The following is a 72,089-nucleotide window of genomic DNA, read 5'->3' as shown; positions in this document are numbered from 1 at the left end:
TGTACCAAAGGAAGTTGAATGGCACCAAAAGGGATATAAGTACAAATCCACTAGTTTGAGTAGATGTTCCAGCCAAATCACAACCCAACTGTAGCCAGATGTTGGACTCAAATCAAGGAGAGACTAAGGACATCAAGAACAACACAAAGAGTAATATTGGGATTTCTCTGTATCCTAATTTAAACACTTACTTTTTTTTTTAAATTGTGAGACGATTGAAAAAATTTAAACAGACTGGATGTTAAGAGATTGGGTTTGTTTTTTTTTAATGTAGTAGTGATTTTTTTAGAGCATCTTTATCTTTTAGAGGTTTATATTCAATATTCACTGCAGAAATGACAGGATGTCAGACATTGTACTCAAAGTAATCTATTCTACCTGCTACTATAATGGTGAATGCGTGCTACAGTGCATTTGTCAAGACCTATAGAGCTTTTCAGCACGAAGAATGAAACTTAATATGTGTGTATTTTTTAACCCATCATTTAGGAGGTTGGCAGAATCCCAGGTTGGAATGCAGAATGTGAGCAAAGCATTTGACTACTTTATTAATGTATGTTTATAAAGGTACCCGTCACTGGAGGGATAGGGGAAAACATGTTGACCTAATTAATTTTGGAAATGACTAGAGTCTGTAAAGCTAAAGGCGAAGTAACTGCACATAGCACTGTGCTCTGATTGATGTGATTGTTTCTCACAGTGATACAAGTTAATTCTGCAACCTCTATACATGCATACTGGAATTTAATGCTTAAGTAAATGATGATGGGTAGTAAGAGCCAGAATGCCCTCTATTTGAGTAGGAGGTTACAGACATATTATGATTAGATTGGGAGACATAGGATGAACTTATGTTTTTTAATATAGTTACAGAAGGTAACATAGACATATTTAAATATGCATATATAGTATATATACATGGTTTAATATTCACACATTTTTCCTTGCTCTGTCAGCTGAGGGGATCTAGAATCGATATTCTGGTAGCCATGAGTACACATAGCACCCAGATTTTGGTTTCTAATATCATTCTCCAGTAAAAGAAACCAGGTTTCTTTAGCCAAATGGCTGATTCTAGGACTGGAGCCAAAAATATATACAATGAGCCTGGAGCATCTTGTAGTTCCAGAATGTGGGGGTGTGCTCTAGACAGAAAGAAAAGGGAGGAAGGAGGGAGGGAGAGGAAAGGAAGAAAACACACCTGCACCCACAACAAAGGGACACCGGAGCCAACTAAAAGATCCCCAAAGGCCAAAGCTAGAATAATTTGAGCCAAAAAATAAAGTGCTGTTGAATAACAACTCAGAGTATCAAATAAATATCTAGGAGTCTATGCCGATATAAATAAAAGATTGAATAAATAAGAAAAGCAGGGAGGGTGGGTGGATAAAATGCCAGTACAGAAGACTTCCAAATCATTCATGGAGATGCTAGGCCCTCAAGGAGACAGAGCATAGTTCCGCTTCCTAAAATGTGACCTGCGCATCCTGACTTCCTTCCACTACACAGAATACAGTGGGAGAGAGTGGCAGTGGGGAACGTAGCTTTACAATAGAAACACCTGACAGACGTGACCTCAGCAAGGCTATCAAGGCCAACTTTCACTGTAGGAAGTCATGTTGATGTCCCCTTGATATGATGTGATTAGAATAGTACTTTACTCCTGTGGTCTTCCTCTCAAAAACTGTAACCCTAAGCTAATTACAAGGAAAACATCAGGCAAATCTCAATGGGGAGACCTTCTGACCAGTAGTTCTCAAAACTGGCAAGGGCACCCAAAACAAGGAAAGCTTTTGAAACTAAGACAGCCAAGAAGAGCCCAAGGAGATATGGAGACTAAACTCGTGGCACCTGGGCAGGCTCCCAGAACAATGAAAAGACGTTGGTAAAAACCCAGGCAATCCGAATCAACTATGGACTTCAGTTAGTAGTGTAATAAAAAGTGTTTCTCAAAAGTGTTTCTACCCTTCTCCTACAAAGAAAGGGGAGGGACCTGAAGGCTTGAGAAAGGGTCCACAGTGGAGTTTGGGGACTTTGGGGGTTGAAGGGTGTGTGTGTTTTGCCTAAGAACTGGTAATGTAGCATTCATCTGACTTTTCCTTTAGGTCACTTGTTAGATGTGTAACTTTAAGTAAATTACCTAATCTTCCCTTCTGTGCATGATGCGCATCTATCAGTCCTTTGAGCGATGAATATGTCCTGAGCACCTACTGTGTACCAGGCACTATGCTAAGGCCCAGGGTGTACCCCCCACCCAAACTTATGAGCTACAACAGTTAACTAATTACTGATAATAATCGGAATAATAATAAATAATAAATGGAAGCAAAATAATCAAAATTAGGACACACAAAGATACAAGGGAAGATAGGTGCTGGGAAGATGGCCCAGGGAGAAGTGATGCTCCAGAGAGATCCGGAGGACAGGAGGGAAGGAAAGCCCTCCCGGGAAGAGGGAAGGCACGGGAAGGGGCAGGAAGGGCATGCTGAGTCAGATGGCTTGGCCACTGCCTCCTCTTTCCGAACATCACCGTGCCCATTCCTCCAAGGTGCTGAATCCGGGAAGGAATTGAAAAGGGACGGGTGTCTCAGAGGTCATCAGCCACCCCAATGTCCTCTCCCTTCCATTCCTGGGAAAGGAACTGAAGTTGCAAAACAGGCTCTGCAGAACCAGCAGAACCAGCCTCAGGGGAGCAGGTCCCCGCAGAAGCCCTCTGAGCTCCCTGCCCTCCAGGAGCTCCAGTGCACCTGTGGCTCCCACTGCCCCTTCTGGTTCCCTCCGCTGGCGCCTTTCACCCGCCAGACTGCTTACTGGGACCTCCTCTGCGCCTCCGGAGTTTGTTTTATGAGTGACCAAGGTGCTTCTTTCTTTCAGTAGCTCCATCCCCTTTGCTGGCTCTGCCTGCTAGGGGAAGTGGGCTTGGTCAGGTAACCACTCCCCAGGCTCATCTTGCCCATCAGGCATGCACCTGACACTGCCTTACAGACCTATGGCCTGGCTATCTGGGGCAGAAGTAGGAGGGTGAAATATACAGCAAGACCACTGACCCAGGGCTCCTTTACAGGGGCACACACTTCTCGGGGGCTTTACCACCCAGAGTAACTCCCCCTGGGAAACTTCCGGAACACTCCCCCTCATGTCCCACAGTTGGGGTAGATGCTCCTCCTGTCAGAGTGCTGACAGGTCTCTGTCGCACTTGCTGCTTCACTCACTGGTGTCCCTCCCTGGATGGTAAGCCCTCCTGTGTGAATTTGCTGGGGCAGCCGTAACAAAGCCCTAAGGAGAGCATGGAAAGGGAGTGAACGTCACCAGTGTGAAAGCATGCAGAGACCAGCACCATCGGTGTAAGGTGTTTATGTTGTTGAGCTCTGGGAAATGAAGTTGAAGGTCAAGCCCAATTCTGGAAGTCCCAACTGCCCAGCTGAGGCATTTGGAAATTACCCTGCAAGTGACACAGCTGCCCTAGAGGTCATACGCAGAGGAAGAGCTTGAGCGAACCAGAATTTGAATGTTAGTGAAAAATCTGGCATTGGAGAACTTCTGCCTAAGATATGCAGTTTTTATTAAGAATTTGAGAAAATTGTGAAGGAGGGGGCAGGGATACCTCTTTCTGGTCCCAAAGTTTGATTTTTCTCGTGATATGACATTTGGTAATAGGATCATTGATCATTGACCGCCTCCTTTTACGACATGACCCGGTCATTTTCTAGAAGAGGAGAGTGACTATGCTTTAAAAAGCTTAGCTTTTAAAGAGTTGGGGTCATTCCACTGGCCTTCTGGGAGACCCAGCATGTGGCTCTCTTCTTTCATTGTTTGGATTTCACATGGTTACATTGCCCTGCTCACACTACCACTGATCTGGGTTTGTCAAAGATTCTCTTGTGGTCATTGATGAAAACCCCTAGACCTAATTAAGCAGAAAGCTTTCTAAACCCAAGTAACTAGAGAGGAAGGGGTCACTGGCCTCAGTCATGCCTGGAACCAGGAACTCCAGTCCTTCAAATCTCTCTTATGTTGTCTTCATTTTTTCTGGCTGGCTGGTTCCGCAAGACTCACGTCCTGAATGACTACATCCTTAATTACTTCCAAAGAGGAAAGAGCACCCTCCTTACCAGAACCAACTAGAAAGTTATAGGGAAATACTGATCAGTTCATTTATCCACACTTGCCCCAAGAAATGCTTATGATTGACCTCGGAAGGAGAAAATCCCTCCTCAAAAAAGGGGTTGCTAATCTAGGCTAATAAAATATTAAATGTGTTTTGGGGACTCAATGGAATCATTTTTCTCTTCAAGCATTTTGAGGCTGGCTGTTCCTGGTGACTGCATAGCCTGAATTATCCGGATGGTTCCAGTGTCATTTAATATAACTTTTCCTGAGTAAAGATGATTTTTAAGTGTATCCCTAAGGATGATTTTTTAGTACACTTTTGTATGACTTCATATGAATGACTGAACAAGTCTGAAAGTAATTTGTCAAATCTTCTGTCCTCAGTTTAGAAGACCCGATGTATTATTGCTCTACTGTAGGGCATACTGGAGAAATTAGCAGACATCTGTGGATCTTCCTTCTCTGTCATTTGAGTTTTCATCTGTCTGTTGACCCACTTGAATGGGATCCTTGCGACCTTGGATTTTGCTGGTTTCTCATCCAGATCTGGGATGTTGTGGACCTATCAACAATTGGTGAAGAAATAATGTTATACATGTTAGACTCTATTGGAGGTGTAGTGCCCCCCTTGTTGGCTGCCTGGGATAAACATCATTCCAAGTTCCTTTGAGTGAGACTCCCTTGAGATTGTCAGGGTAGGAATTTGGGGTTTGCAATGTCTATGTCATGACTCCCCCCTCTTTTGGCTTCAGACTATACATGAGGCTCTTGATCTCATGGCACTCTCTGAAGGTCAGGGGCAAGGCAGACAGCTGGAAGGATGGCTATAAGGGCAGGAAGGTGGCTGTGGGAAAGGAAGGGCACACAGGACGGGATCCACACCTGGGATTGGAGGTGTGGAAACGAGAGAGGTGAATCTGAGAACGATAGAGGTGAAGCTGTGAAAGAAGAATCCACAGAACCTTCCGAGTACGTGGGTATATAGGGAGAAGAGGAGCAGGCAGTTGAAGACGGCTCAGCAAGGTGACTCTAGTCTGTGACAGCGGCACAGGAAGTACTCAACCATCAACAGAAATGGGGAATTCAGAGCAAGTGTGCAGAGCTGGATGGGTTCAGACCCACTGAGCCTGGAAGAGCTAGAAACCTGCCTTTCAGGTCTATGGAAACCCAGGACCACTTCCCGTGAATGTTCAGGAAAGGAAGTGCAGAGCATTAGAAACCACAGTCCCGGGTCAAAGATTACCGCAGTCAGGGGTCAGAGGACACCAGAAGAGTCACATGACTCAGCAACGCCCAGCCCTCTCCGGTTATCCTCTTATACTTGGGTGTGGTCCTTGCCGTGTTGAGACCAGTCAGCTGGAACATATCCTTTCCTTTCTCTTTTCTTTCTTTTTTTTTTTTTTTAACTTCTTATTATAGAGAACTTTAAAAAGAAGCCAAGGTAGAAAGAACATTAACGGACACCCACATTCCCAGTTCCCAATTCCCATGCAGCCTTGACAATGATCACATCGGTGGTCCACCTTGGTTCCTCCCACGTGCTCCCGCTTCTCCCTGCATCGTGATTGTGAAGCAAATTCCAGACATCACACCTTTCCTTATAAATATTTCAGTATGAATTTCAAAAGATAAGGACTCTTTAAAAAAAATAAATAAACACAAAACCATTACTCTGCCTTAAAACTTGGTATATTATTCATGTCAAGTCAGGTTCACATTTCCATTAAAAAAAAAAAAACTAGTTTATTTGAATTAGAATTCAAATTAGACCACAGATTGGGATTGGTTGATAAGCTTTTACGTCTTTTTCACTCTGTGGATTCTCTCTCTCTCTCTCTCCCACCCTGGGGCCTCGCTCTTCTTCGAAGTGCCCACTACCCATTATCCTCACTCCTGTGCCCCACTTTTCCTGTGGCATGTGGAGGTATCCGGAGTCACCTTTGTTCTGGACCTTCAGTGAAGGACACGCCCATCCTGCGCACAGGCCTGAGTAAGCAGCAGGTTGCACCACCCCGAGAACACACCTAGTCTCAGGTTGGTGGATGAAGCCGACTCGGTCACCTGTGTCCCAGTAATGCCCATTTGGCTGCTTAGCTCTGCCTTGCTGCAGAGCCAGGAGCAATAAGTCCTTGTTTGCCTTGGAAAGTTCTAGAAAGAGGCCGGGCTCATCACAAAGGTCTGTCTTCAGAAGGAAATGCTGGGCAGGCCTTCTGAGCCCTAAGAGGAAACCTGAGAGCTGAGAAGCACCATCAGCTCAGCTCCACATCTCCAACTACCAAGACACCCCCAAATCGCAGCATCAGTCTCAGCTTTGCTTCGGCACCTGGGGCCTCTGGCACAGGGTTAACTCGGTACCAGCTGATACCCAGTGCCACTCAAAATGTCCTATAAAATGTAGGTGAGTATAAAGGATACGGTGTCTTCAACAGTGAAGATTAAGATGTGTAGGGAATGGGACAAAGGATGGTTTGGTTCTGATGGCGGCTGAGCAGGCTCCAGCAGCGGGAGCAGCCCTGGGCAGGTCCAGGTGGGGCTGCAAAGTGGGGCGGCCCGACGTGCAGGCCCCGGGTCTTAGCAAATGGCCAGGAAGGGGAAGGCAGGAGAATCCAGGAGAGGAAACTATCATCTTATGCAGCACTGGGATGGGCCTTGTGCTGCCGCAGAGATACATGCAGAGACTAACCTCGGGGGAAGAGGGGTTAAAAATTGTTGAGGAGGAAACGGGCATCTTTTGTTCCTCCTTTCCCTTGAAGTTAAAACTAGTGTGTATAGAATGAAAGAAGACTTGAAAGCAGTGGATGTGAGGAGCAAGAAAACGCCAGCGCCTGGCACTGAATTCTCCGCCAGCGTAGCTCATTTCTCAGCAAAAGCCCCATAAAAGGGTCTCCGCCTCAAACAAGGCTCAGGCATACAGCTGGGCCGGCCCCGAGGGCACCACTGGTTCCAAGGAACCCTGGAGCATTGCTGGAGGTGAGCCCAACGCTGGGAATGGCTTCTATTCACTGCCCAGGAGATTCCCACCGGCCACTCGGGCCACCAGCTCTGAAAGGAGGAGGGACTCTCTACCACCATCCAAAGTCATGTCTGCAGGAATTCTGCTAGGAGCTACTCAGAGCCAAATGGAGCTAGGCTAGCTATTCCCAGCCCAGGAGCCATTCTCCCTGTGTTTTCTGAACAGGATGCAGGACCCCTGAAACCCTCACGGAGAAGCTGCAGAGGCCACTGAGTCAGCCCTGGGGAACAACCAACATCTGCAAATGCTCTGCAGGCCCAGAGTCCCCAGGACAGCCCACGGGGGCACGCAAGGCAGTGATGCTGACTGCGTAAGGGGGCACCGTGCTGCTGAAGTCTGCCTTAGGCTGTCACATAACCTTCCAGTACTAACAGAAGCAAAGCAAGTTGATTTTCCTGGGCATAGAAATTCTGCTGCTAAGTGATCTGGATTATCACCAGTCTTGTTTCCCTGTAATAGATTTTTTTTTTCTGATTGTTGCTTTTTCAAAATTATTTTCTTCCTCTGACTTAGACAAGTAACATAGGAAAAGTGATTAAAGGGGGGAAAAACCATGGGCTATGTGCTTCCAAATCACAAAGCTGAGAAAAGAAGACGTGTGCGAGAGGCTTTTTCTGTTTTTCATTGTGGGGGAATAATATGGCAAAGTGCTATATAGAAGCAAATTATGACACCAAAAATTCTCTGCCCAGCTTCTGACTGTTGATATATTTTAATCTTTATGTGTGACATTAACAGTTTTAGTGTATATTAATTACCTGCCATCTGGCCCATTCATTTTATTTTTATTTATTTATTTTTTAAAAGATTTTATTTATTTGACAGAGATCACAAGTAGGCAGAGAGGCAGGCAGAGAGAGAGGAAGGGAAGCAGGCTCCCTGCTAAGCAGAGAGCCTGATGTGGGGCTCGATCCCAGGACCCTGGGATCATGACATGAGCCAAAGCAGAGGCTTTAACCTGCTGGGCCACCCAGGTGCCCCTGACCCATTTATTTTAAATATAGCTTTTGAATGAGTGGATTTTTATGTGCTTTGTGTATGTGTGTGTGTGTACATATATCTTCATTTTTCCATAATCTAAAGTAGGGAGAAACTCAACATTTATTTTTAGAAGCTCATTCTCTGAGGTTGAAAGAGATAAAAACGTATTTCTTCTCTTAAAGTTATTTGTTTGATAACCTGAAATCATTAAAGCATCCAAGATGTAGAAGTCCCAGATTCGAACCTTAATGTCAGTAAGAGTCCAACAGATAAAATTGAGTGACCCAGTTTTCTCAGAAAGGAAAATAGGTATGTATATGGACAGATTAAAGGAGCAAACACACGCGTGGCACTTACTAAGTACCCAGCACTATACTGGCACTCACAGGTATTGACTCATTGAATCTTCATGACAGTTCTGGGAAGTAGGCATTACCGTGGCCCTCATTTTATGGATGAAAAATTAGAGGCACCGAGAGGTTAAATAAGTTGCTAAGGGTCAAACACTAGGAAGTGAAGGAGCTAGCATCTACAACCAAGCTGTCTGGTCCCAGAGCCACATTCTTGCTCTATTTGCAGTGTTACCAAAAAAAAAAGAAGAAGACGACGACGATGACGATGACGATGAGGAAGGAGAAGAAGCAGAGAGGAAGGGGAGGAAGAGGAAGGGGCGGAGGAGGACGGAGAAGAGGAGGAAGAGATCCTCTTCTCGTTAGGAGACATAGGACCCTCAAGACACCCGTCTTGAGTTGAGTCCTTGTGTGGGGATGAGGTTCAAGAGTTAAGGCGCTCCTCGTGACAAGAATACAAGAATAATGTTCTTGTTCAGAGAGGTTAAGTCTGCCTCAGATTGTGTGGCTGCTGTGTGGCTAGACAGGTTTCAAAGTCACTGTGTCACATCAAGAACACTTTAAACTGCTCTGAGGTATGTGTAAATAAGGATCTTGGGAAAAAATTAGAATTTAATAATTCAAAGGATTTTAAAAATCACCAACTATGTGAAAGATCATCTTTCAAGCAAACCATAATACAAATAAATATAAGGTGGTAGCATTAGTCTTATGGAAATAACACAGTTCTTACCCTCAGTGTTTTAGAATCCAATAGATTGTTGAGATTATGCACATGAACGTTTACAAGTTGGATTAATATTGTTGAAATGTCCCATGGCTCCATAACTGACTTATTGCTGTTTCTTACTCTCTGTAGCTCCTGTCTAGAGTATAAGTTTCACGAGAATAGCCACCTTGATTACCTTGCTTCCTGCGATAGTACAGTGCCTGGTACCTAGGAGGTGTCCAATAAATGAACACTGAACGAATGAGTGAGTGAATGAGTGTATTACCAGCCGTGTTGAGGCCATGGGCTTGGGGAAGTGATTTGAGGATGAGACTGCCATTCAAAGGATGGGTCTGAAGGAGAAGCAGCACGCAGCTGGGGAAGGACAACCCCAGAAAGTGGAGGACCATAAAAGCCAAGACTAGGAGTCCAGTGTGGAAAGTGGTGAGAATCACTGGGAAGCACCACAGACAGATTTAGAAGAATGAGAATTGGGAAGACGCTGTTGCATTCGGTCTTGGGGCTGAAAAGAAGGACGACTGCAGGAGAGACACTGCAGTGGGACCCCATTTTCACGGAGCTTAAGGAGTAATTGGGATGCTAGACAGGAAGTTTGGCAGTGAATGGAAGGAAAGAGAGATGACAGCATTGGATATTTTCTTGCAAATGCAAGGACATTGTTAATAAAGAAGAGTCCTGTTGTCACTTTGTTACTGTCTCAAGTGGAGGCTTGCTCTCCCTTGTCCTTTGTCCTAAGAGAACAAAAGGGGCCTTGAATTTCACAAGTGCCCCCAGTGATGCTTCTGAGAGCTTGGGCTTTGGAATTGGAATGCCCTGGTTCAAATCCCAGTTCTTCCGATTTCTAGCTGTGAGACCAAAGGGAGATGACTTAATTCCCTAAGATTTCTCATCAGTAAAGTGGGAGTTCGGTCACTGAATATTGGTCACTGAGTATTATAAGTTCCTACCACATGCCAGACACCATTCTGGCGGGGAGGTTAGCATACCGTGGCAAATAGGTCTCTGTACAATTCCAAAAACAGGAAGCCAACTAATATTTTAAAATTTTATCTTGGTTTCCATTTCGAAGAAGATGGAGTTCGATGTGCTTTCTCCTCTTGCTCCCACAAAGTACAGCTAAAAACCTTGGCTATCATATATAAGACATGAGAAGACCCTAAAAGGTGGAGAAAAGGCAAAGACTGGGGAGTGTGGGATCCAAAGCACAACCTGGTGATGAGTTGTCTGGGTTTTCTCTTAGTTTCACATATACCAGACTTATAACTGAAGAACCCAGCAGCCTACAAAGGCCAGCGGGAGCAAAGATTTAAAAATCCCCAATAAAAACCTGTTCTCTCAAAGTCCAGAAAAAGGGCATTCTAACAGGACTAAAAACTTTTAGACAGTAATCACTTACTCCAGTGAAAAATCACAGGAGAGAGGGCCTGGGTGTCTCAGTCAGTAAAGAGTCTGACTCTTGATTTCAGATCAAGCCATGATCTCAGGGTTGTGAGATCAAGCCCTGCATTGGGCTCCACACTGGGCATAGAGCCTGCTTAAGATTTTCTCTCTCCCTTTTCTTCTGCCTCCCCAAAAAACACAGGAGAAATGGTGATTGCACTCCCACCCACAGCAGTAAAGAAGGGAGAAGGAGCCCAGAATTCCTGCTTCACCAGGCTTTATCAAAGGACTCCAACTGCACATCACCCCTGCCGCCCCCAAACATGTGCACATACATGCGTGCACGTGTGCGCGCACACACACACACACACACACACACACACACAAACATATGCTGGGGAGCTATCAGAGCAGACCATGGAGAGCAGGCACTTTATCCCCACGTGACAGTAACAAGGCCCCTGCCACCACAGTGTCAGTGGAGACCACATGGGGAATCTGAATTCTAACCACAGACAGCAGTAATAAAGTGCTCCTCCCCCTCCCTGCTAGAGTGGTGTCAAAGGAGGCCTAGTAGAGAGTCAGGACTTTCACCACTGTCCAGGGGTAATGAAGCCCCCTTCCTGTGGTATCAACAGTTAACAAGGCACTTCTGGCCCTCCCAGCAAGGATGGTGTGTATTAGTAGGATCAGCACTCCCATCCCTACCCAGCAGTAAGTAGGAGTCCTTTCCTTCCCCAGTGTGAACAGAGGTCAAGTGGTGAATGTGGCCTCCAACCCCTCTCAGTGGCCCCCCTCCCTGAACCTGGCAGTAACAAGGCAGTGCTCCTCCCTTCCTCTGTCAGATTGGCATCAGAACAGCCAGTTAAAACAGGAAGTTTAAGTAAGATCAGAGTCTCATAACATAATGTCCAAAATGTCCAGTTTTCAACTGAAAACCACTTGCATGCCAAATATTAGAAAAATATCAGGAGATAAAAGATCATCAATAGAGTCCATCACTAAAATGACAGAGATGTTAGGATTATCTGAAAAAGGTTCTAAAGGAGCCATCTGAAGATGCTTCAAAAAGCAATTACAAACATGCTTGAAACATGAAAAAATGGAAAGTTCGATTAAGGAAATAGAGCCCCAGTACAGAAATAGAAGGTAAGAAGAACCAAATGGAAACTTCAGGACTTAAAAATACAATAACAAAAGTTAACTCAGTGGATGGGGTGATACAGGGACCAGAGAAAAAGGAAATCTGTGAGCTGGAATATACAGCAGTAGAAATTGCCCAATCTGAATAATAAAGAGAAAATAGAAAAAAGAAAGAAAGAAAACCAATAAAAGCTCAGGGACCTGTGGGCCCATACCAAAAAATCTAACATTTCTATCATCCAAATCCCAGTACAAGAGGAGAAACAGAGCAAAGCTGAAAAAATACTTGTGGAAATAATGGCTGAAAAACTTTCCAAATTTGAGAAAAGACATAAACCTACAGATTCAAGATGTGAGTGAATCACAAACAGGATAAACCAAAGAAATCCATACCGACTCAATAGAGTTATACAAAAACAACCTGAACGATAGCAAATTTCCTGTCAGAAACTATGAAGGCCAGAAGAAAATGGGGCATTTTGCAAGTGATGAAATGAAAAAGCTGACAACCCAGAATTCTATGTCCAGTGAAAATACTCTTCAAAAAATCAAAGGAAAATCAAGATATTATCAGCTGAAGAAAAACTAAATGAATTTGTCGCCAGCAGACTTATCTTTTTTTTTTTTTTTTTGGTGGGGGTCTATTTTTTTTTTTAATTTTTTATTTTTTATAAACATATGTTTTTATCCCCAGGGGTACAGGTCTGTGAATCACCAGGTTTACACACTTCACAGCACTCACCAAAGCACATACCCTCCCCAATGTCCATAATCCCACCCCCTTCTCTTATCTTAAGAGAATGGCTAAAGGAAGTTCTCTTCAACAGAGTTCTCAACAGAAAAGAAATGCATAAGGAAAGAATCCTAGAAGAAAGATAGAATAATAGAGTAAAAGTTAAAAGTAAACCTATTTCCTTCTCCTCTTAAGCTCCTGAATTATGTTTGATGGTTGAAGTGAAAATTATAACACTGACTGTAGTGCCTCTAAATGTATGTAGATGGAGGGGCACCTGAGTGGCTCAGTCAGTTAAACAGCTGACTCTTGATCTCAGCTCACTCAGGTCTTGATCTCAGGATCATGAGTTCAAGCTCCACATTGGGTTCCACACTGGGCATGGAGCCTACTTTAAAAAATGTATGTATGTAGAGAAAATATTTAAAATAATTTATAAGTAGGGGAAGACAAAAGGATGTAAAGGGATTTAAGTTTTCTATACTTGAACTGATAAAAATATTAACACCATTAAACTATAATCAATTATGCATATAAAGTAATAGCTAGAGCAACCATTAAAAAAGCTACAAAGAGATACACCCCAAACATTATAGTCCTAGGAGAATGTACAGAATAATATTAAAATAAAAATTAAAGTTAAAAAACCCTCTATAAATAAATAAAAATAGAATTCCAAAAATTGTTCAAGTAATCCACAAAAAATAAACAAGAAAAATAAACAAGAGAATAAGAAATAGAACAAATAGAGAACAAAAAATAATATGACAGATTTAAGTCCTAATATCAATAATTATATTAAATATAAATGATCTAATCAAAACAACAAGATACCCCCTTATATTTGTCAGAATGGACTAGGATCAAGCATCGGTAAGGATGTGGAGAAAAGGGAACCTTCAAGCACTGGTGGTGGGAATGTAAATTCGGGCAGCCCCTGTGGTAAACAATATGGGGGTTCCTCAAAAAATTAAAAATATGATACCATATGGTCTAATAATTCTCCTACTAGGTATTTACCTGAGGAAAACAAAACATTAATTCAGAAAGATATATGCACCCCGATGTTTACCGCAGCATTATATACAATAGCCAAGATATGGAAGCAACCCAAATATTTACCAATAGATGAATGGATAAGAAGATGTGGTATATACATTCGATGGAATATTACTCAACCATAAAAAAGAATGAGATCTTCCCAGTATGCAACAACATGAATGGACCCAGGAGGTATTATGCTAAGTAAAATAAGTCAGAGGAAGACAAATACTATATAATTTTACTTCCATGTGGAATCTAAAAAAAAAAACAAAAACAAAAACAAAATAAAAACAGAAACAGAATCATAAATACAGGGAACAAACTAGTGGTTTCCAGAGGAGGAGTTGGAGCCAGGTTGGGGAAATAGGTGAAGGGGATTAAGAGTTACAAACTTCAAGTACAGCACAGGGAATAGTGTCAATAATATCATAATAACATTGTATGGTGCCAGATCGTAACTACACTTATCATGGTGAGCATAGCATAATATAAAGAATTGTCAAGTCATGATTTTGTAACCTGAAACTTAAAGAACACTGTATGTCAACTATCCTTCAGTAAATAAACAAAAATAATTTAAAAATGTAAATGATCTAAATCCATCAGTTGAAAGACAGAGATTAGCAGAAGGGATTAGAAAACAGGACCCCCCCCCCAAAAAAAAAGAAAAGAAAAGAAAACAGGACCCAACTGAATGCTGTCTATAAGAAACTCACTTATTCTTTTTTTTCCATATTGAATTGATATTTATTTCAGGACATGCCATGTCAAAATAAAACAAAAGAGTCAACACTCACTTTTAACAATAATATTGTATTCTACAAAAGCACTTTACAACTCCGTCCCATCTCTGAGTATAATGTGCTGGTATGTGGGCTCATGATTATCTGCAAGCATTTCTCTATTCAGACCCATAATCCAGGCTCTCTCTGAATATTACAAGGAGCTAATAAGTGGGAATTAGAGAAGGAAGAGGAAAGAGAGGGGAATAAGGTTCTCCCAGTTAAGGGTTTTGTTGCAATGAGGGGATAAAGAGGTATGATTTATTTTTTGTTGTCTTTTCATCTCTATACCTTGCTAAGTAATGTTTACAATGTATATTCAGCAGGCTTTTCCTGAGCTGTAACTCAGAAATTTTTTTCCTGCAAACAATGTATTTACAAATGTGTTTATTAACTTACACAGCCATCTCACAATAACTAGTAAAGATTAAAATTGTGCACTCTTAGTATATTTGTTTACAGTGTTTTAAGGGAAATATATATTGCCATGGTGATGAAGCTCTAAACAGACGGGACAAAACATCTAGAAATTGAAAGTTGTTTAAAAAAACAAGCAAAGAAATAAATATCACCAAAGAAAAAAGATTAATTGGAGCTTAAATATAAAACTAAATCATTGGTTAATTAACCAAACTATATGGACCTACTAAAAAGCAAAACCAGACTGAAAGACCCAACATTTTTTAAAAAATGCTAAAAAACAAGGCATAGATCTGCCTAATATTGAGTTTTATTTCCATTCTCTCCTTTCCCTCTTCTATGTGTGTTCTTCCAGATCTGCCTCTAGGGGCTTTTAAGAAAACTGTTTCTATTTTCAATTTGACCTCAAATGTCCTGAACAAAGTATTTGCTATTCTGCTAGATTCTTTTGTTGGTGAACATTAGATATCATTATTTCTACTGGTTATTATAAGAAATTCACTTACATATAACTATATAGGTAGGTTCAAAGCAAAAAGAGAGAAAAAGACAAATCATGCAAACATTAATCGAAAGAAAGCAGAAATGGCTATAATAATATCAATAAAGTACACTTTTGAGTGAAGAAATTTACCTGCATTAGGCATATTACATAAAGACAAAAGGATTAATCTACCAAGGAAATGTAGCAATCTTAAATATGATGGAGGCACCAAACAGTGAGCTATAAAATGTATGAAGCAAAAAATGCTAGAATTAAAAGGAGCGGATAAATCCACAGTTAGAGATGAAGACTCCAGTAGCCCCTCTCTCTGCAATTGACAGAACAGCTAGACATAGACTCAGCAAGGATATAGAACATCATCCAGTAACAGGATTTAACTGATATTTATAGAACACGTTGCCCCAACATAGCAGAATACATAGTCTTTTCAATTTCTTGTGGAATATATGCCAAGATAAGGCTATAATCAGATTTCATAATTTAAAAAACTATATTAATCAGACCTATTTGCCCTGTAAATATTTAGATAAAACCATTGGGTTTATATTGGAATTAGTTTATGAAAAGCGATGATTTGAAATTTTATTTCACTTTCATTACAAATTGATGTTGGCTGAGTCTTATCCTTCACAACTGAGCACTCCATTCTTCCCTTCTCAAATAGGGGCAGCAACCTGAGACAGGGGAGGCACTCACTGTAAGCAAGTCAAAATTATGAAAATCTGGATTTACAAAGATGTTTTTTCACATTCACAGATGTTTTCATTAAAGATTGTCCAAAATATTGCTTTACTGGAAGCTCCCCTATTTAAGCGTGAATTCTCTTTCCTAAGTAATACCATGTACATTCTACTTCTTTTATTTGTGTGTTCGTTTGTTAATTTATTAGAGAGTGCAAGAGAGCATGAAGGGGGAGGGAGGCAGAGAGCTATCTCAAGCAGGCTCCAGGCTCAGTGTGAAGCCCGAGGCGGGGCTCAGTCTTACGAACCCTGAGATCATGGCCTGAGTCAAAATCAAGAGTTGGACACCCACATGGCTGAGCCACCCAGGTGCCCCTGTACATTCTACTTCTATAGGCAATTCCCACATTAACTAAAGCACCTGTATAGTGGCTAGGACAAAAGTTGGTCATTCACCTTCTCTGGGCCAACAAAGTCCTAGTCACACACTTGATCACCATGATCACACAGCAGCAAGATGATGGTTGGGCCTTTTTTTACTCAGCAAAGGATGTGGCATCTCATTCCTTCAAGCTTTCAGTCACTCTGTTGACCAGATTGTTGTGGTTATGAATGACAGAAATTCAACTCAGACTTGCATAAGCAAAAGGGAGGAATTTACTAGAAGGCTCATAAAGCCAAACTGTTGGCAGCACAAGGCATACCATGGCATCATAGACATCTTTGCTTACTCAGCTTGTAAGAGAGCATCCAGTTTGCTGAATGACTAACTAATACATCTTTTTCTTTTTCTTTTTTAACAAAACTCCCTGGGCATCCTCACTGTAGACAGTGAGGAGTTGAAACCACCAATGGATTCAGTGATGTGCATGAAGTAGTGACTGGTGTAGCACAGGAAATTGCTCATGTTCACCAGGGAGAATGAAGAGTCCTATCCCTAGGATAGGGTCACACCTACCATTTAACTACATTCTCTACTCTCTAGTGTGGTTTCCTTGGTTCGGGGAAGATAAAACTCCAAACAGGAAGTATCACATCAATCTAAATAGTTAAATTATGACTACATAGCAAATGAGTTATGTCCCAGAAATATCATTAGAAAAAAAAAAAAATCCCATCTGGGGAGTTTGCATCAAGATTGAAAAATTTAAAAATCAACACACACGGAAGGACCCTTCTCCTCCCTTGAACAAAGATAGGAAAAAGATGAAGAGCCAAATGACTTTTTTTTCCCATTTAATTATGGGAGAAAATTTACCAGTGACAAGAAAATGCCCTTTGTCCCAGAAAACAATGTATCCACGCACGAGGCATTCTGGAAGAACCAAGTCCAGGCCTCTCTTTGGACTGCTCTGTGGTCAGGACAGGAGAGTAGCCTTTCCATGAAGCGGTCGTCCCTTAGATTTGTGCCTGCCCCAATTTCCTCTTCTCTCCTGCTTCTCCAACCCCCTAAGTGTATCTTCTAGGAACATTCCATGAGCCAAGAGCAGTGCAGCTGCACTGACGATTAGCAGCAATAGTAACTCTTTCTCTGGCAGGAGCAAAATAAGTATCTTGTCTTTGACCTCCAGTTCTCACCAGGACCCAGCTGGGTGGATCCCTCAGAGCCCATAGGCACACACTGCCATAATTCTGCCTGTGACATTCAGGCAGCACAAGATAAATCTCATCTACTGCTCATTCATTCTCTCTCTCTCTCTCTTACACACACACACACACACACACACACACACACACACACACACACCAAGGCACACTCATGAAAAAGTCGGAATAGGAGCTTGCCCCCCCGAACTAGTTTAAGAGGTGAGCTGTATGGGGCGTGTTCAGTCCATATGAACCCATAAACATGACAGGAATGGCAGGTCCCACAAGCTTCTCCTCACATAACCAATAAATGGAAACTGGTCCCACTCTCGCCAAAGACCGTGCCTTGAGTGGGGAAAATGGTCCTTATGGACACCAGCTCCATCCACACGACATGAATCATGACATTTTATTTAAATGATTATTAGTTTGGATGCAGCTAAATTATTAATCTGCCTCACATTCCTGGGTCAAGCCCAGGACCTACCATGCCATTTCTCTTATGACAGTTCACATCTGAGCTAACACTTCAGGAAACAGAAGAAAAATCCTATTTTCTTTTGTACCTGTCCAAAACAAACAAACAAAAAAGGCCGAGATGATTTAGAACTGTGTAATACGTTGAAAGTCACTGCCCAATTCTCAAAGAGTCTCTTTTTTTTAACTGAAGGGAGTTAGAACATTTCTTTAAAAAGTGACCTCCTTCAATTGATTTAAAATACCCTTCAGATTCAAATTGGAAATTGACTGTCTGCCCAACATGGCTGGCGGTATTGGTTCAGTTAGGCAACCATCTGTGGATCTTGCATTTCATGTGGGTTTATGTGAAAATCAAAACACAAAAATACTAAGAGAAATTGTGAGAGAAATGTTTTTTTTATAATCTTCCAGTGGGCAAGGAATATAAAAAATTAAAGGATAAACAAATGGTTTTTAAATACATAAAAAGATGTTCAAATTCATCCATAATAAGAGAAAGGCAAATGAAAATATAGGTAGAAGTGATAGAATTCTATAAATCCTGTATTCCATTCTACCCTGGAAATCTTATAAATATTGGCAAAGGTTATTATGCTGGCTTTTCATAGAACATTCCATGGGATGTGGCCTACACCACTTTCTTTGGTTATTCAAGGAAAGGTGGACTTCAGAAGGCTGAGGGCCTTCGGTGTAATTTAGATTATAATTGCAAAATAAGAGAACATTTCTAGTAAATTGATGTTCTATAGAATAAAAATTAAGAATATTTTTCTAGTATCTTTTTATATTGTATTACTAAGCTAATATGCAGACTAAGAAACAGCATATAGAATATAACAATTTTGTATATTTTGTATGCCAAGGAAAAAATGGAAGAACATAGATCAAAATGTTAATGGTGGTCATCTCTTACCTAGTAAAATTATAGTTGATTTTTAAAATACTCCTTCCCCAAAAGAGTACATGATACCTTTCTCCAACCCAAGACAAATAGGTTTCTCACAACCACATGGAATAATTTACAAAGAATGGAGGAAGTGTCTTTATGTTGATTGAGAACTTTCTTAACTTGTTTTCGACTTAGGAGATTAATATAGGATAGAACCACTGCAACAAGAAATTAATATAAGATGTAGTGTAGTAGCTTCTCAAATCATTAATGTTGACTTCCTAAAAAATCTTTGTAGCACCAGTAAAAGGGATCCTGTGGTTTTAAACAGCTCTTGAACTTGCTCTCTGAGAAATTTAATCTGTAGGCCTGTGTTTAAACACACAGGATATTGTTATATAACTAAGCAGCTGGGAAGATTAATAGTGATTAAAAATAAAAAGGGAAAACACACAGTACACCAAGGCAGGACTGTTTAATGAGAAAAGGGTAACTGGAAGGAAAATAGTATTTGTACAGGGTAATGAAAAGTCAGCCCACAGACGTATCAAATAAGAATAAAGACATTGTGTCTCATATTCGACTCAAAAGGTACTGCTTATCCAAAGAAATGATTACATTGGAATTAATGGAAATACTATCCATGAGCATATACACTAAATACATGTATTATGGACCATTTGTGAAGTATTTATTTTCAAATTTCATGCCTATTCTTAAAAGCCAAACACCTGAATGTGCCTGTGATTCCTCCTTCCTTCCTCACCCCCTTCTTTGCAGGGGTGCCCAACAACCTCGTTTCTTGAACGCCGTGGGCACTGCCCAGCCACCACACCGTCAACACACATTTCCTGTTCGGCCTGCACATGTGAGCCCCAACGTGTTCACATTTCCTCAGAACCCAGCCCCCCACCTCACACGACAGCACATCCATTCAGATACAGAGATGCAAGGAGGAGCATCAGGATTTCTGGGAGGTTCCGGGGATGAGTAGAAGGATTAACACATTGTCATGCACTCAAACAACTTCAGCTGAGCGAGGGACCCACATATCAGCCATAGTTACAAGCCAGTTGGCTTTGGTGGAGAAAGGGGGGCCATGCTTGGGAAGCCAGCCTCAGACTGGTGACCACTTGTTCTGGACCCACCGCCCACAAATTCTCTAGCAAACGTGAGTGCTTCAAGTGAGCGAGAGTAACATGGACGCGTGAGTCAGGCCGGCTGTGCGACGTCCCGCCAGGGCTGAGGCCAGATGGAGAGCATACGTTCTGTCCAGAGCCACTCAATGTCTCCATCCTTTTCAGATGCCAAGCTTGCAAAATAAAATCAAACTGCAGGCCTCTTGGGGTTCAGACTGCCCATGTGGGACTTCTGTATCATACTACCCATCATTTAAATGTTTAGTACATCTAAGTCCTTGTTCTAGGAACTTTACATGTGTTAATTCATGGACTCCTCACGACCATTGAGACTGATGTTATGTTTTGTCCATTTGATAAACAGACCGACTGAGGCACTGGAGGGTTCGTGTCCCTTGCTGCGGTTGCACGGCTAGTCAGGTGGTGGAGTGGGGTTCTGACACCAGCCAGCCTCAGGGCCTACGCCCTTAAAAGAAGTGCTCGCAGGCACTCTGCCGCTCTGTATCTAGGCTTTTAACATTTCTTTATTCAGCTTATCATAGTTAATGATTTGGTGAGCCAAATATTATTCCATTTTGTTGCTGAACAAACTCTTTCACCTGGTGTACAGAGTTTTGATGGAAAAAATTCATGTCCATCTACCCACGGTTTCATAAACATAGTAACACTCCCTGCTTATCGCCATCTTTCTGATCTGAAGGGTCCTGATACTGTGTTCCCCAAAGGAGAAAGCAGGCCCAGGGAAGGGTCTGGTGCTTAAAGGATTCCCTCACTCTCCAGCTCCTCCCCCTCATTCCAACCCACTGCCAATATCCTTCCCAATTCTGGGGATTAGTGGTTTCTTGCTCAGTCTTCCTTACAGGTACACACAGGACAATGCTTTCTTTTCAATAGCTGTGGCATGTTTACAACTCTGTGGATCTTTCTGGACGTGGTAATCTGTTATTAGGCCAGTGTCTTCAGAGAAATTCTATTTATGTGAGTTAAAACAAATCCAAGGGCACTTAGGGATTTGGTAAAACAGGCAAAATATAAACTCCCAACTCCTTGATCTTCACTCAAGTGTTTCAGTGGACAAGGGGATGTGGCCACATTTTATTCACAGACTTTTCTAAGAACTCTGGACATTACATTGTGTTTTTACTTATGTTAAAGCCAAAATATTAGGAGTCTTACCATAGGCGATCCTTTTTGCCTCCTGGCCTTTGTTCCTACTGCTCCCTCAGCCAGGACCTCCCTACAGCTACAGCCCCTCCCCAAACTCTGGCTCCTACCCAACCTTCCTAACATTCCTCACATGCCATGTCCCCTGACCTCCAAGGTGGTGACATGTCTCCTCTGTATATACCCCGTGCCTCGCACTCAGTATCTATTTCAGTTGCCTATTTATTTCTCTCTCACCTAATGTATAGTTGGAACTATACTTTTTAACCTAATTCACACCTAAAATGCATACAGTCATACTTACTTCGGAAAAAAGTTGTGCCCTTGAGCTTTTAAATTTGGCGGTTTATTTTACAATCTCAAGAATGGTAAGAATACATGGGTTGTGGGCTTTGGCATTGAAAGAATGTGGGTTTGGCATCCAACTCCAGTTCTAACGGTGATGTGACCTTGAACTTAACATCCATGAGGCAGTTTTATCCTTTGGAAAATTAACTTACTTCTCTGTGAGGGTTAATGCATAAGGGTGCAGAGCTGTTCAAATTCACGCTCAGCTGAGTTGTATTTCTCAAGAGGAATTTAATTTTGTGAAAAAGAGATATTTAATCAAAAAGAGAGGAAGAATACTGCCAGTTGGGTAGGAATTACTCAAATGTATTTTATGATTTGCAACTTTACCTACACTGAGTTGAATCTATAATTTATATTTAACATGTAATCTGTTGCTTTCCACCTATTCAATACCAAAATACATTAAATGGTCTGAAAATCTATCAGACTCCTTTAAAATGCTCAAATAAAATGAAATTTGAAAAATGAAAAAGAATGTTGGCACCATCTAAGGGAGTGTCTTTTCTGCCATGAAGTTAATTGTATAGTAAATGTCACTGAGTAAGACCCCACTTTAATCTTTAGAGATTGGAAACATCAGTTCATCCAAATTTCTAAGCATCAAACTTAAAACAGCTCAGAGAGTATTTTGAAATTATTTACTTAGGGGTGCCTGGGTGGCTCAGGGGGTTAAAGCCTCTGCCTTCGGCTCCGGTCATGATCCCAGGGTCCTGGGATTGAGCCCCCAATTGGGCTCTCTGCTCAGCAGGGAGCCTGCTTCCTCCTCTCTCTCTCTGCCTACCTCTCAGCCTGCTTGTGATCTCTATCTGTCAAATTAAAAAAAAAAAAAAAGTTATTTACTTAATAGTAAATTGGCTTCTGAGCAAGTAAAGAATCCAGTAATCCACTTCATGTTTAAACCCTGCTTTTTAAGACCCTTGGACAGGAACCCAGATGCTCAGTAGCTGATTGCTGCCAGATTTAACCTGCGAAGACAAACAGACAATGCTTACCAATGAAGAATGTCACTAATGAACTCAACTCAGATCCCAAGAGGAAATGGGGTCCCATTTCCTTGTACTTGCCTCGTTTAGATAAGCTAAAAGTTTCTCTAAAGCCACAGAATTAAACAAGAGGATATTCCTTCAGCATCCGTTATCAACTAAGAGTGTATGAACGTATACAAGCACAGTGCACATTCGCACAGGTCCACGTTCACTAATCTCTCATTTCTCTACTTGCTCTAAGTCAGAAGCCATTCTGGGTGCGTGGGACCCCAAGATGCATGCACAGTTTTGCCCTCAAGCAGCTCCCAGTTTGAGTTTCATTTGCAAAAATGCAATATTTTAAGCTATCACTAATTCACCATTCAAGTGGGCACTAACTCGAACCGAAGGCTTAGGAGAGAGGAGATGGGGCAACAGAACACCAGAGGCGTGAGTGGGCAGCAGACAGGACCACTAACAGGGCAGGGAAAGGAAACAGCCATAATCCTGGTGTTGGCAGTCAGAGACTCAGCATCGAGGTGCCCTCACCCCCCAGCAACGTCTCATTGGTCTGTGAGCCACGTACCCCCAGGGCAGTTCTGCCAACTACCAGTAGTGCACACAGTTGAGTTTTTTTGCAGTGAGTATGTACTTGATGATTGGCAATTTTTTATTTACCAAAAAAAATCCTTATTTCTTTTTAAATATCAAATGAGAACACTGATGAAAGTATATAACACAGAGCTTATCACTGGTTAGCTCAGCTAGTATAACTAGTTTTTTAAAATGTCATATCCCCCCTTAAAAAGATGTTATTTAATTGAGATGGGGAGAGAGAGAGTGAGCATGAGTGCGGGAGGGGCAGAGGGAGAGGGAAAAGCAGACTGAGCAGGAAGCCCCACCTGGGACTCAATCCCAGGACCCTGATATCACTACCTGAGCCGAAGGTAGACACTTAACCGACTGAGCCACCCAGGCACCACATAGTATCCCCTTTGTGAATGCTCAATACAATTTCGGTAATACACTTTACATTAGTGCAGATTTTGTTAATACCGTTTTGGTCACGATCATGATAATGCCGAAGGACAGTAAAGCAGCAGGGTTAACAAAACAAAAGCTTTCAAGTCAGCCAGACCTAAAGTCAAATTCTAGCTTTGGACAGCCATCTACCTTACGTTAAGAAATTATTTTCTCATCATGGGTAAATTTGCAGAGTTGTAAAGATGAAATGTTTGGGATATGAAGCCATTAACATAGTGACTGACATTCCTCAATATTCACTTCACTCTCCGTGACCCGGAAGGAAAGGTATTTCCTCGCTGGACTGGCCCGCTGAGTGTGGCTGTTCCACAGGCAGACAATGGTCACCTGAGCTCCCCGCCGGCCTCCACGAGGGAGGAAGGGAGGAGGCGGGCCTGCTTCCTGCCCCCTGGTGGCTGAAGGGCAGCCTGCAGGCTCAGTACAGCTAAAACCACAGGCCCTCCAGGGCTCCGACTTGACAGAGAGCGCGCAGCACAATGGGTCTGGGCTGCTGGGGACAGAGGTGGTGCCCCTGGAAGGATCTGAGCAGCATCGAGGTGCCCTCGCCCCCCAGCAACGTCTCATCGGTCTGTGAGCCACGTACCCCCAACCTAAAAATCCGCTTTCTCGTCAAGTAAACAGTCAGCTCCTGTTGTTTGCAAACCAGTATACTTCTGTAAAACTAATAAAACTAAAGAACAGTGCCATAAAATTATTTTAATATCGGTTTCTCCATGACTGAATATACAATGATAATGGAAGTAACGTATTCTTCTGCTGTAAAGATGGGTGAAATATGTCAAAATCCACCCTCTGAATTTTCTTTAAGTAGTCCTCCAGGGCAACCTGGAAAAGGAGAGTAATAGTCATGAGGTCACAGAATGATTAACGTTTTTAAAGAAATTAAAGAAAAGGTCTAAGTATTAAGGCTATTTTAGTTTCCCTGAGATGGTCTTCCATGTACTAAGAATTTAAATGAGAATTTTAAAAGGGAGAGAGAAAACACATCTAAGAAGTTTCTATTAGACCAGTAAAACAGGACCAAAGAGCTAGTACTAGAAATAACAACTCAATTCTGGTCATAACTTATAGAATGTAAATTTATTATAATTTACACTACCCACTGCCACCACCACCACCCCCTCCCTGCCTGCACAAATGCATTGTGCCATGAGGACAAGCTTAAGTTGTTTGTAAAAAAAATTATTTTGTGGAAAAGTTTAATGGGTCTCTATGTTCTTGTTAGAAAACAATCTGCAACCTGGGAGAACCACCACAGGTTCCCTATCCATGTAACCCCATACTTCCCCCATCACACAAAACTTCATTAAGCTTTCGTGAGGGTTGGGGAGCAGGATGGAAAACAGCAGCAACGGGCCATCCTCTTTATTTTATGGTTTTCAGTTATTTTTATTAATCTGTACATTTTAAGTTTATTGCAATAACTTGATTGAAGAGAGAGCCACTTAGTTTTGCGCGGCACAATCCTGAGACCACTCCTGCCTTCTCCGTCCGTGTGCACAGCTCCCCCTAGTGTCCCAGCAGGACAAGCTAGGCGATCCCACAGAAGCCCCGCTGGGGATTCGCGAGAATATACAGATGAGCCAGAAGACAACAAAAGGGATTGTATTTTCTCCCCGACTCTTTTCCGACACATAGACAGACAGGTGTACATACAAATTTAGCATCTATGTTTTAAACCCTAAACTTATAGGTATGTACAACAGGAGACATGTGCACTGTCTGTCTGTACATCTGCTCTGTGTCGTAGTAGCAAAGAATCTGCAATCCAGGTCTTTGACAAAAAAAAAAAAAAAAAAAGCACTATTCACACAATGAAATACACCGCGGTGAAATGTGTGACCTAGACAGAAACAGGAATGACCCATTTTTATAAAGCTCAAAACCAAAAAACTAAACAACATGTTGGTTAGGAATATATAAAACGGGGAAGAATCCTTTCAGAATAAAAGCAACAGAATAATAAATTCAAAATTCAGAGAGCTGTTTAGAGGCAGGCAGAGGCAAGGGGATGAAATGGGGGAAAGAACACAACTGTGGTTTGATGGTGACCGTCTCACTCCTGGACTGAGTGTTGAGCTCATGGGTGTTTGTGGCGTTATGCTTTATAATGTACACACATACGTAGATAAACCACATTCATTTGTAGATATCAAATATTAAAAATTTTTAAAGAGAATGAAATAAAAAACTTTGAAGATATTTTAGTGTACTTTCATGTTTTCTTTTTTCTTTTTTTTTTTTTTTGGAAAAAAGAGCTCAGGTTATTCATAACATTCTGTAACGTTGAGTGACCAATAGTTAATATTTTGTGATCAACCTTCCATCTCTAAGAATTCTACGTTCATTTTAATAGTTTATAATATCTAATTATAAGGAACAGTTAATGAACTTGAGGTACCAGCACATGATAGAATATTATATAGCCATTAAATAGTGTATTTGTAAATATTTTTAACAATGTGGCTAGATGCTTGATAAGTAGGACAATGACATATAAAGAGTGATTTCAACTATACACAAAAATTCATTAAAGAAAAAGCAAAGAGGGCGCCTGGGTGGCTCAGTGGGTTAAGCCTCTGCCTTTGGCTCAGGTCATGATCTCAGGGTCCTGGGATCGAGTCCCACATCGGGCTCTCTGCTTGGCAGGGAGCCTGCTTCCTCCTCTCTCTCTCTGCCTGCCTCTTTGCCTACTTGTGATCTCTGTCTGTCAAATAAATAAATAAAATATTTGGGGAAAAAAAAGCAAAGACTAGAATAAGCAGTGGTTATGTTTGGGTCTCGGCATTACAGGGGAGTGTTCTCTCCTTCAGAGAATGTAGTTTTTATAATTAGAAGAAAATCCATTAAAATACAGATGAGGGACACCTGGGTGGCTCAGTTGGTTAATCATCTGCCTTCGGCTCAGGTCATGATCGCAGGGTCCTGGGACAGAGTCCCACATCAGGCTCCTTGATCAGTGGGGAACCTGCTTCTCCCTCTGCCTGCTGTTCCCCCTGTTCATGCTCTCTCCCTCTCTCTCTGACACTTAAATAAATAAATCTTGGAAAAAAATACAGATGAAATCTGACCTCAAAATCAGAGCTCCACTGGACATTCACAAACTAGGGTTTGACCCAAAGGAAAGTCTGGCTAATGGTGTGTGTACACACACACACACACACAATGGTGTGTGTACACACACACACCTTATAGACCTATGCAGTCTGGTGACTCCCCTCGCATGCCCCAGAATCACAGGCATGGCTGTCACCAAAAGCAGGATGTAATGAACAAAACCCACCAGAAGGGAGGGAAGCAAAACAAAGATCCCATGCTAAAGAACCGCATGGGGAACCTTACAAAATAGAAAAAGAGATCATGCACATCTGTTCCACTAATTAAACAGCCTTCTCTGTGAATCTACTTACCGTCTGAAGAAAAGCAGGAAATGCTTTCACAGGAACACTTTTGTGGAAGGACCTAGCCTACAAAGGAGGACAAAAGGAAACTGGCTTCAAATGTAGGTATTTCTGGAAATAAACACTCTGCCTCTGAAAGTGATCACAAAGCAACACTAGAAGTTTAACAACATGGCTACGGCCTCTTTCAAAGGCAAGAAAATAGCTCTCTCGCCAATTAAAATTAATTTCTTAAGCCTAAAGGACTCGGGAAAAAGTACTTTAATAAGAATCCCATTCTTCCTTGAGGACTGGCTTTGGCCTTTTCCAGCTGCCTTATAACATCTTACCACTTTGGCCCCCTAGCTCTCTAGTGAGGGGTGGGGGGAGAAGTACTCGCATCCAGGCGACCCCGCACGGCCCTAGCTTAGATCGTGGCATCTTCCGGTTACAGGAATTTAAGAGCCTCCTAAGTAATCTCCTGCCTGCACTCTCAACCTCTCATCAGTTCATACAGTTTGCCAAATGAACTTCCTTAGTCACTGTTTTATTTTTACGTTCTTTATCTTAACTCCCTGATACACCAAGTCTTATGTCTTCATTTCGGAGTTCCGAGGCCTCCACACTTGGCTCCGACCTCACCTATCCCACATGGCTCACCAGGACCCCTGACTACGAAGCCGTGACCCACTAACGCTGAGCCCATCATCCTGCGCTCACCAAGCCCGCTCCTGTCTACAGGTCTTCGTTTATATTGTCAGACATCACCTCTACTCCCTGACGTCTTGACCCCCGCATTCTGGTTTTACCCTCACCTGTCTATTAAAATGGCTCTTTTCAAGATCATTCACAATTTACTTAAAGCACCATACCCATCTTTTCAACCTCTCTACGGCACGCAAAATTTTAATACTCCCCTTTCTTAGAATTTTCTCCTCCCTCGGTTTCCAAGAGATTGATTCTTTTTTTTTTTTTTTTTCAGTTTTCCCAATATCATTTTTTTTAATTATTTATTTTTTATAAACATATATTTTTATCCCCAGGGGTACAGGTCTGTGAATCGCCAGGTTTACACACTTCACAGCACTCACCAAAGCACATACCCTCCCCAATGTCCGTAACCCCTCCCCCTTCTCCCAAACCCCCTCCCCCCAGCAACCCTCAGTTTGTTTTGTGAGATTGAGTCACTTATGGTTTGTCTCCCTCCCAATCCCATCTTGTTTCATTGATTCTTCTCCTACCCACTTAAGCCCCCATGTTGCATCACCACTTCCTCATATCAGGGAGATCATATGATAGTTGTCTTTCTCTGCCTGACTTATTTCACTAAGCATGATACGCTCTAGTTCCATCCATGTTGTCGCAAATGGCAAGATTTCATTTCTTTTGATGGCTGCAGAGTATTCCATTGTGTATATATACCACATCTTCTTGATCCATTCATCTGTTGATGGACATCTAGGTTCTTTCCATAGTTTAGCTATTGTGGACATTGCTGCTATAAACATTTGGGTGCACATGCCCCTTTGGATCACTACGTTTGTATCTTTAGGGTAAATACCCAGTAGTGCAATTGCTGGGTCATAGGGCAGTTCTATTTTCAGCATTTTGAGGAACCTCCATGCTGTTTTCCAGAGTGGTTGCACCAGCTTGCATTCCCACCAACAGTGTAGGAGGGTTCCCCTTTCTCCGCATCCTCACCAGGATCTGTCATTTCCTGACTTGTTGATTTTAGCCATTCTGACTGGTGTGAGGTGATATCTCATTGTGGTTTTGATTTGTATTTCCCTGATGCCAAGTGATATGGAGCACTTTTTCATGTGTCTGTTGGCCATCTGGATGTCTTCTTTGCAGAAATGTCTGTTCATGTCCTCTGCCCATTTCTTGATTGGATTATTTGTTCTTTGTGTGTTGAGTTTGCTAAGTTCTTTATAGATTTTGGACACTAGTCCTTTATCTGATATTCCAAGAGATTGATTCTTAGTGCACCTACTTCTTTGATCACTAGTTCCTTCTCCTTCCAAATAAATGGCCCTTACTCCTTCGACCTGAGAGGCAGAGGTGGGCCTCGGGGTCTGCACCTGGTCCTCATGTCTAGATGTACATTCTCCTGGGACAATACCATCCACACTTAGAGCGTTAACCATAGGCTTTCTATGTGGATGACTTCCAAATCTCTATTTCTAGCTCTGGCCTCCCTTCAAAGTCACAATCCAGCAGTCTTCAATAGCCCCTCTCCCTGAATATTCTTGAATCCCCTTAAATTCAGTGATGACCAACAGCTGGTCCAGAGGCTACTTATCAGCACCAGTGTCACGGTAGCCTCTGAATGGCACCATCACTACCTAAACTTGAATTCCGCAGTCTTCCCTCTCTCCGATCCTGCCACAACCCAGTCTGTCATCAAGTATAATTGATTCCACCTCTGCTGTGTGTGTATAAATCGGTATACACATCTACCATCTCTAAGTCAGATCCTCTTTCTCTCTGTCCTCAATAAGCCTCCTAACTGATCTCCCACTTCTCAGATTCGTCTCAAACACTGCTGGCCAGGTTCTCTCATGTCCAGCACTATTGTCCCTGCTCTACTTGATGGTGACAATGAGGAAACACGTCACTTATGATATGCCAGGCACAGTTATAAAGTCTTTATACATGCTAACTCTATTTATCCAAATCACAGCCCTTTGAGTTAGGTACTGATATGACCTTCTACCCAGAGGAGGCAACTGAGGCACAGGGGTTAAGATCACGTGATTAGTAAATTGCAGGGCTAGGACTGAAAGTTCCCGTTCCAGAGTCTGCCGTCCTGTCTCCCATCCTCCAGTGCCTATCAAAAGCCTCCCAAACTCCATACTCTTTCTTCAGCCGACCTTCCAAACCTGTTTTCCAGGGTCCTAGTTCACGTAACCTGCAAACTAGTAGTTTTCAAACGTGGCTGTTTAAAATCATTTGGAAATTTTAATTCCTGGCCCCATCCCAGATTTACTGTATCTCCAGGGTGTGCGGCCTGGGAATCTGTTATTTTTCGGGTACCTTAAGTGTCCATCAACTGGGACTATTCAGGTTCCAACACAGGGCTTTCCTGCTTTTATGATTCTGTTGTGTTCTCAGATCTTACCTAAAACTCTGCTAATTTTAAGTAATTTCTCATCTAAAGTTCCATGTATTTTATTTATATCTCTGTCATGGCAGATAATTGTGCTTCAGGAAATTTTTTTTAAAAAGATTAAGATGGGGCGCCTGGGTGGCTCAGTGGGTTAAGCCGCTGCCTTCGGCTCAGGTCATGATCTCAGGGTCCTGGGATCAAGTCCCGCATCGGGCTCTCTGCTCAGCAGGGAGCCTGCTTCCTCCTCTCTCTCTCTGCCTGCCTCTCTGCCTACTTGTGGTCTCTCTCTGTCAAATAAATAAATAAAATATTTTTAAAAATAATAAAAAATAATAAAAAAAAATTAAAAAAAAAATAAAAAGATTAAGATGGACTATCTGCCTTCAGAAAGCTTACAATCTGATCACCTATTTACTATTTCACAAATATTTACTGAGTGCCTATAATGTACCAGGCACTTTAGATGAAGCAATAAGCTTAGAACTAAACAAAGTCACTTACATTCTATGAGGTGGGAAGGCATTAAAGAAACGTTTAGTATGTCAGGCAGTGAAAAGTGCTAAGCCAGGTAAAGGGACTGAGGGTGATGGAATGGGAGGATGTTATTTTAGATATGGTGGCCAGGAAAGATCTTTCTGATAAGGTCATATTTAATACTGACTATGGGGTTGGGGGGGTGAAGGAGTTGAAGGGTGGAGAACATCTTCCAGGCAGATAAACAACAAGAACAAAGGCCCTGAGATTTACAGGTAAATGACGAGTATTTAGGATCTACTGAAGCTCAAAAAAAAAAAAAAGCAGAGGTGGGAGGTGGTTCACAGGAAGAACCAGGAAGAAATAGCATCATGAGAATCAAGGAAATAGAAATTTCAACCAAGTTTTCAGGAGCCACTAAAATAAAGGAATAGTTTCAGGAGAATCAGGAAGGAATAGCATTGCTGGAATGAAGGACACGGTTTCAAGAAGGCAGGGGGCTGCTGGCTGGCTCAGTCTGTGGAACGTGAGAGTCTCGATCTCGGGGTTGTGAATTCAATCCCCACATTGGGTGCAGAGATAACTTAAAGATAAAATCTTAAAAAAAAAAAAAAAAAAAAGGAGGGGCAGGGGAGTCAACAGAAGACAAATCACCATGTGAGAAAACATGAAGAACGAACCTTTAGGAAACACCGAAAGTGGTATGCAGGAGAAATCAGGAACCAGTTTAGGAGCCAAGTCAGAGAACCAAGGGGAAAAGATAGCAGAAAGTTTCAAGGAGAAAAAAATGTGTGTGGTGCCAAAAGTAGAAAGAGTTAACATGAATGAGAATTTTCAGTGCCCATTAAATGTGGCAAGAGGATTATTCAGCAGGGCTTACTACTGGAGTGGGCAGGAGGGGTGAATGATGGCACGGTGAACAGTGCCACGGTGATGCTGGCCTTGAGGGAACCATGAATGTGAACCACTTACTCACAAAAGTTTCACTGGGAGGGGGAAATGCCATGGAAGGGTCCACAGGCTGCCCAGAAAGGGGGCAAATTATCAGGCCAGCTGCGGATGCTGAGGACATGAGCTCCCAGGAAAGGAGCCATCAGCCCTGGCAAGGCAGAGACACACACCCTGTCCCCTGGAGCGAGAGCTGGCGGGTGCACAGAGCAGACAGGAGCTCAGCGAGGAAGGAGGGGTTCAGCCACTGAGAGGGAGAAAGGGGGACCGTAAAAAGCAAGAGCAAGTTCACAACAGGCCCTGAGATAAATCTACTGGGATTTCAGTGAGAAACAGAATAAAGGCTGGGGACAACAACCAGTCCGTAAGAACGGCCATGTCTAGACATGGTCATCTCTTACATGGTTTGGCCGAGAGGCTACTTACATGCTTCAGGTGCAAGTGTGCCTGACTGGCAATGTCATAGATCACATCTCTCACATTTTTATCTTGGTTCTTCCGTAGAAAATCCTCTTGGGAAACACCATGCTGGGTGGGAAAGTACGTATCACATTGGGAATCTAAAGGCACACTTTAACTTAGTTCAAGAAAAACAGGTGGTAGAGAGTGTGTTCAGTATAATGCCTATTCTGTTTTGAAAATACATGTATATGCACATGTGTGTGCATACAGACACACATACACACACACACTCCTAGGAAGAATATGCAACAAGATGTTAGTTCACCACTGTTGCAGGTAGAACAAAATTACACAAGCAAGAAAACAAACACATGAATCCATCGTGGACCGAACTGCCTGATTGATAAAATCCTGACTTGCTAACCAGATCCAAAAAGCAATCAGCATTCGTTTCAAAGAGGTTACTTGAATAGATGAAGCAAAGAACCAAGAGGCCATGGCCCTCCCCAAGTTCCCGAGGTAAATCATGAGAGGAAACAAGTAACGGTCTTACCAGCATACAAATATCCATGGGAAGGAACACCCTTCTTCTGCTTCCATGATAGGGCGTTGCTCTTAAGCAAGTCACAATGCCCTGGGCTTTTCCAATGTGACTCGCGGCATGGTCTGCATGAATGTCCTTTACACCTACAAGTTCAGAAATTGAGCGACAGGGCTGCTTTTTACTCCTTAAATGCACAACAATGCAATAGAAGCAGCTTGGAGAAACCACTTACACATGGAAAAGCAGGTGTTGATCCTATGTTTTATATCTGAAAAACAGTACTTATTTGAGCAAAATTGGGCATGAAAACAAGCGGACTGTTTACCACTGAACAGGTTTCCGAATCTCAACTTTTAAATAAAAGAGTCTTCGTTGGACTACAGCACACCGAGAACACATTTGGAATTTTAATCAGCTGTCTTGGAAAAACATTACAAGTCTTCCATTTCTTCTTTTCAATGCCATTTCCATATGACCTCATTTTAAGTACACGCTTGACAAACATTCTGCTCTTTGCTCCCTCCTTTCTTTGTGTTGGCAAACATGTCCCTGGGTGTACAGGCCGAAGAGGCCTGGGAATCTCAATACGGACTTGTGTTATTCCTTTAGGGTGACAGAAAGATATACGACCTCCTTCAAAAGAGAGGCTATTGTCTTTGGTCAAAATAATTTCCTCATTACAAGAAGACTTCACCAACTTAAAGTCAGATGAGAAGTATCTAAATTCGTTTTTTTTATTTTTAAGAGAAAAGAAAAAGAAAAATCTCATAAAAACTTTGAGAAATGCGGTTTTATATTTTCTACTCTTTTTTTTTTTTTTTTTAAACGTGGGGAAGTATTATCCACAGGGAAGGAAGAGTCGGGCCCCAGGCCTTTCAAATTGTAGGGGACGCTTAAAAAAGGAAAATCATCTGCAATTACCAGAGTATTAATTACAGCATTCCCATGAGGTAGCTAAAGTACTTTTATGAGAGCCTGAATATTTTGATTAGTCTGTACTCCAAAGAAAGCTACATATTCCCCCTCTTCGGGGAATAAAAGAATAAAGAAAAAACTGTTCATTTATCGGTGGTACAAAGAAAAACTTCGGTGTTACACTGACCAGACTGCCAAATTATGAAAGTCAAGTCTGAAGTGTATTTTCTTTGAAAAAGAGAATATAAAAATAGAAAAAAGACTCACCCAATATTTCTAGTGTTAAGTAAAGAAGAGCGCTCTGTGTGTTTTCAGCATAATTTTCCAATTCCTGGATATTACGATATGCTTTGTCATCCAAATTTTTTTCCTATAGTCAAACAAAATGGAAATAAAGTTTGATGAAGTGTTACTGTATTTTTTTTTTTTAGAAAAAAATTTTTTTTAAGATTTTATTTATTTATTTGACAGAGAGAGAGAGTATAAGTAGGCAGAGTGGCAGGCAGAAGGAGAGGGAGAAGCATGCTCCCTGCTGAGCAGGAAGCCCAATGTGGGCTCAATCCCAGGACCTCAGGATCATGACCTGAGCTGAAGGCAGACACTTAACCAACTGAGTCACTCAGGTGCCCCCAAACTGTCAATATTTTATAAAGAAAAGGTACCATTTTTTTGCCTTAAAGAACTAAAAAAAGAACTTTAAAAATTGTATATTATTGGGCGCCTGGGTGGCTCAGTGGGTTAAGCCGCTGCCTTCGGCTCAGGTCATGATCTCAGGGTCCTGGGATCGAGGCCCGCATCGGGCTCTCTGCTCAGCAGGGAGCCTGCTTCCCTCTCTCTCTCTGCCTGCCTCTCCCTCTACTTGTGATTTCTCTCTGTCAAATAAATAAACAAAATCTTTAAAAAAAAAAAATTGTATATTATTTAGTAAACAATAAGATTAAAATAAAATTAAAATATTAAAGTCCTACACATTCAATACTTACAAATCACCCCTCAAAATAATACCTTGGGAATAATGTCAATGCACTAATCACCACAGCCATGTGGTTAGCTTAATTTTTAATTCCTTTGAAAGCCCAAGGAATACTGAGAAACAAACTTAACTGAGTTCTCATTAAGCACTTTAGACATTATCTTCTTAAACCTAAAAACCTCCTCCCAAAAGATATGGGATTAATGCTTTTTCCATGTTGCAGATAAAGAAACCGAGTCACAAATATATTATGCAATATGCCCGAGGTCACATAGCTAGTAAATGAAGGGGTTAGGATTCAAACCCATACATTTTAACTGCCAAGTCAATATTATTAATAAAAAAGATGCCTAGAAAAGGAAAGGAGATCATAACCAGATCCCACCCCAAAGAAACCATGTTCAATAAAGTAACAGGGATGATTATGTTACCTGATCACACTATATTCCAGAAACAGAAAAATGTAAATCTCAGAGCACGAACATCTGGCTGCTGCTTTTATAATATTTACAAAGACTCTATTGCTAAGGAAATACACCCTCCCCTCTTTGTTTGTTTGTTTGTTTGTTTTAGAAGAAAATGGCACCAGCAATTATCCCAGGGGGAAAAACTTATGTCTAGTCCAATCTTTTACATTTTTTAAAAGTTGAGACTTAATTCACATACCATAAGATATACCCTTTTCAAATGTACAATTCAGTGGTTTTTAGTACCTTCACAAAGTTGTGCAATTATCACAGAGATCTAATCCCAGAATGTTTTCCCTACCTCAAAAAGAAACCCTGTATCCATTAAGCAGTTACTTCCCACTTCCCCGTTCCCTCATCCGCCAGCAAACCACTCATTTACTTTCTGTCTCCATGGATTTGTTTGTTCTGGACATTTTAAAAAAATGCAATGATACATGGGGCACCTGGGTGGCTCAGTTGGTTAAGCGTCTCCTTCGACTCAGGTCATGATCTCAGGTTTCTGGGATGGAGCCCTGCACAAGGCTCCCCGCTCTGTGGGAGTCTGCTTCTCCCTCTGCCTGTCCCTCCTGCTTGTACACACACACTGTCTCTCTCTCTCTCTCAAATAAATAAATAAAATCCTTTTAAAAAATGCAGGGATGTGATACATAGTTTTTTTTTTTTTTAATCTGGCTTCTTTCAGTTAGTAGATTTAAGGTTCATCTGTGTTGGAGCCATGTATCAGTACCTGATTCTTTTTAACTGAAGAAATTATTAAGAATATTCCATTGTATGGATAAAAACATTATGTTTTTATTCATTCATTGACAGACTTTTTCCCACTTTTGGACTGTTATGAATAATGCTATGAACATTCACATGCAAGTTTTGTACGCACACACGTTTTCATTTCTCTTGAGTACAAAGACAGGAGTGAACTGCTGGGTCAATGGTAACTGTGTCTAACTTTCTGAAGAACCGCCAAACTGTTCTTCCAAAGCGGTTGCGCCATTTCCCATTCCCACGAGCACTGCATGAAGGTCTCTAATTTCTCTACATCCTCACCAACACTCGTTACTGTTCCTCTCTTTTATTACAGCATCCTAATGAGTGTAAAGGCGTCATTTATTCTGGTTTTGATTTGCATTTCCCTAATGAAAAGATGCTGACATCTTTTAGCTACTTATTAGTCATTTTTACATCTTCCTTTCAGAAATGTTTACTCAGATCCTTTGCCCAAGTTTAAACTGGGTTATTGGTCTTTTTATTGTTGAGTTATAAAAGTTCTTCACATACCCTAGATACTTGTTCCTTATCAAATATATCACTTGCAAATACCTTCTCCAATTCCATGGGCTGCCTTTTCACTTTCTTGAAATTTTTAATTTTGTTAAAGTCAAATGACCTCGGTTTTTTTTCTTTTATTGCTTAGGCTTTTAGTATCGTATTGAAGAAATCACTGCCTAACCTGAAGTCCCAAAGATTTATGCCAATGTTTTTTCCTAAGTGTTTTAGTTTCAACTCTTGCATGTAGGTGTTTCATCTATTTGGAGTTAGTTTCTGTACATGGTGTTAAACAGGCATCCAAATTCATTCTTTTACATGTGGATATCCAGTTGTCCTGGCATTATTTATTGAAATGGTTATTCTTTCCCCATTGGACTGTCTTCACACCCCTGTGAAAAAAATCAATTAACTATAAATATATGGGTTTATTTCTGGGCTCTCAATTCTATGCCATTGATCTATATGTCTATGTCACGCCATTACCCCAGAATCTGACTATTAACTTTGGAGCTAACTTCCTTCTTTTTCAAGATTGTTTTAGTGATTCTGGATCTCTTGCATTTCCATATGGATTTCAGGATGAGCTAGTCAGTTTCTGCCAAAAAGCATCTGGAATTTTTATAGGGACAGTATTGAATCTAAAGATCAATGTGGGAGACTGATTCCAGTCTTTTGTACATCCCTCCCTACAAATGCCAAATGTCATTTTCCATTAAACCAAAAAGTTATCTCTGTCTTGAATTCTCTGTCTTTACCTCATAAAAACAGAAAACACCTTTGGGGCTTGGGTGGCTTAGTTGGTTAGGCCTCTGACTCTGTTTTGGCTCAGGTCATAATCTCATGATCTTAGGGTCATGAGATCGAGCCCCCCTACCCCAAACACACACACTCCACACTCAGTGGGGAATCTGCTTGAGATTCTCTTCCTTTTTCTCTGCGTTCCCCCCTCAAACGCACTCGTGCATGTGCTCTAAGATAAATAAATCTTAAAAAAACAAACAAAACAGAAAACACGGGAAAAACAGATCTTTTTAGTGCCAATTAATGCTGTAGGCCAGCTGAGCAATTTTTTTTTTAAATGCTGAATAATTATCTCCCACTTTGGCTTACAATATAATTACTATAGCCTATGGATATTAATGGGTTGTATCCAAATAAACTAAACATATGTTCATGTCAACAGTATGTGATGAATATCAGGCTGATGAGGACACTGAGCCAGCAATGTGTCAGAAAGATTACGTAAGCTAGCCCAGGACAGACAGCAATCTGCATGCTTCATTGGACCTAGAACTCAGTTCTTAGAATCCAGTATAGTACTCCATTCTGTAGAACCATCAGACTTTCCTTATTTCCTCTACTATCTGGACAGAGATCCAAATATTGGGTGTACATAAAGGTATGTGCATGACTACTTAAGTTTGGATGGTATTAAGGAACTATCTGTCATTTTTTAAGGTCTGATCATTTATTGTCGGTACGTTTCCTGAAAGCATTTTTTAAAAGATTTTATTTATTTATTTGACAGAGAGAGAGAGAGAGAGATCACAAGTAGGCAGTGAGGCTGGCAGAGGGGGAGGGGGAAGCAGGCTCCCTGCTGAGCAAAGAGCCCAATGTAGGGCTCTATCCCAGGACCCTGAGATCATAACCTGAGCCCAAGGCAGAGGCTTAACCCACTGAGCCACCCAGGCGCCCCTAAAAGCATTTTTTAAATCTTTTCAAGATACATATATATTTGCAGATCAACTAATATGCTATCCGGGATTTACTTTACAATAATCCCTAGAGTTTAATGAGAGGAGTTGGTAGAATATAGATGAAACAAGAGTGGACATGTGTTCCTAGCTAAAGCTGGGTTACAGATACATGAAAGTATATTACATTCTTCTCTCTACTTTTGTATAAGTCTGAACATTTCCATTAAAAAAAAAAAAAAACTAAAAACCACAAAACAGTAGCACATGGCTGTGCACACATATGCCTCTGCCTGGTGCTTCTGTTTGCCTGTCTGACTCAAGACACGGAGGCAGGGGGCTGAGATGGATGGTAGGCAGTGAGGGAGAATGGACAGAAGGGAACAGTCCTCTAAAAGTTGCCTTCCTCCAAAATATAACACACATATTAAAACATTTCCTCCCTGACAAATTAGCTTACAGATTAAAAAGGAAGAAAACACTTACAACCTGAGCAATTTCAACTTACTCTTTCATCAATGATTTTCATAAGCCATCTTTTGGTCAGATTATGTCTTTTGACAGCCTAAAAAAACAACAGTGTTGTAAATTTTTAGAAAGTACTAGAAATGACTTCAGCAGACCTGAATAAAATAAACATACCAATGAGGAAGTGGAGATGCAACATGGGGGGGTTAAGGGGGTAGGAGAAGAATAAATGAAACAAGATGGGATTGGGAGGGAGACAAACCGTAAGGCACTCTTAATCACACAAAACAAACTGAGGGTTGCTGAGGGGAGGGGGATCAGGAGATGGGGGTGGGGTTATGGACACTGGGGAGGGTATGTGCTTTGGTGAGTGCTGTGAAGTGTGTAAACCTGGCGATTCACAGACCTGTACCCCTGGGGATAAAAATACATTATATGTTTATTAAAATAAATAAATAAACAAATTTATTTTAAAATAAACAAATAAATACATAAACATACCAAGTACAAAACTAGGTAAGGAAACATTTGTAATAACTCATCACCAGATAAACAGCCATATTAAAGAAATATCAGGGGAAAAGAAAATGTCCCTAGAAAACATTTCAAAACATTTCCAAGAACAGATGATACATCCAGAACATTTCCACTAGACTTTTTTTCTTATGCTATTAGTAATTTAACAATTGCACTTTCAAAACAAAAACAAAACATGAATTAAATATGAGCTTCTGTTACATGATGCGTCTTAACTTCTATGCTTCTTTATCTCATGTAAACTATTTTCCACAGGATGAAAATCCTACTTAGTGAAAATAACCACTTCTCCAAATATGGAAAGTATAACTAAAGGTCTAAAGAAAATAATCCACAGGGCACAGTTTTATCTTAGCAAACAAAGACACTCAGTAGGAAAAAGCACATCTAGTGCTTAGATCATGGTCTCCAGGCCCATCCGTCCCAAAGGAAACGAGGCTTTGGAGAAATGTGTGATTCCAGAGTTGGGGCAAGGGAGATTCAAGGTGATCCCAGAATATTTTACTGTGCTGGAAATAGAAAGTGCCCCCCAAAGTATGGGGTACACATCAAAAGGACACAGGAGCCAGTCTAAAAGGGGTTCTACTGTCCAAATCTGGGCCAGCTTGAACACCAAAATAATTAAATATAGTAATGAATTATAAACTATGGAAAAAATAATTAATGAGTTTGTAGAAATAATTAATAAACAAATGAATAAACAAACATAGGAGGTTGAGGGCTCTTTCTTATGGTAGAATGTGAAGTGCCAATCAGTAATGTTGACAGCATGCTAGAGTCTGGAAATTATCATTTTGCAATTGTCACAAGACTGAATCAGCAAGAACCATCCACAAATGCTAAGTTTAGGAAGAAACTGAGGAGGCGCAGGATACATGCATCGTCTTAAAGTCAGTTACTCTGTAAGAGGAATTATAATTATAGATTGGGAAAAACAGGCAACACCTTGACCATGTGATGAAAATTAACAATGCCAATAAAGGACAGACGGACAAAGTGTGCCTCCAGACATGACACCCTGAGAAGAACATGTCACCTTTGCAGTATTATGGCCAAAGACCCATAAACCAAAAACATTACGGAATCCTAATACTGCTTTATTTTTTACGTGTCTAAGTGGAGTGAGGCATGTCTGATCTGTGCAACCACCATCAAGCACCATTCCTGGTACACAAAGTACTCAAGAAATATTTAACCTCTGAAAGTCAGATTCCTGTTTACTCAAGGCTAAACCCATACCGGCTGCAGTTCCTTGACCACAAAATAGAATTCTTCTGTCTAATTTGGAGGAAATCAGAGAGCAAGGTAAAAAACAGGTATTCAATATGAAGCAGAAAATCTGCTGAATAAAGTATCAACAATTTTGGAAACAGAAGCCAAATAGAATAACAACTTTGGCTATAAATTCAAACTGCAACTAACATTAATACACAGAGAAATGAAAGAGTCCATATGAAGCACATATGGAATTACAGCTATGCAACTATTTTGTACCCTTAAAGCACCAATGAATCACTGTGGCAGAAAAGTGCTCTCTGAACAACACACTGTCACTCTTTCCCTATCCGATCTTCCAAAAGAACCTGACCCTCTCCAAAGAACCAATGGCAAGTTTTACTGGACAGTGGTCCCATAAGCATATGCTCCAGCAAGATGGGGAGGGGGAGAGGACATGAATGGGGACAACCGCTCTGTACACTCCCTGCTTCTTTCAAATATTCACATTAACCTCAATACTGATCATATCAGAAAGGTGGCCAACAGCAATCATCCAAAATTAAGCAGCTGTTAAAACTGGACAAATTGGTACGTGTGTAAACATTCTACAATTCAGATACGTCTTCTGGGGTTTTTTTAAGAGAGGCCAAGAACAAGATCAATTTGTGTTGAGGGAAGCTCTGGTCTTCCACGATAATTCCAGGCAAAGGCCAGGACCTTCGATGTAAGTCTTAGCAGGAACCCCCACTGCAGTGACGTTTGCGTGTAAAATCATCGTTTTTCTGGGCTTTCGAGAAACTTTTCTTTAAATGGAGGCACCAAAGTGGAGGTTCTTAAAGTGAGATGAACAGAGGTAAACAACTAATCTAATACTCACAGCTTCCCATCCACTCTTTCTTCTCAGTCCCCGGTTCAGGGGGCCTGGCTTTCCATCCTTACTGAGGCTCTGTGAAGTCAGTCGGGGGCCCAGGAACGGGGCCTGCCTCTGCTGGTGCGCAGACCTGAGAAGAGGTGCACCCCTGTCAGGTCTATTCAGTGGTTCCGTCACAGAACCTATCTTTCCCTACTCATGACACTACAGTGGGAACACAGAGCAGTGACAAAAGACACCTAATTCCCTTCCTTCAGTCATGGTGTAGCGTATTTCCAGACTCTGCAGGGCTGCTCCTGAATGAAGGATCCATGTGAAACTATTCACTAGATACATCTAACTCTCCAAAGAATTCTCTAGCCCATAGGTTTCCATTCTCTAATACTTCAGATTCATCAGTGAATATGCAACTCTATCAGACTCAACAAGGCAGTTTTATATTTGGGTGGAGACAATGGTGAGGGCAAGTCTCCCTTCGCCAAAGATCAGTGTGTGTTTTTCAACAGCCCACAGTATGGACTGGAGCACTAGAAAAGGGAGCTGCTGGGCAGACAGAACTATTAACCTGCCACTGCTTCAAAATCTGCGGGGTTTAATTTCTACAGCGAATATGTGGAAAATAAATATATAATTGATAACACAAGAGACCAGATTCCTCCTTTCTCCTTCAATAAAGAAATTCACTGAAGATCTGTGCAAACTATTAGCAGATGATTTTAAATTCCTCTGTCAAAACTAGCAGAACTCTGAACATTACATGAGCCTAAGATTATTTTCAGGATAGATTCCCTATCACCACTAGCTGAATTGTATGCATCAAAAGGTGTGCTTAAAAAAAAATTTTTTTTTTTTTGCTCAAATAACACTTAAGAATTAAAAGTAGCATTTTGTTTTTGTTTTTTACCTTCCATAGCTCGAGGGCCACAGGCTGCTGGGGTGGGTTGTCATGGTATATGTCGTCCACTGTTTTTTTCCAAAACTCCATTCTCATCAATCCAATTGTTTTCTCAGAGACAGAGTCCTTAACCTGTAAACAGAGGTCAAATACCTTAGTAAAGGCACTCTTCACAGACTCAAAATCAGTATCTGTGACTGCATAATCACAGAATTCAGCCAAAAACCAAGTTTAATTCTATACATTTAATTTTTCCTTGAAACTATATATAAATTAAATTGTTGTCATTAGGGGCACCTGGGTGGCTCAGTGGGTTAAAGCCTCTGCCTTCGGCTCAGATCATGATCTCAGGGTCTTGGGATCGAGCCCCGCATCGGGCTCTCTGCTCAGCCGGGAGCCTGCTTCCCCATCTCTCTCTGCCTGCCTCTCTGTCTGCTGTGATCTCTCTCTGTCAAATAAATAAATAAAATCTTTAAAAAAAAAAATTGTTGTCATTAAGAGTTTCCTAAGTAAAACCTGCAAATTACTTCCAATTATTTTCAAGGTTTGCATTCCAAAATGGGAAATATTGTTCTAGAAATAAATTGCAGGGGCGCCTGGGTGGCTCAATGGGCTAAAGCCTCTGCCTTTGGCTCAGGTCATGATCCCAGGGTCCTGGGATGGAGCCCCACATCGGGCTCTCTGCTCAACGGGGAACCTGCTTCCTCCTCTCTCTCTGCTGTCTTTCTGCCTACTTGTGATCTCTATCTGTCAAATAAATAAAATCTTAAAAAAAAAAGAAAGAAAGAAAGAAAGAAATTGCAAGAAAAAAACATATTCGGGGGGAAACATTAAGATTAAAAGAAATTTGATAGAGGAACCAGTTGCTGTATGTGGAGTTTATCTGAATCCTGATTTGAAGAGAAAGAAACAACTGGGAAAAATCTGAACACTGGATGTTTAATGATATTAAGGAATTCTTAAATTTTTAATGTATGACAATGGTGTTATAGTTACTTTTTAATGAGTTATCATCTGGAGATACGTACTGTAATATTTACAAAAAAAATTTATCTGAGACTTATTTCAAAAAAACAGAGGTGAGGAGGGAATAGGTGCAGATAGAGATGAAAAATCAAGATTAGCCATAAATTAGTACCTGGTGGAGCTGGGTGATGGGTTGATAGGAGTTTATTATACTACTCTCCCTAATTCTACATATGTTCAAAGCTTTCCATAATAGAAAAGTGTTTTAAAATAAGTGGAAGAGAAGAAAAACAATCTTCATTGGATTAGTGATGGTAAAATTATTTCCAAGTCTGGCAATAAACCTAGGAAACAGAACCGGGGGCTTTCTAGATTAAAGCAGGGAAGGAAGTAACATGTATCAAATGTCCAGGAGTGCCAGCCCTTTGCTAGATGTTGTCCCAGAGATTATGTGATCAAGTCCTCACCACAAACCCGCACAAACATACCCATTTACAAACAGAGAAATTGTGGCTTAAAAAAGTGTAGTTTATCTCATGCTCTGCATGCTCAGAGCTCTTATAATGGAACGAGAAGGGTATGCAAAAGACTATGGGAGAGGGAAGCAGCTGACTGCAAAGGGGCACATGAGGGAATTTTGGGGGGTTGACTGTTCTTTTTTCATGACTATGGTGGTGAATGCATGACTCTATGCATGTCTGAAAACCTATAGAACTGTATACCACAAAAAGTTAATTTTATTATATGTACATTTAGATAAACTCATTCATTCACTCACTAAGTAATTTCTCTCTCTCTCTCTTTTTTCTTGAGAGCGCATGCATGCAAGTGGGGAAGGGGCGGAGCGGGGGGAGAGAGAATCTTAAGCAGCTCCACACTCAGCAAGGCACCCTACCCAGGGGCTCAATCCTACAACCCTGATATCATGATAAACATTAAGTCTGTTAGCTAGTTTATGTTTGGAATTGAATTGGTAAACCTAAATAGTGGGACAAAGAAATCACCAGCAGAGACCTTATGCAAATCTAACATATAACTGTATTTCTTTATGGTTCAGCATTAAACACATTATATCACCATTTTTGCAAATAATTGTTTAAGGTATTTTAATACCAGCCTGAGCCAGTTCCACATTGAAGGCCCTCAGTGCAAAAGCAGAGCTTCTGGATTTTGCAGGGAGCAGCAAGGAGCATAAGTAGCCTTCATAATCTCGTTTCCTACAACAAATAGGCGAAAAAAAACAAGTCACTTTTCACTTCCTAAACTGTACACACAAAAAATGCTGACTAGAAGTAACTGAAAAAAAAAAAAAAGAGGTTTCAATTCAAACTAGGCCTGAAATTTCTTATATTTTATACTTGTTTCTTTAAAATTACAAAAAAAGTAATTGCCCCAATGCCAGAACAGTGAAAAAGAAATAATCTCCATTAATTTATTAGGATTTACATAGTATTTATAATTTTTATTGTTTCAGAATCACTTTTAGTAAGAATTCAAATGACCTACTGAGTTAGAAATCAAGAAAGTAATACCAGCAAATATTGGTATGAACTCACAGTTTTTAATACACAGATAGGACATAAAAACAGAAAGTAATATGGAGCATGTGGGTTTGTGTGCCTGGGTGTACACTTAGGTTTCCCAGCAGCATCTGCTGACGGAACCTAGGAGCAATGATACTCCCCATGCACCCAGTATCAGAGAACACACCTAACACCTAGATCTTTGGTTTCTAAATATCATTCTTCACTAGAAGAAACTAGGGCTCATTGGAGGAGGGACTAAGTCCAGGGTGGGGGCAGGGAAAATACAAGATAAGCCAGAAACATCTTCTTGGACAGAAAGTAATGAAATATTCAGAGTGGAGGGACTTTTCAAAATGACAAAGACACTGACATTCTCACTGACAAAGCCTGGGACAATCTGAGAATCAAAAACAAAAAATAAAAACAAAAACAATGAGAGTAACAGAATGCAACAGAATGCCATAAGCCCATACCAATATAAAAGAATGGATGACTAGGAAGAGAAGGAAAAACTTGAGAATAGTACAATGCCAAATTGTACTATTTGATGGGACGCCTGGGTGGCTCAGTTGGTTGAGCAGCTGCCTTTGGCTCAGGTCATGATCCCAGCGTGCTGGGATCGAGTCCCACATGGGGCTCCTTGCTCAGCAGGGAGCCTGCTTCTCCCTCTGCCTCTGCCTGCCATTCTGTCTGCCTGTGCTCGCTCTCTCCCCCTCTCTCTCTCTGATAAATAAATAAATAAATAAATATCTTTTTTTTTTAAATTGTACTATTTGATAATTCTGATAGATCTAGAAGACATGCTGAAAAATTTTTAAATAAGCATTTGATAACTATCAATCAGTCAAAAATCATCAATAAATGTCTTAAAATGTTAAAATGGGTGAAAGTTTGACAGAAACAGAATGTTGATATATCCTGTGAAGTATCTCTTCCAAAATACACAAAAATACAAAAAATACTAATTAACATTCTTATGAACTAAATTTATAGGGGAGAAACCCAAAAGATATCTTTTCAACCAAGTAATAAAAGGCTTGCACCACAGAAATAGGATACTCAACATTATGTACTTCCTGAAATGTGACTGAGAAAAACACAGCGTCGCTTCTGTGATATTCCTGCCAAAAATGTATAAATCACAAGGAAACATTAAATAAACCCAACTGAGAAAAATTCTACATAGTAACTGGCCTGTTCTCTTAAAAAAACTGTCAAGGTCATGAAAGATAAGGAAAGACTGAGAAATTGTTCAAGGCTGGAGAAGACTGAAGAGATCTGACAACTAAATGTAGCATATGATCCTGGATGTATGAAAGTCATAACTAAAAACCAGTAAAATTTGAATGGAGTCTGTAGATCCAGTGGTAATACTGGATTGATTTTAATGTCCTGATTTTGATGGTTGTACTATAGTTATGTGAAAGAGGACCCTTGTGCATATTAAAAAATAGCCACCAAGGGGCACCTGGGTGGCTCAGTCGGTTGAGTGACCAACTCTTGCTTTTGGCTCAGATCATGATCTTGGGATTATGGGATCAAGCCTGATGTCAGGCTCTGCACCTGGTAGAAGACTGCTTGAGAATCTCTCTCTCCCTCTCCCGCTGCCTCTCTCCCACTCACACACACTCTCTCTCTCTAGCTTGCTCACTCTAAAATAAATAAATAAATAAATCTTTAAAAAAAATACACACCAACATATTAAGGGGAGGTAATGGGGCATCATGTCTACATCTTTTTCTCAAAGGGATCAGAATGTTAACAATGAGGGAATTTGGATGAAGAGTATATTGGAACTCTGTGTACTATCTCTGTAATTTCTATATCAATTTGAAATTACTTCAAGATATAAAGTTTAAAATAATATCCTTACTGGGACGCCTGGGTGGCTCAGTTGGCTGGGCGGCTGCCTTCGGCTCAGGTCATGATCCCAGCGTCCTGGGATCGAGTCCCACATTGGGCTCCTTGCTCGGCGGGGAGCCTGCTTCTCCCTCTGCCTCTGCCTGCCACTCTCTCTGCCTGTGCTCGCTCTCTCTGACAAATAGATAAATAAAATCTTTAAAAAAATTAATAGTATCCTTATTATATACATCATAGGATGACTGCCTATCAACAAGGCTACTTCACTATAATATATTGGAACTTTATTATAACATTATTTCCTATAAAACAGTAATCTAAATAAAGGGGGTCCAACCTCCTTCTATGGAGTTTAGGTACTGAAATTCACACTACTACCACATTTCAATGGTTCACTTTTTTCTCAATTTAATTTTCTTTTTTGAGACAGAGAAGAAGAATGTGAGCAGGAGGGAGGGGCAGAGGGAGAGAGAGAGAATCCCAGACTGGCAACATGCTCAGTGCAGAGCCCAACATGGGACTTGATTTCACCACCCTGAGGTCACCACCTGAGCTGAAATCAGGAGTTGGACACTCAACTGACTGAATCACCCAGGGGCTCCTCAACTGGTTCACATTTTGTTGTCTGCCTAACAGAGAAGTTAAACCTCTTCTAGCCACAACCTTCACAATTTCCTCCAACTTCCACATAGACAAAAGGAAGCAATAATGACCAGTAATGGTGCTATCACAAAATAGCTCTACTAAAAAAATTTCACCATAAGTGGCTACAGCTGTAAAATGGACAGTGTGGGCAAAACAGCTCTATAATTTATATTTTTACATACATACAGATATATTTTAAAAATTTAATTTTAACATAAAAAGTCTCTGAACTTCAAAATTGTTTAAAACAGTAGGATGTTAATATGAAACAGTGAGAAAATAGTGACTTGGAATCAAGACCACAATCTTTTATTTCCATTCAAGTAGTTGACAGAAATGATAACTGCCATATCTATTTCTTAATTTGCAAAATGAGGCTTGATAACCGACCTGTTTCATATCTCCTAAAAATAATATGTGAAGTTCTTCAGGCTTCTTATAGCAAAATGAAAAATGAAGACATACTAGTATGGTAACAACCTTTGGGAAATAAGATATTCTACGCAGAGAAGGATTTCCCTGTAAGGTTTCTTTTTTTCTTTCTTTCTCTTTCCTTTTTTGGGGGGGGGGGTGGTGGTGGAAATTTTTCTAAACAATATTACCTACTTCTTTATACTGAGCAAGGTACACTGAATATTTAATCATTTCTTCATCACTCAGGATCACTGTTATAAATTCTGATTATTGGCAGACAAGGGTATCTTAAGTAGCCAAATAAGGTCCAGTTATTGGAGAACTATTCCAGATAGTGAGAAATTCCATACTATGATGGTTTTATACAGCAACGGGGCCAAGAACCTTTCATTTTCATTCATTCATTGTAACATTTATCCAGTGCCCACTATGAGACAGCACTGTGTTAGACACTGAAGATGGGTACAGACTTTCAGGTCTGATAGAGAGACGCAGACATATGAAAGATAAGCATATCTGGTGTTAGGACTGCTGTGCTAGTTCTAGTTCTATAGACCTGTGCCATCAAGTCACAAAAAGGTGGTTCCCCAGTGAGGCTGCAGGAGAATGAACAGTACACCTTCAGACATCACCACTAACACCTCCTTACCTCCTTATAGCACTAATCCCAAGGCCTGAGGCAGCCTTGGGGTTCCTCAAAATGATACCCCCAAGAAACCTATGTAAATTAGGTTTGAGATATTCCCAAGAACCTAGCCTCCTAGCAGAGCTCTGGCTGGCTAACCTGAACTTCTGGCCTGGTATCTTTTTCAGTATTTGGAGGCCTTACATAACATACATGCCCCTAACAACCCTACCCAGATCATTTCAGAGGTCAAATCCTGCAAACATTAATGGTCAGTCAGAAGCTAGAAATTGTAATCTTTCAAGTTTTTGTTTTTATTTTAAAACTACTATTGTGCTTATGTTATGTGCCAGCATTTTTTGTACATCATTGCATTTAACCCTCATAACCAGGCTATAAAGTAGTAGAAATTTACAAATGAGGAAATAGCTGAATCTTAATGTGAGTAACTTTCTCAAATGATGGACCTAGGATTAATAAACTCAGACGAGGTCTGCCTGTAAAATCCAAGCTTTTTAGTAAATCACTAGAGTCAAAGGTGTCCATCCCACTCAAATACCTATATGGACAGATTAAGTATCTGCCCATTTGTAAATATACATTTGAGAAAACTGTCATGTGATAACCATAGACTATTACTGGAAGAAAAGTATGATCACTATATATACATATATATAAGCACACACTACTGTATATACACAGTGTGTGTGTATATATACACACACATACTATATATGTAGAAATAGATATACCACATACATGTAGTCATATTACATACATATTACCACATACATGTAGTATATGTATGTAGTATATGTAATATATGACTACATGTATAATAATATTTATGTGATATATTACTACATATATGTAGTGATATATATTATATGTAATATAGTGATTGTACTATTACTTATATGTAATAATACATAAGAAATTAGGAAGAGTGAAGGTGCCTGGGTGGCTCAGTCGTTTAAGTGTCTGCCTTCCGCTCAGGTCATGATTCTGGAGTCCTGGGACCAAGCCCCACATCAGGCTCCCTGCTCAGCAGGGAGTCTGCTTCTCCCTCTCCCTCTGCTCCTCACCCCCTCATGCTCTTTTCTCTCGTTCACTCTCTCTCTCTCTCTCAAAGAAAATAAAATCTTAAAAAGAAAAAAGAAGTTAGGAAGAGTGAGTATTCACCTCCGGATAGGGAAGTTAGGATACTACAAGTGTCAAAAATTGCACTGGACGGGGCGCCTGGGTGGCTCAGTGGATTAAAGCCTCTGCCTTTGGCTCAGGTCATGATCCCAGGGTCCTGGGATCAAGCCCCGCATCCTTTCCTCTCTCTCTGCCAGCCTCTCTGCCTACTTGTGATCTCTGTCTGTCAAATGAATAAATAAAATCTTTTAAAAAAAATTGCACTGGACAAGTGGATATGGGTGGTAAACATTTTGGCAACTTGTGTCTTTTTATCATGAAAAAATGATTAAATATATAAAAATGAATACAACTTTTTGGCAGTTTTAGCTTTTACAAGTTCTTATTGCTCTGATTTCCACAACTGTTACGTTGTTTCAGTTATAAGTAATAAATAGAGTGGGACAGGAACATTATTTTTAAAAGTGATTAAAAACAAAATTCTGAAATGCATGGGAATTCTGTTGTGTTATGCAACCTTTTGCTAAAATGAAATTCAAAAACATTGGATTTATTAGCCTAGTCAAATCCAAGGTAGCTTAATTATTCTAGCACTTCTCAGAAGTTAAGACCACGTACATTGAGCATTTCACCACTGTTTTTTTTTTTTAATTGCTTTGGGTTTTTTTTTAAGATTTTTTAGAAGATTTTTATTTATTTATTTGACAGAGCACAAGTAGGCAGAGAGGCAGGCAGAGAGAGGAAGAAGCAGGCTCCCCACTGAGCAGAGAGCCTGATGCAGGGCTCAATCCGAGGACCTTGGGATCATGACCTGAGCCAAAGGCAGAGGCTTTAACCCACTGAGCCACCCAGGTGCCCTATTCACCACTGTTTTAAATTAAAGGCAGCAGAAGGGCAGCAGGTCCTAAGCCACTGGTCTTTGCAGTCAGGCTCAATTCCAAGGCAGGAGCCTGCCCAGATCCCCTGGGTCACCTGGTGACCTGATTCCATGTGCCAAGCCATTCCGGTGTTATCAGGGTGAACAAAATTGTCACCAGGCCCTGACTTGATGAGACTATTCTACTGAATCTCAGGCAAATTCCCTAATCTCTCGAAACCTTCATATCCTCATCCATTACATATGATAATAATGGCCTATATTGTACTCACTGGGCCCTTGCTTTGTGCCCTGTTCTAAATGCTTTAATCCTCAAAACCCTCAATGATAAGGTCTACATTTTTGCCTCAATAATTTGTAACGAAGAAAAAAAAAATTTGTAACGAAGATAAGTAAATCACTTGAACTCTGCATAGTACCTGACACGTAAGAGCTCACTTAGCTACAAGTCGTCTGTCAAATTTTTAAGAAGGTGTGCATGCAGTACGTTTAGGTAAAAATTAAGTTTCAGTCAAGGTGACAGACGAAGGAGTTTTGCCACAATTCTGTGACCGCCGTGAAAGTTTCCGTGACCTCACTCCCCGCCAACCCGAGCGCAGGAAGGCAATGGGGTCCGCTCGCCCGGGCCAGCCCCGAGTCCCGCCGCGCCCGCCCGGGCCCCCTCGGGCAGACCCCCGACCGCCAGCCGGGGCAAGCCGGGCTCGCTCACCGCAGCAGCTCCATGCAGTAGCGGTCGGAGCCCAAGGCGCCCGCTCCGCTGGCCGCGGCCACGCTCCGCGAGGACCCCACGAGCCCCGGGAGCCGCCGAGCTCGCGCCCACAGGCTGCGGGGCGGTCGGCGGCGACACAGGCCGGGAACGCCGAGCCGCAGCGGGCCGCAGGCTGAGCGCAGCACGGAGGCCGCCATGACACCGACGCCGCGTGCCCTTCGACCCCGCCACGCCCCCGCAGGTCCACGTGCCCGCCTCTCCGCGGGGGCCGGGAGGCCAGGGGACTCAGCTCGGAGCGGAGCCAGGTGTCGCTGTGGTCCTCTGCATCTGGGCCGCCGCCGCGCTCTTCTGCCCTGTGGGTTCCAGAAAAACCCCGCCGAAATCCGGTGGACTCCGCCCCGGCTCTCCGCCTTCCTTCCAGATCCTTCTGAAAATGTATTTATCGAGGTAGGAGGATAGAGAATATGGTATTTGACCGTTTATTAGCTTAATTTGAGCTTTCTTTGGTACTCTTACCCGCGGCCTTTCAAATATTACACCAGGGTCTAGTTGCCAAGACCTGCCCTGGTCCAAGCCATTCCTGCCTCTGTCTGGATCCCAGTGACACCTGCCAGGACTATTCATGCGGTAACCAGACAGGTTCTTTCTAAATTATCCATCTGATCGTGATCCTTGCTTGCTTGACAGCCTTTACTGTGCATTGGATAACACCCCTCCACGATTATGGCCTCTACTTTTCAGCCTCAGCCCTAGCTATTTGCATTTGTGACTCCATCTCCTTAAACCCAAAAGAGTGTACCCTGTTGCCTGGACCTTGGGAACTCCAGTCTGTTCACCCTGCTTTAGTTTTACTCCCTGAGACCGCCTCTCTGCAGCCTGCGCAGGACCTCAGTTCCCGCTGCATCATGTTCTCTTTTCCCTCTGGGCTTTCCTTTAGCTCTGACAGACACACACTAGTGTTTTCAATATCACAATTTAAACCTGATCCGTTAAAAAAAAAAAAAATCACTCATCTGATATCTCCAGTTCTGAGCTCCTGCCCAGTAGGACGTTTCTATCCTGATGTCTTACCATTACTTCGAAGTCCACCGGCTAAAAACCAAATCAAACTACTGCCCTTCTTAGTCTCTTTATCTGAACAGTATTCGCCCCTCTCACAACTAGAGGAAACACTTTGGAGTCATCCTTCCCTTTTCCTCTTCTATATCTAATATAATATAGTTGGTCAAGTCCATCAGTTTTGTTTTGTTTTGTTTCCCTTCACATACATCTGTGGCTTCATAGCTGATGAGAAACCTGGACTCAGATCCTGGCTCCACTTCCTATCTCTGTGACCTTGGGTGACAGATTTACCTTTTCTTATGCCTCAGATTCCTCCCCTATGAAATGGAAATAATAATACTGCCTCATAAGGTTCTTATGAGAATTAAATAAGTTAATGCATTTAAGGCACCTAGGCTGTGTCTGGCCCATAAACAGCACTTAACACAAGTCAGCTATGTAGGGAAAATATTGAGAAAGACTGTTTAAAAGGAGCAAAAAGTGGTGCCTGGGTGGCTCAGTCCGCTAGATGTCCAACTCTTGATTTCAGCTCAGATCATAGTCTCAGGGTTGTGAAATCAAGCCCTGCAATGGGTTCCATGCTGAGTGTGGAGCCTACTTCAGATTCTCTCTCTCCCCCTCTCCCTCTGCCCCCTTGCCCCCCAGGTGCTCTCTCTCCCTCTCTCTAAAAAAATAAAAGGAGGAAAAGATTGCTGGGTGTCCTAATGGGAAGCTAGACATGGGTCAGGTTATTTGAGTCTATGGGGTCTTCGTGCCTTTCATATCTTTGAGCTGTTTTACACTTCCATAAGCTGCAGGATATTGACAATAATGCAAATAATTCTTGTCCATAAATATGCAAATTATGTGTGTAGGAGATTCTGTTGATTAATAATAATAATGGATATTGACCAGTTTTGCCAGTTTTGTGTCTGTTAAGCAGATATACTTAAGTATTCCTAACTGCCTATTTAGTCTGGTACTGTGATTACTTCTTTGAATTGGTCACAACATCTTCCTGGTTCCCACATTAAGTAAAGAGTTAAATGAAAAACTTTTTTTTAAGAGTTTATTTTGGGGTCTCCTGAATGGCATAGGTGGCTAAGCATCTGACTCTTGGTTTCAGTTCAGGTAGTGATCTCAGGGTTGTGAGATTGAGCCCCGGGTCAGGCTCCATACTGAGCATGGCATCTGTTTGAGATTCTCTGTCCCTCTCCCTCTTCCCTCCTGCTCCTGCTCTCTCTCAAATAAATAAATACATCTTTAAAAAAAAAGATCTTAAGTAATCTCTACACCCAATATGGGGCTCAAACTCACAATCCCAAGATCAAGAGTCTAATGCTCTACTGACTCGCCAGCTGGGTGCCCTTTAAATGAAATTTTTGACCCATGTTCATTTTCAGCTGTATGAGAGTTGTGGTTATACAATCTTGTTAAAAATTATTCTTTAAGAACTACCATTAGGTGTTACTAACTTCTCTTCCATTTTATTTCCAGTACCTACTTTCACATCTTTCTGACAGACATATTTCATTTACTTACTTATCTTCAGGTCAATCAGTCTATATTGAAAAATTACCATTTCTAGGAATCACAAATTGATACAAATCTAAGTAATGTATACTATGAGCCTATAGATATATAAACCTTAAGGCAGAATTCCAAATAATGGCAATAGAGGAAAAATTAAGAACTTTTAAAATTATGCTATGGATAACACTCTGCTACCAACTAACATTTATAAGAACATCTATTGTTTGCTAATCTTCAAATTACTTTTTTATAATTATGAGCACATAAAATATTTCCTTAGCCTAATTACTTGATATCAAACCAATATATTTGAAATATGCATATACTTTTATTCAGTCAAGGTTATAATCAAGGCAGAAGCTTAACCCCAGAATTAACATTTACAAATAAATGACCGCAGAGCACAATTTGTTAACTTGGCCCTTAGCCATGGCATTTGCTCACTATATCCTTTCTGAGTATATGGTGATTATAACTGTTCCATCTGTGTAATTATGGATGAAATATGATAACATTTCTTTCCAAGCTTTAGCCCAATAAAGATTATCCTATGGTTGATCGCTGTATTTTAAAGAGTTATGCCTTACTGTTCCAGAATATTGCTCCCCCTCTTATTTTTTCCATGCCCTCTGTCAAGAAATGAGTTTCGTTCCTTATGTTAAGAGTCAGCCTGGCATTTTGGTTTTAACATGACACCTTGAGCATCTAAACAGTCTGAGAGGGTCTACACCAGATCACAGATGGTTAAATCTTCCAGAATAAGACTGCTCCACACACTTTCTCCTCCTTCTCCAAGGCCCTCATTTCTTAGTCCATTTTATTTTGTTACATGTTTTTAATCATTGTATATATATATATTTTTCACACACACACACAACATACATACATTTGCCTGTATTTTTCAGATTTCCTTTAATGATATATATATATAATCATTAAAGAACACACATATATATAATAAAGTTTCCATATATATGTTGGGAAAAAAATCATGCTAAAACCAATAATTCAGCATAACAGTATTCATTGTTTTTGCACCACACCCAGTGCTCCATGCAATCTGTGCCCTCTCTAATACCCACCACCTGGTTCCCCCAACCTCCCACCCCCGCTCCCGCCCCTTCAAAACCCTCAGATTGTTTTTCAGAGTCCATAGTCTCTCATGGTTCACCTCCCCTTCCAATTGTCCTCAACTCCCTTCTCCTTTCCATCTCCCCATGTCCTCCATGCTATTTGTTATGCTCCACAAATAAGTGAAACCATATGATAATTGACTCTCTCTGCTTGACTTATTTCACTCAGCATAATCTCTTCCAGTCCCATCCATGTTGCTACAAAAGTTGGGTATCCATCCTTTCTGATGGAGCCATAATACTCCATAGTGTATATGGACCACATCTTCCAAATATATCATTACCAAATTTAGGAATAAACAAGTATAGGTGGAGAAGGTTGCATTGTTTTTCACAAATACACAGTTTTTTATGGAATATTTTATTTGGTTTATTTATTTTACATTATATGCCAGTCACTATTCTATTGACGTTATGTATATTATTCAAATATATTACACTCTTTGAAACAGAAAAAAAAAACCTACCAATAATTCAAACAATTACTGTTTACATTTTGGTATTAGCTCTAACCTTTTTTTTATCCATAGGCTTTTTGCTTGTTTTAAAATATTGCCTGTACAGTATTACTTAAATACCCAGATATGGTTATAAATATTTATTATGCTATTATTTCATTTATTTTAAAACATTTATTGGAAGTATGCTTTGTTCCTACATGGTACCAGGTGCCCAGATTCCAGAGTGAGCAAATAGACATGATCCATGTCCTCAAAGAGCTTGTTCTTGAGCTGTGGATAAAGACATTTACCCAAAAATCATCATGAATAAATATATAATCATAAAATGTGATAACTGCTATTATGTTAATAAGGGTATAAATTCAGCTGCTCAAATAAAAACACAGAATAACAGTGCTGTAAACAAGATAAACATTTATCCTTCTGTCACATAGCAGTCTCAGATTGCATGGAGATCCCAGAGACTTAAGCTCTTTCATTCTGATCCCTCCACCATCTGAGGAGTGTCCCCCTCGCCGGTATGTCCAATATGGCTCTCTAATACTTCCACATGGCAGCCAGTACCAAGAGTGAAAGGATAAGGGGCAAGATGCCCTTCTCTTTAAGAGAATAGTCATTTTTGTGCCATGGCATATGACAAAGTATGTGCTTCTTTAAGCATTAACTAATAAACTTGCAGTGAGTCTAATTTCAAATTTTATAGTGGCGATGAACATAAACCATATATTAGATATATATGGGGTGACTGAGCATATGCTCAGTCATTAAGCATATGCTTTCAGCTCAGGGCATGATCCCAGGGTCCTGGGATGGAGACCTGCATCAGGCTCCCTGCTCCTCAGGAAGCCTACTTCTCTCTCTCCCACTCTCCCTGCTTGTGTTCCCTCTCTCGCTGTGTCTCTCTCTCTCTCAAATAAATAGGTAAAATCTTTAAAAATCTGATATATGTATATTAGATATATGCAGAATGATTATGTGATATAAAATGTCTGTGATTTCATTTGGTGACAGGATCACAGTTATTGCCAATATTTTTGTGCTCCATTGCCTGTATTCATAATTGAAGCAAATGCTAAATTTCAGTTAGCAGTTCACAAAACACAGATGTACTTTTTTTCCCATTCTAATTCACAGGCTCTGAGAATTCTATCCACAAGTTCTTTAGGTTAAGAACCTCCCTCCCACTTGGGACGCCTAGGGGCATGGCTGGTTGAGTCTCTGACTCCTGGTCTTGGCTCTGGTTGTGATCTCAGGGCCATGAGATCAAGCCCTGTGTGGGCCTCCACACTGAGTGTGGAGTCTGCTTAGAGTTTCTCTCTCCCTCTGCCCCTCCCCACTGTGCACACACTCTCTCTCAAATAAATAAATAAATCTTCAAAAAAAAAAAAACAAACCCAAAAACGAAAAGTTTCTGTTTTAAGGGAACACCCCAGAATTTACACATATCACATCTCCCCATATCCCATTGGTCAGAATTTAGATTTCTACAAGAGAAGCTGAGAAATAATTTTTATTCTAGTCAGCCATGTGCCCAGTTAGAAATCAGGGGTCCTATTGTTTGGGGGGGGGTTGTGGTTTTTTTTTTAAGATTTTTATTTATTTATTTGACAGACAGAGATCACAAGTAGGCAGAGAGGCAGGCCGAGAGAGAGGAAGGGAAACAGTCTCCCCGCTGAGCAGAGAGCCCGATGCAGGGCTTGCAGGGCTCTATCCCAGGACCCTAGGATCATGACCTGAGCTGAAGGCAGAGGCTTTAACCCACTGAGCCACCCAGGCACCCCAGGGGTCCTATTGTTATTGAAAATGAGGAGAATGGATATTGGGGTGCCACTAACAAAAAAAGAAATTTAAACTGAAAGAATTTAACAGGGAGTCCTAATCCAGATTATGGAGTCAGAAAAATATCTCTGAGAAAGTAACAGTTAAGCTGAGATCTGAAGTGTAATTAATAATAGTAGTGACAATACTTGTTACTTATTGAGTGCTTACTAAGTGCCAGGCATTCTTCTAGTTTGGCACCAGTATTAATTCAATCTCACAACAACCACACTCACTTTAGGGTGACTGTTGTGGTTTTAGGGCTGAAAGTCCTACATCCTGGGAAACCCCTCAGTCGGGGGCAAACTGGGTGGTTGTCACTGTGTTGGTACTGTTGTTATCGTCTCCATTTTACAGAAAGGGAAACCAAGGCATGAAAAGGTTAAGTAAATTGCCCCGAATGAATCCGCTAGTAACTGGCAGAGGCAAGATTTCCATCTAGGAAGGCTGCTCCAGAATCTGCCAGCTTCGCTACTGGATCAGTTTGCAAGACCTGCCCTAATGACATACCACAGACTGGGGGACTTAAACAACAGAAATTTATTTTCGCTCACTTTTAGAGGCTTGATGTCCAAGATCAAAGTGCCAGCAGGATTGATTTCTTCAGAGGCTTCTCTCCTTGACTGGTAAATGGCCCCCTTCTCCCTGTGTCTTTACATGTTCTGTCCTCTGTGTCTGTGTCCTCATATTATCTTTTATAAGGACATCAGTCATGGGATTAGGACCCACCCTAATGACCTCATTTTACCTTAATTACATCTTTGAAAACCCTATCTCTAAATAACAGTCACATTCTGAGGTACGGAGGTTAGGGCTTCAAGATACAAGTTCAGAGAAACACAGTTTGAGCCCATAACAACCACTAGATTCTGCTACCAGGCAGTGTTGGGGGGGGGGGGGGTAGTGTTCCAGGAGAGGGAACTCTATGTGCACAAACCCTGAATCACTAGAGTGTCCAGTGCATTCAAAGAGTGAAAGCCTGAGTAGCTAGCATTTACTGCATGTGCAGGAGGGTAGGCCAAGTCAAAGTGGAGAGGTAAGCAGGAACCGAGAGATGTGATGTGTTGGGGGCTAAGTTGAGATGGGAGTATTTTAGTGCCCAGGGAAGCCGCTGGAGGGATTAAAGCAGGGGTTGGGCATAATCCAACTTAGATTTTAAGACAGCTCTGGTGTCTGTCTGGATACTAGACTGGGAAAAGGAAGACTGGTTAGGAGCTTGTGGCTGGAGCCTGGGCCAGCATTGTTGGTGATGAGGACAGGTGCAGTAGTGGAGACAGAGAAAAGTTGGGTGGGTATCATGTGGGTGAAGGTAGCACCAGCGAAACTTGCCAGTTCACGGGAGAGGTCAGAAAAAGGCTGCATCCTAGCTTCCTCCACCTGGCAGAACCCTTTTTGTACAAGTGTCCACCTTCCTCCCTTCAAGGGGCCAGATACCAACCTCGGCCCATAGAGATACATCTTGTGAATGAAACTAAGCATGGTATTTCCACTTCCATCACCAGTGACTAGGCCAGTGCATGGTTCCCTGCTCTGTCCAGTGGCACTTACAAAAAAGTTTACTGTGGGGCTTCTGAGAAATTTGCCTCACTAACAAAGGTACAATAAACCACTTAATAAATATTATTCCCAAAGATTTAGCATAAATCTAGTTAAGTGCCTAAATCTAATTTTGAAGTTCACCAGAAATACAAAGACGAGAGGAACAAAATAAATGGCATCGTGAGAAAATATATCAGAATGGTTCAAAAGAAAAACACAATGCAACACAATGCAATGAGAATCAAATTGAGGGAATGTTCTAAATGAAAAGGAGCTAAAGAAATATAAAACCGAATGCAGTGTATGAAACTTGATTGGATTCTGGTATAAAAAAGATAAGTTTTAAAATACATTTTAGGGGGGCACCTGGGTGGCTCAGTGGGTTAAAGCCTCTGCCTTTCGCTCAGGTCATGGTCTCAGGGTCCTGGGATCGAGCCCCGCATTGGGCTCTCTGCTCAGCAGGGAGCCTGCTTCCTCCTGTCTCTCTGCCTGCTTCTCTGCCTACTTGTGATCTCTGTCTTTAAAATGAGTAAATAAAATCTTTAAAAAAAAATAAAATACATTTTAGGGACTACTGAGGAAACTTGAACTTGGACTGCATAGTAAGTGATACTAGGGAATTACTGTTAATTTTTCTTAAGTGTGCCATTATTGTGGATCTGTAGGAGACATATTTATTCTCCAAAAATATAGGCTGTTGGGGTGCCTGGGTGGCTCAGTCAGTTAAGTGTCTGACTTTGGCTCAAGTCATGATCTCTGGGTCCTGGGGTCAAGCCTGATATCGGGCATCAGGCATGGAGTTCAGTGGGGAACCTGCTTCTCCCTCTCCCTCCGCTCCTCCCCCCAACTTGTGCTCACTGTCTCTCTCTCTCTCAAATAAAAAAATAAAATCTTTATAAAAAAGGAAATATAGGCTGAATCGTGCAGGGGTGCAGTGCCGTGATGTCTGCAGCTTACTTTCAAATGATACAGGAAAAAGAGTGAAGAAGAGAGATTGAACAATTGTGGCATGTAGCAAAATGTTACCAATTGTTGAATCTAGGGGGCTGGTATAGGGTTCCTCGTTACTACTCTCAGCTTTTCCGTATGTTTAAGATTTTTCAAAATGAAGAGGTGAGGGGGCAGAGAGACACCAGGAAGACACCTACCTCTTCTCCCTCTGGAGGTCATCTGAACAGGACGCCTGTCACTGAGGCGGCCGCTGTGTGGCCCTGATGGAGACTAGCGTGAGCATCTGGCTAAACTGCTGACCCGGCTCTGGGCCCTGCTGACATTAGCAGCTGCCTTTGCAGCCACAGGCCCTGCCTTCCTCCCAGCCCTCTGTTAGTGAAACAAGCCATATTCCTTATGACTTAAGCATTTTGGGTTGAGCCATTATCTCACATGGAGACAGGGAAAAAAGACCAAACACAGAGGAGTCGGGGAGGCAGCAGGGAAGCCAGAACACCATGGTGGTACGTGTATAAATCGTAATTTGGGTATAGTTTTGCTCTGTTTATTAAAATATGACAAAAATTTTTCCATATCATTAAAATTTACTTCTAGACATTTTTATTTAATATTTTGGAGTAAGTAATATGTTCCTGTGGTAGGTTAAATAATGGCCACAGATTTTTTTTAAGATTAATTATTTTTTTTTTTTTTAGAGAGAGACAGCACAAGCAGGAGGGGCAGAGGGGGCGAGAGAGAGAGAATCTCAGGCAAACTCAGGCAAACTCTACCCTGAGTGCAGAGCCCGACTTGTGGCTGAACCCCAGGACCCCAAAATCATGACCCGAGTCAAAACCAAGAGCAGGACTCTTAACCAGCAACACCACACAGGTGCCCCTAAATATAGCCAGAGGGGTCTTGCAACTACTGTTGTCAAGAGGTAGAGTCTATTCCCCACCCCTTGAAGCTGAGCTGGTTTTTTTGTTTTGGTTTTTTTTTTTTTTGAAGCACAGTTAGCTGTTAGTGTTATATTAGTTTCAGTTGTACAACATCGTAATTCAGCAATTCTATACGTTACTCAGTTATCATCACCGTGTTTGTAGTCTCCATCTGTCACCACACGACATTATAACAATATTTTATCACTGATTTTATTTCCTATGCTGTTCTTTTCATCTCTATGATTCATTTATCTTACACCCGGAAGTTTGTACCTCTTAATCCCCTTTATCTATTCTACCCATCCCCCTCCACCCATCTCTCCTCTGGTAAACCACCTGTTTGTTTTCAGTATTTAACAGTCTGTTTGTTGGGATGCCTGGGTGGCTCAGTCAGTTAAATGTCTGCCTTTGGCTTGGTTATGATCCCGAGTCCTAGGATTGAGCTCCGCATCCGACTCCTTCCTTGCTCGGTGGGAAGCCTGCTTCTCACTCTGCCTCTACCTGCCATTCCCCCTGCTTATGCTTTCTCTCTGACAAATAAATAAAATCTTGGAAAAAAAAAAAATCTCTGTTCTGGTGGCTTTCAAAAAAGTCTTTTTTTGTTGTTATTGTTTGTTTTGTTTCACCTATAAGTTCTCTTCACTTATAGGTAAAATCATGTGGTTTTGTCTTTCTCTATCTGAAATCTGAGCTGTCTTTGACATTTGCTTTGACCAAGAGAAGATAACAAAAGTAACATTGTGCAAGTTCCAGAGCGTTTGCCTCAGAAACCTTGCAGCTTCTGCTTTCCCTGTCTTGAACACTTCTCTGTGTCCTCCATGCAAGGAAGTTGGTTTAACCTACCAGAGGCTCAGAGGTCATGGGGAGGAAAGCCAGAGCCAAGACCAACTGACAGCCACATGAACAAGGTCAACTTGGACCTTCGGGCCCACCACATCTCCCGGCTGAACGCTCCCACATTACCGAGGCCAGGTAAACAAGCAGAGGAACCAGCCAACCCACAGAACCAGGAGAAATAAAAAGTCGTTGTTATTTAGCAACTGATTATTAGCACAGTTTCCATGGTTTGAAAATTTTTAATATAAAAATATACAAGTGAGGACTCAGAGATATTTGTACACAGATGTTCATAACAGTATCATTCATTATAGCCAAGGGGTAGAAGCAAACCACATGTTCACTGACTGATGAATGGGTAAAAATAGGGTCTCTCCATACAGTGGAATATTATTCAGCCTTAAAAAGGAAAGAAATTCTGACATGCTATTATGTGAGTGAACCTTGAGGACATCACGCTAGGTGAAATAAGTCAGTCACAAAAGGACATACACTATATTGATTCCTTCTATATATGGTACCCGGAGCAGTCAGATTCAGAGCCGGAAGGAATGGTGGTTGCCAGGGCTGTAGGGGAAGGAGGGGGCAGTTATCCGATGGGTACAGGGTTTGAGTTTTGACAAGAATTCTGGAGCCAGTTGGTGGTGATAGTTGCATGACAATGGGAATGGACTTAATAATGCACAACTCTGCCTTTAAAAATGGTTATGATGATAAATTTTGTTATATATATTTTACCACAATTCAATATACCAGTGAAAGTTTTTCTCTGACCTATTCCATATATGCCCATCTCCTCACTCTCCCATTACTCCTAGGTAACCACTATCATTAGTTAGTATGTATCCGTGGTAGTTTAAAAACCATGTCCACAAATTCTAAAATAACTCCTTTGTTGCAGAGATCAGGCTTAATTTCCTTCCCCATGAGCATGAAGCTATTTGCTTCTAACAAATAGACCCATATTCCTCTTCTGAGATGAGGTGATGAAAGGTCTGCCCTTGCCATCTTGGGATATCTGCCTCCACCCCACCCGTCACTTGCTCTGTGGGAAGCCAGCTGCCATGCATGTGAGCAGCCCTGTGGAGAGGCCCATCTGGCCTCTGACACCTCCTGCCAGCAGTCAGGAGTGAGCTTAGTAGCGGACATTCCAGCCCCTTCAGATGACTGCAGCCCTGAGTGACAACTTCCCTGCAGCTTCACGAGAGACCCTGTCCCAGAGCCACCGAGGGCCACCCAGCAAAGCTGCTTCCTGATCCCCAGCCTTCAAAAGTCCTATGAGGTATTAAATACTGGTTGTTTTAATCCATTAAGGTTTGGGGTAATTTGTTATAGCGCCATAAATAATACAGTATCCTTTCCTTTATTTATGCATATATATGCAAATATGAATATAGATTTTATTCTCTCCCCCACATTTTTACATAAAAGTATATTGTTCACATTATCATTATTTGTCATAGACACTTCCATAGAAGTTCATAGTGAGTTTCACCATTTTTTTGGTTAGGATTTTATTTATTTATTTATTTGACAGACAGAGATCACAAGTAGGCAGAAATATAGACATTTTAACAATATTTGTTCTTCCACTTCATGAGCATGAATGTTTTTCCATTTCTTTGTGTCTTCTTCTATTTCTTTCATAGGTGTTCTATAATTTACAGAGTACAAACAAAGAGTACCTCTTTGGTTAGGTTTATTCCTGGGTATCTTAATAGCCAAAGTACTGTTGAAAAAGAAAACCAAAGCTGGAGGCACCACAATTCTGGACTTCATGCTCTGTTACAAAACTATAATCATCAAGACAGTATGGTACTGGTACAAACACATAGATCAATGGAATGGAATAGAGAACCCAGAAATGGACCTTAAACTCTATAGTCAACTGATCTTCGACAAAGCAGGAAAGAAATCCGATGGAAAAAAGATAGTCTAAAAAATGGTGTTGGGAAAATTGGACAGCAACATGCAGAAGAATGAAACTGGATCACTTTCTTACACCATACACAAAAATAAATTTAAAAGGGATGAAATATCTAAATGTGAGACAGGAATCTAACAAAACTCTGGAGAAGAACACAGGCAGCAACCTCTTTGACCTCAGCTGCAGCAACTTCTTGCTCTACACGTCTCCAAAGGAAAGGGAAACAAAAACAAAAATGAACTGCTGGGACTTCATCAAGATAAAATCTTTTGCGCAGCAAAGGAAACTGTCAACAGAACTTAAAGGCAACCTATGGAATGGGAGAATATATTTGCAAATGACTTATCAGATAAATGGCTAATACCCAAAATCTATAAAGAACTTACGAAACTCAACAGCCAAAACCAAAAAATGCAGTCATGAAATGGGCAGAGGACATGTACAGACATTTCTCCAAAGAAGATATCCAAATGGCCAACAGACTCATGAAAAAATGTTCAATATCACTGAGCATCAGGGAAATACAAATCAAAACCACAAGAAGATACCACCTCACATCAGTCAGAATGGCTAAAATTAACAACTCAGAAAACGGCAGATGTTGGTGTGGATGTAGAGAAAGGGGAACCCTCTTACACTGTTGATGGGAATGCAAACTGGAGCAGGCACTCTGGAAAACAGTATGGAGGTTCCTCAAAATGTTAAAAATAGAGCCACCCAATAATCCAGTAACTGCATTATGGGTATTTAACCAAAGGATACAAATACAGTGATTTGCAAGGGTATATGCACCCCAATGTTTATAGCAGCAGTGTCCACAATAGCCAAAATAAGGGAGGAGCTCACATGTCCATCGACAGATGAATGGGTAAAGAAGTGGTATACATACACCATGGTATATTACTTGGCCATCAAAAAAATGAAATCTTGTCATTGCGATGATGTGGATGGAACTAGAGGGTATTATGCTAAGTGAAGTAAGTCAGAAACAAAACAGATGATCATAGGGGAAGGGAAGGAAAAATAAAATAAGAGGAAAACAGAGAGGGAGGCAAACCACAAGAGACTGTTAACTGTAGGAAACAAACTGAAGATTTCTGGAGGGAGGTGGGGGGGGGATGGGGAAACTGGGTGATGGGCATTAAGGAGAGCACTTGGCGTAATGAGCACTGGTGTTACATGGAACTGATGAATCACTAAATTCTACCCCAAAACTTTAAAAAAAAAAAAAAAGAAGAAGAAGAATTCTCTATTGGATGTCCTTTTCAAGACTCTAAGATTTCATGCCACTTTAAAGAAGTTGAAATTTGAAATTTTGGATAACACATTATGGGTGCAATTTATGCAAAAAAGAGATAGCAAGGATCCCCAGTTAGGGCACCAGGCTCAAAGAAAAGGCTTTGGCCCTATGTCAAAATATTGGCAAATAGGGGTGCCTGGCTGGCTCATTTGGTAGAGTGTGGGACTCTTGATCTTGGGGTTGAATTTAAGCCCCATGTTGGTCACAGAGTTTACTTAAAAATATTGACAAATAAATGACACGTTTTAAGTTAAATTATTTAAAATATAAAAAAGACAACTTATAGGAAAGGATATAAGAATAAAAAATATTCTCACTATGAATATGATTCAAAGGTATGAAAAGATTCTCATTTTCACTTTTCAAGAGGGAGAGGGAGGGAGGAGGGAGGGTGGGAGGAGGGGGCAGAGGGAGATAAAGAATTTTTTAAAAGGATTTATTTATTTATTTGAGAGAGAGAGAGAGAGAGAGGAGAGTAAGCAGGGTGAGAAGGAGAGAAAATCCTCAAGCAGATTCCCTGCTGTGTGGAGCCCAGTGCGGGGGTGGGGGGGGTAGGGAATAGGGTGTGGTAGGGGGGTGCGGGGGGGGGGGGGGGGGCGGGGTGGATTCTGAGGATCCTAAGGTCATGACCTGAACCAAAATCAAGAATCAGTTGCTAAACTGACTGAACCACCCAGATGCCCTTCATCTTCACTCTAAAGAGAAATGCAAATTAAAACTAAACTGAAACACCACTTTTTTACTTACCCAATTAGCAAAAATGTCCAAACTTTCCGCAAGGCTGTGGAGAAATGGGTTCTCTCACAGCTGGTAGGAGTGCAAAATGCCATAAATCCTATGAAGAGAACTTAACAGCATCCATTAAAAATGTAATTTTGACCCAGAAATTCTACTTCTGGGAATTTATTTATGCATTTGCATGCAAAAATAATGTACAAAGCTAATAATTTAAGCACTGGTTGTGACAGGAAGTGAATAGAGGAAAAACAAGTGTCTACCACTAGAAGAGTAGTTAAATGAACCAGTATGTACTGATAAAAAAATGGTGAGGGGGCACCTGGGTGGCTCAGTGGGTTAAAAGCCTCTGCCTTTGGTTCAGGTCATGATCCCAGGGTCCTGGGATTGAGCCCCGCATCGGGCTCTCTGCTTGGCAGGGAGCCTGCTTCCTCCTCTCTCTCTGCCTGCCTGTCTGCCTACTTGTGATCTCTCTCGCTCTCTCTCTCTGTCAAATAAATAAATAAAATCTTTTTTTAAATAAATAAATAAAAATAAAATGTCTGTGCTACACAAAGCAATCTACACATTCAGTGAAATACCTATCAAAATACCATCACCATTTTCCACAGAGTTAGAACAAACAATCCTAAAATTTGTAAGGAGCTAAACTGTCATTTCATAAGCTTTGTCCACTTTACTATGGGTTACAGGCCTTCCATATTGATTTATAGGTGTTCTGTACACATGAGAGAGATTAGCCCTCTGTCTGGGACATAGATTACAACTTTTTTCCCAGTTTGTTTTGGCTTTGACTTTTCTTGTAGAATCTTCCCATGTAGAAATTTTAGAATATATTTAGAATATATTTTTATATAGTCGGACTTAATATTTATTTTTAAATTCTGGATTTTAAATCATCATTATAAAGACCTTCCCATTTAAAAATATTTTAATCTTTGTTTTCTTCTAGTACTTCTAGAGTTTTAATTTTTATATTTCTATGTCTTTCTTGGGGGTTTTTTTTTTGGAGGAGATAAATGTTGCAAAGACATGGATCAGCTGTTTTCTTTGTATCTTTCTAGTTGTCTTGACATAGTTTACCCATGGGTCCACCTTTTCCCCTTTAACTTAAGATGCTTCCTTTTCCATGGAATGAACTAATGTATGTATTTTATGTCTGTACTGTTCCATTTATCTCTCTATTCATATTCTAGTACTGTACTCTCTTAACTCTTGCATAAAACGTGTTTTCATGTATATCTGGTAAAACTGGTCCTTTCTTACTGCTTTTTTCCCTTGCCAGTGTTTTCCTGGCCATTCTTGTTTATTTTTCCATTTGACTTTTAGGATCCATTTTTCTATTGAAAAGATTCTAAATGTATTTTTATTAGAATTATGTTAATTTTATATCTAACTTATGGAAAGTAAGTATTTTTAGTACATTGAGACTCATAAACCTTTTTTTAGGATTATTTATTTATTTATTTATTTATTTGAGAGTGAGAGAGAGAAGCGGGCTCCCTGAGCAGAGAGCCTGATGGGGGACTCAGTCCCAGGACCCTGAGATCATAATCTGACTCAAAGGCAGACACTTAACCAACTGCACCACACAGGTGCCCCCAGAAACATTTTTGATGGCACTATTATAATTTACCTTAATGTTAGAAGTAATGCCATTTATTTAAATGTGCTCTTATTATTTGATCCTTATGTTTTCCCCAGTTTTTGATTTTATAAATAATTCTTCGATGAACCACTATAATTTAATCTTTGTCCATATCTATAATTTTATTACCTTGGGATAAATTTCTAGAAATAAAATCAGTAGTCAAAGGCTGTGACCTTTTGGGGCATCTGGGTGGCTCAGTCAGTTAAGCGTCTTCCTTTGGTTCAGATCATGATCTCAGGGCCCTGGCATCTAGCCCTGCCTTGGGCTCCCTGCCCAGCCAGGAGTCTGCTTCTCCCTCCACTCTGCGCCTCCTCCCATGCTCTTGCACTCTCTCTCTCACTCTCTCTCTCTTAAATAAAATATCTTTTTAAAAGGGGAGGAGACTGTGAACTTTTGAGATATCTGACATTACCAAAATTCTTTTTTTTATAAAAGATTGTATTTATTTATTTGACAGAGAGAGATCACAAGTAGGCAGAGAGAGAGAGGAGGAAGCAGGCTCCCTGCTGAGCAGAGAGCCTGTTGCAGGACTTAATCCCACAACCCTGACATCATGACCTGAGCCGAAGGCAGAAGCTTAACCCACTGAGCCACCCAGACGCCCACATTGCCAAAATTCTTACCAAAGAAATTATGTATTCTCACAAAATATGGATGAAACTGAGATTTATTAAATTTTTTTTAAGTCTTGGTATCCTAAAATGTAAAAAGTGTTATCTCACTTTTATTTTTCGTTTAGTTGATTATTAGTGAGATAGGACTTTTTTCTTTACAACATATTTCTATTTTATTTTCAGTGATTTATTGTCAATATCCTTTTTTGGTTAAAAACCTAGTCATTTATTTCAAAGTATAATTTTTTCTTACCCATTTTTTAAAAGATGTATTTATTCATTTGCGAGAGAAAGTGAGTGTGCACATACATGCACAAGCGGTGAGAGGGTGAGGGGCAGAGGGAGAGAATCTTCGAGCAGACTCACTGCTGAGTGCCCAATCCCTCGACCCATGAAATCATAACCTGAGCTGAAACCCAGAAGTGACTGCTCTGAGCCACCCAGAGACCCCTTTCCTTACCCATTTTAAGGCTGATGGTCTTAATGTTCTTCTTTTTGATTTGTATGAGCTTTTATATATTAAGACTATCAAATCTATTAAGTCTTACCATATTTGTGGCAAATACTTTTCCAGTTTGTTGTTTATTTTTAGTTGTTTATCACGTTTTGGTGTGTGCAATTTTCTTTATTTTAAAAGACACATATAGGGATGCCTGGGTGGCTCAGTCGGTTAAGCCACTGCCTTTGGCTCAGGTCATGATCCCAGGGATCAAATCCCGCACTGGGCTCCTTGCTCAGCGGGGAGCCAGCTTCTCTCTCTGCCTAGGCCTGACACTCTGCCTGCTTGTGTGCTCTCTCTCTCTGTCTCTGACAAATAATAAATAAATATAGTCTTTAAAAAATAAAGAATAAAAAATAAAAGACACATATATGCACTAACTAAATTAAAGAATACAGAAACATGCATAGTGGAAATTGAAATTTCTCTTTGCTCCAACCCTCTCACTTCTGCTAAGGGATATGTGTGGTGATATTTTTTTGACATTCAGAATTTTAAGCTTTCTTTATTGTCAAATATATGTAACTCACCCTTTCTTAATTTCTTCCATCAGTTTATGCTTAGAAAGACCTTTCCATACTGAAATCAGAGATGGAGGGGAGCCAAAGTGAGTATAAAGAAACCAGTCCGTGGGATATTGAGGTTGTCTGGGCAAGAGATTACTGTGGCTTGGAGTGGGATGGTAGCAGTGGACATAAAAAGAAGAGGACAAATCAGTATATAATTTGGAGGTCGGCTTGCTGACAGACTGATGGGAGGAAAGTAGTGGAGAAAAGAGAGAGAAATAAATGATGGCTCCTGGATTTTTGGCATATGCGCCAGATAGAATGGGGTATGTTTTTCATTCCTGAGCTGAAGAATGTGAAGCCTTTATAGGGTGATTGAAGACATTTTGGAGCATGATACTTTCCCAGTGCTATTCATTGACATGTGATCCCTTTTGCAGGATCCTTAAATACAAGCTGACATACCCTTCAGCTCTCTGTAGCTGCCCTTGGTCTTTTTTATTTCATTTTATTTTGTTATTTTTTTACCTGCCATGTTTTAATGGGCCTGCCTACTTTGCAGGAATGTTCTTTTGTGTTTACAAAGTGTTCTTGAGTTTGTCTCGTGTTCTCATTGATGACTCCTACCTGGGTACTAAGATAGGCCAAGGTTTTCCATTCCCTAGTCAGTGGGAGCCTCCAGAGGAGTGTTTCGGGCACTGGAGGATCACAAACATGGGTGGGGAGGTACTGCCTAGTTCTTGTGGCTGTTATCAGATTGTTGCAATGAGGGCCCTCAGGCAGTTCCTGAGGGCTGGTGCTGCATAACTCACCACCTCCTTTTATTTCAACATACAGGTCATCAAAGGAGAGCCTAGTTTATGAGTGTGTGGCCTGGAATAGCTAGTTTGCAACTAATCAGTAAAAACACAGTCAGCAGGTTTGTTGTTGTTGTCCTTATTGTGCTGAACAGTGCCCAGTGAAGCTTCCAGTCCTCCTTGAACTCCACAAACAGGTTCAGAGGACACCGTCATTTCTGTACATCACAGCAAAGTCAGAGTACCTACAGTAGGGGCCAAAAGAGAAGTCACTGATCTCCAATCCTCTACAGTCAGTCGGATGCCTGCTTCTGACCACTCTCCCTTACTGACCCAGGGAAGCGCTCTCTAGCTCTCTAGCTCCCTGCGGAAAGGACACACACATCCTTGTTTTTCTGACAAGTGATGGTGGCTTCTGTACAGCTCCGCTGTGCACACGCCTCCTCCTGATTCTTCTAGCAACCAGTAGAACATGCCAACAGAGGGGAGGGTTCATTAGAGTCAGAAATGGAGTCCGTGGTCTTTGAACAGCTTTTCTGGGCAAAACTAACTGATCCTTCTAGGGAAATAAGCAACCTAGGTCTTTCAAAATTTACATTCCAGCTGATCCGCACTTCTATTGCATAATCAAAGGTCACACCTGCAGCCAAATTAAATGTTTGTCACTAAGGATATTTCCATCTGGCAAACAAAATACTATGTATTATACTGCCCCCTCTTCCTGGAATGTCCTTGTGTGCTGTATCTTCAAGGAGGCCATTTGGCCATGTTCCCAACTCCCTGGCCTTTGACCAGCCACCTCCTGCCTCCGCAGACTCCCAAGAGAGCTATGTGGGGAGACAGTGCTGGCAAGTGAACACTGTTTTTTCACGCTGTTTATACGAGCCCCGCTGCTGAGCTTGTATGGATCACTTCAAAGACAAAAAGAGACATAGACAAACCCAACAAAAATGGTGGGACCCAAAACATGATCAAAGTGTTGGAGCTGCCGCCCGGGCTTTCCTGAGGCTGAAGCTACAGGAAGAGACTCCCAAGCTTATCCTTGTTATCAAAAGCCCAAGTGCCCTTTTCCCAGTTCACGAACTTCTATTCATTCTATGAACCCCAATTCAGAAGCCTCTTCCTCTGAATTTTCCTTGACCACAGCCCCATTCAAGAAAAATGAGTGGCTCCTTCGTTTGTGATTCTGTTTGTGTTTCTCTTTGATCACTTTACTAGGTCTTATTGGGGTAATCTGTTTATATGGCCCTCTTCCCAGACACCAAAGGTAGACTCTGTCTTATTCTCCTATTTATTTCCAGCACCTGGCCAAGTGCCTGGCACTAGGAGGTGTTTGGTGTAGTGTGCCATGTTTTTTTGGCACCGGCAACAAGGCACCTGGTTGTACGGTGGGTGCAGTGCACAAACGGGCCGGGCGAAGTGGGTGAGTGGGACTGGTGTGGGGTGGTTTGGGGCTGTCTCTGAGGAAAGGGAACCTGTGTTTTCCCAAAGAGGCACAAGCTCCCAGGGGTGTCTGAGCCCAAGGGGGCACCTCCTAAATTGCACCAAGATACTACATAGACTTGCAATCTTCTTGATTGCAGACCCAGACAAACCAGACCCAGCAGAATGGCAGAATGTGAAGAAATTCAAGCTTGAAAGGAATAGTTTCCCTTGCAAAAAGTTTCCACTCCTCATCTAATAGGCAAGCCTTAGAGTTATCTGATTTTAGAGAACTTACCGTCAATTATGAATAAGAGGAATTTGAATACATTATGCTTTTCAATGTTGTATACTTATCCTCAGTTACAATTTAAAAAATGTATGCAGTTGTACAACTTTAGACCTGGAAATTATCTATTGGGTTTTTTTTTCAGCATTTAATACTGTCTGTATGATCAGTACAGACTAGGTATTAGAAACTGTAATAAAAATTGACTAATGTCATGTATCTATTTAATAGCAGGTTTTTCATTTGCTAAAAGGGCATCTACTGTACAACTTTATCAGAAACAAGAAGAGGCAAAGTGGTCACTATGTTAGCAATTGGGGTTTTATCCATCTCGCTCTTCGATTTCCACTATGATCTTATATGGCCAATTTTTCAATGCAGAAGCTGTCATTTCTTTAGTTTTTCTCCCTGCTTTTGTATGTTCACACCCACTCACTGAAAACAGGCAATCAACTGTTACAGGGATATCATTGCTAGATTGGGAACATCTTGAGAAAAGGAAGTAAGTCTCAATCTTATTGTTTTTATCCCGTGGCTTTTATAGCATACTAAGTAGTTGTTCAATAAATCTTTTAAAATGGAAGTAATGAATGAATAAACAGAGGAGGTAATGATAGTAATAAGAAGGCTTACTGTCTGTGATTTTTTTTTTCTTTTTTAATTCAGAAACAGGGATGCCTGGGTGGCTCAGTCGTTAAGCGTCTGCCTTCAGCTCAGGTCATGAAGTGGGAAGCCTGCTTCTTCCTCTCCCACTCCCCCTGCTTGTGTCCCTCTCTTGCTGTCTCTCTGTCAAATAAATAAATAAAATCTTAAAATAAAATAATAATAAAAATTCAGAAACGGATGTCAAAATATTAACATTTTCTTAATCTGTGTGGTAGTGGGTATATGAGTACACATTATATTACTCTCCACACTGTTTTCATATTTGAAAACTCCTATAATATTGTGAAAAACCAAGATGAGTGATAGGATGATAGCAGTATGACAAAAGTGCCTTTCTTCAAGTATCTCATCCTTAATTAGGGAATTATTCCAGGTGTACACAATTGTAGAGGTCTATGGGGCTGTACATTTTTAGGAATTGACTGGGTAGGGGGGAAAAAGCAGTAAATAACTCTGAAACTAGAAAAGTAGGAATTGATAGTACTTGTCCAATTGTCATGGCATCTAGGAATCAGCAGATGAATACTTAGATATGTTTAAATATATATCCAGCCTCTATGAATTATGAAATATGGTCAAAAAGAACTGGATCAATCTAGGCAACGTAGTGTTAGCTAGCTGAATGCCTGGAGATTGGTAGAAATCCTGTAGAGAATTCTGGCAAAGTCTCTTGTGATTCTTCAGGTCATATCTACTCTTCCTTCTCCATCATACTCTGTTCCTGGAAGGTTGACCTGTATGGACCACATCAGTGGATGCTCATGACTTCTGCCTTCTAGTTGGGTTCAGTTAGAAGTCAAGGAGAAGAAAGAAAAAGAAGGAGGTCAGGTTGTTTGATCCCTTTGTTCCGTTGCATTTTTTTTTAAGATTATTTATTTGAGAGAGAACATATATGTGAGTGGGGGGAGGGGCAGAGAGAGAGAATCTTCAAGTAGACTCCTCACTGCACATGTCACTTGACACAGGGCTGGCTCTCACAACCCTGAGGTCACGACCTGAGCTGAAACCAAGAGTGGGACACTTGGCCAACTGAG

The 72,089-nt window shown here is 41.1% G+C and overlaps 1 protein-coding gene across 4 annotated transcripts; it reads right to left on the bottom strand.

The window, feature by feature from the left end:
• Window positions 1-23,388: 23,388 nt before the first annotated feature.
• On the bottom strand, window positions 23,389-50,658 carry NDUFAF6 (NADH:ubiquinone oxidoreductase complex assembly factor 6). Of its 4 annotated transcripts, none has more exons than XM_032315464.1 (9): window positions 43,738-43,828; window positions 41,664-41,786; window positions 40,766-40,889; window positions 38,174-38,230; window positions 33,530-33,632; window positions 32,357-32,490; window positions 31,828-31,929; window positions 26,901-26,957; window positions 23,389-24,315 (listed from the first exon to the last, which is right to left on the bottom strand). In XM_032315464.1, exons 2-9 carry the CDS (start codon window positions 41,705-41,707, stop codon window positions 24,187-24,189), a joined length of 750 nt encoding a protein of 249 aa, XP_032171355.1. In that variant the 5' UTR covers window positions 41,708-41,786; window positions 43,738-43,828; the 3' UTR covers window positions 23,389-24,186. The 4 variants fall into 4 exon arrangements, with proteins under 4 accessions (XP_032171355.1, XP_032171357.1, XP_032171358.1 ...); XM_032315466.1 differs by having other exon boundaries at window positions 43,734-43,821; XM_032315467.1 differs by lacking the exon at window positions 40,766-40,889 and adding an exon at window positions 50,417-50,528 and having other exon boundaries at window positions 23,392-24,315; window positions 43,734-43,837.
• Between the last annotated feature and the right edge of the window lie 21,431 nt (window positions 50,659-72,089).

The sequence above is a fragment of the Mustela erminea genome, chromosome 16 (assembly GCF_009829155.1).
Source record: "Mustela erminea isolate mMusErm1 chromosome 16, mMusErm1.Pri, whole genome shotgun sequence".
NCBI classification, from domain to species: domain Eukaryota; kingdom Metazoa; phylum Chordata; class Mammalia; order Carnivora; family Mustelidae; genus Mustela; species Mustela erminea.
Note: the sequence above shows the minus strand (reverse complement) of the source record. Positions and strands in the feature narration are given on the sequence as shown.

Excerpts from the sequence above, each read along its gene's own strand:
- NDUFAF6 (XM_032315463.1), bottom strand. The coding sequence starts at position 50,613 with ATGGCGGCCTCCGTGCTGCGCTCAGCCTGCGGCCCGCTGCGGCTCGGC. Across the intron at positions 43,838-50,416 it reads TACTGCATGGAGCTGCTGCG|GAAACGAGATTATGAAGGCT; the intron begins GTGAGCGAGCCC and ends TATTTGTTGTAG. Across the intron at positions 33,633-38,173 it reads TGAAAATCATTGATGAAAGA|GAAAAAAATTTGGATGACAA; the intron begins GTAAGTTGAAAT and ends GTTTGACTATAG.